Consider the following 72,089-nt stretch of genomic DNA (forward strand, 5'->3'; position numbering starts at 1 on the left):
AGTTATCAGGCTGGCTGCAGCAAAACCACCTGCGGGAACTTTAAAATTTTCATATTAGTGGGTCTCAGTCCCAGAAATCTTTCATGAAATTAGTGTTGAGATCCCAGAATCTGCCATTTTAAATCACTCACACATTGATTCTATTATCAACTGTTGTATGAATATCAGCTGGTATATCTTCCACAATTTGATAGCTGATAAAGAGGAGAGTTCTAATTTATGCTCCAGTTTTTTGATGCAAGTCCTCAGCTCCTGGTCTACCTGTGGGGGAACATTATTTGATTAAAGTTAAAGTCCACAGAATGTGTCAGATCGATGGTAGTAGAAAGCATTTTTAAAATTTATTTTATTTTTATTGTTGACAGTATTACAGATGTTCTCCAATTCCCACCCTCCTTAGTCCCCCTCCTCTAAGCCCCTACCTCACCCCAGGCCTTCCCCACACTATTGTCTGTGTCTGTTGGTTATGCATATATGTACAAAAGTTCTTTGGTTAATCTCTTCCCATATCCCTGTTACCCAACCCCCCTCAGAAATATGTTAGCCTGTTCCATGAATCCATGCTTCTGGGCCTGTTTTGTTTGACCGTTTATTATGCTCATAAGACTCCACATATAAGTGAGATCATGTGATATGTGTCTTTCTCTGGCTTATTTCAATCAGCATAATATTCTCCAACCCCATCCATGCTGTCACAAAGGGTAAGAAATCCTTTTTCTTTTATGGTTTCATAGTATTCCATGGTATAAATGTATCACAACTTTTTTATCCACTCATCCACTGATGGGCACTTGGGCTGTTTCCAGATTTTAGTTATTGTAAATAATGCTGCTATGAACATAGAGGTGCATATATTCTTTCTGATTGGTGTTTTGGGATTCTTAGGATATATTCCCAGAAGTGGGATCCCTGGTCAAATGGCAATTCCATTTTTAATTTTTTGAGGATACTCTATACTGTTTTCCACAGTGGCTGCACCCGTCTGCATTCCCACAAGCAGTGTACTAGGGTTCCCTTTTTCCTCCATCCTCATCAGCACTTGTTATTTGTTGATTTATGATGGTAGCCAGTCTGGCAGGTGTGAGGTGATACCTCATAGTAGTTTTAATTTACATCTCTCTGATGACTAGTGACTGAGCATTTTTTCATATGTCTATTGGTCATCTGTATGTCTTCTTTGAGGAAGTGTCTATTCAGGTCTGTTGCACATTTTTAAATTGGATTGTTTGTCTTTTATTAAGTTGTATGAGTTCAAAGTTGGAGGGATCACAATTCTGGATATCAAATTATACTACAAAGCTTTTGTAATCAAAACAGCCTGGTACTGGCACTAGAACAGGCATATAAACCAATGGAACAGAATGGGGACCCAGAAATAGACCCACACCAATATGATCAATTAATATTTGACAAAGGAGGCAAGTGCATATAATAAGGACAGTCTCTTCAATAAGTGGTGTTGGGGAAATTTGACAGGTACATGCAAAAAAATGAAAACAGATCACCAACTTATATTATACACAAGAATAAACTCAAATGGATAAAAGACTTAAATGTGAGACACAGAACCATAACAATACTAGAAGAAACATAGGCAGTAAAACTGCAGACATCTCACATGGCAGAAATTTTGTCGATGCATCTCCTAGGGCAAAAGAAACAAAGGAAAATTAATAAATGGGGCTATATCAAACTAAAAAGCTTCTGCACAGCAAAAGAAGCCATCCTCAAAATGCAAAGGGAACCCAGTGTAGGGGAAAATATATTCACCAAGGTTACATCTGATAAAGGGCTAATTTCCAAAGTAGAAAGCCTTTTTTATGCTAGATCTGCATCAAGGCTATAGGGTTAGTACTCCTGGCCTGACTCACATTGCTTAGTTATCTTATCTTGGAATGAAAAAAATAGAAAGACATTAAGATACTGATCTGAGATCACTCTTTATTGATTTTCTAACTTCAATTATGATGTTTCTTCTGTCTCAGATTCATACTTAAAAAATTATTCTGAAATTCATTTGATTTTTTTCTCCTGAAAATTTTTATTAAAAAGATAGCATATCTTACAATTGTTTATATTTTAAGACTGAGGAAATATTGTATGTGATGTAGTGGTCTATTTTCAATGAAAGACTGCTTATTTCAGTTCAATTTAGTAAATATTTAGTAGGCACATAATAAATGTCAGTCGTTGTTCTATATTGGGGTACGGTACTGAAAAGTGAAGACTCATTCAATGAAGACTTTGTATTACTTCCTCTGATTTCCACCCCAAATCCTTTCTGATTCAGTGGATTCTAGGCAGGCCCACAACAGATACATGAGAATATATAGTAAGTACTGTATTAAAATGCTTTAAAAAATTGCTATCTTCCAACTGCAGGAATACCCTGCATGCTCTGTTAAAGTACTTCCATGTCAGATATTGTTCTAAGGAAAAAAAAAAAGACCTGAGTGCTTAGGATAGTCATTGTTTAGATTTCTAAACGCAGCTGAAACTGACTTGTGCCTCTTAAAGTCACAGATGAGAACTGCTATTTGGGCGGTAACCTAAGAAACATTTCATTCCCTGTCCACCAGGGGGTGCAGCTTCCCAACACAAACATTTTCTGTGTGAAATGCAGGTTTAGATTTATGATTTTGCGGTGACTTCAGCATTTCTTCATGTTAAGAGTCAAGAACATTATTTAGATGATACTGCAGAGATGAAGTCTTCCCTGGGCTTAGTGACTGTGGTACTCTTAGTGCTTGGTAAGTAACACACCTCTTAAAATATGGATTATTTCTTCTGTTATGTCAGCAAATTCTAGAACTTTAATTTTATGAAGAGCTTCAAGCCCAAGGTGACAGAGTTCTCTTTTATTTTTTCCTCAGGACGAACCCATGGAGACTCGGTGACCCAGACCAAAGGCCAAGTGACTCTCTCAGAAGGGGCTCCCCTGACTGTGAACTGCTCCTATGAAACCACACAGTACCCCACTCTTCTCTGGTATGTTCAGTATCCCGGAGAAGGTCCACAGCTCCTCCTGAAAGCTGCGAAGGCCAATGAGAAGGGTAGCAACAAAGGATTTGTAGCCACATACCAAAAACAACCAAATGCCTTCCACTTGGAGAAAGCCTCAGTCCACCAGACAGATTCTGCCATGTACTACTGTGCGCTGAGTGACACAGTGACAGAAACTGCAGGGGGAGCTGAGCACAAACTCTGAGCAGCAATGAGGAGGCTGGCTGCTGAGTGTCTGTGACGGTTTGATCCACTACGGTGCATTTTCTCATAAAATATCAAATACAAAGTACATTTAATAAAAATTTCCAATATTTTATGCACATTCATAGAGTTGTTAGGCTAATTAGACTTTCATATGTACAGGGATATCTAAGACAAAGGAAATTTAGGAAACAGTGCACTAAAACCTGGAAATAAAAATAATAAATTATTTAAATATTTAATATATATTATACGTATTGGTATGGCTTTACATTTCTTTTATGATACAGTTAATATAATAGGATATTAAAAATGGCCCTCCTGCCCTGACCGGTTAGGCTCAGTGGATAGAGCGTCGGCCTGCAGACTCAAGGGTCCCAGGTTCGATTCCGGTCAAGGGCATGTACCTTGGTTGCGGGCACATCCCCAGTGGGGAGTGTGCAGGAGGCAGCTGATCGATGTTTCTCTCTCATCGATGTTTCTAACTCTCTATCCCTCTCTCTTCCTCTCTGTAAAAAATCAATAAAATATATTTTAAAAAAAATGGCCCTCCTAATAATTGAATGTGAGGTTTATAAGCAAGAATGTTAAAACCAGCCTTGATTCAACTTTTTACTAAGTCCTTGAGCACAAAATTATTACCCATAGTTTTTTTTAATGTTTTTTATTGATTTCAGAGAGGAAGGGAGAAGGAGAGAGAGTTAGAAACATCAATGATGAGAAACATCGATCAGCTGCCTCCTGCACACCCCGTACTGGGGATCAAGCCCACAACCCGGGCATATGCCCTTGACTGGAATAGAACCTAGGACCTTTCAGTCTGCAGGCCCACACTCTATCCACTGAGCCGAACCGGCTAGGGCAACACACAGTTTTGATGATGAGCGTTTCCCATCTTCTTTTAATGTGTTTTTAGAGGTTGTAGAAATGAATTTTTAGAAATAGTTCATAAAAGATTCTGAATTGTAAAAGAATGAAACTTGAGGGACAACTGATAAAAATGTACAAGTTGTTATTAACAGTTGGCTTCCTTATGCTCTGCTGTATAAGGTATAGTATTATCCTAATTTTAGTTTCATCCCTTTCTATAAATCTTAGTTTCTCCTTAATGCTTCACCTCTGACAGTTTTCCTTCCTATCTGAATATTAATTTTTGAACCTCTGTCTTTTTTCTTAGATCTTACCTTGTAGGAGTTAACTTAATTCCCTAACTTGGTGTTCTCTTGGAGCCCCCTTAGACTGTCCCTTCAGCAGCATTGACCTTCCTTTGGGATATCTCTTTGGTGGGTGTGGTGGATTCAGCAGGTGGGGCTTCAGTCTTTGTGCTCAGAGCAGCAAGAAGCATCCCATCCTATGTGCTCAACTTTCTTGGTTGTTTTCTTTTAGGATTTTCTCTTAAGTGATATGTAGCAAGATTTAAAAAATCTGATTCAATCAAATAATTGCTTTTTATATATGTATTGATTACTGATATATTTGGACTTATTTCTAATATTTTTGCTCCACATGCTCTTGGTCTTTCTTTTTATCTGTCTTCTGTTGCATTGAAAAAAAATTTTTTTTCTCTCTGCTGCTTTGAAAAATGTGAGATGTTTTCTCTCCAGTACCCTTAAATTATGTGTGTGTGTGTGTGTGTGTGTGTGTGTGTGTGTGTGTGTGTTTGTGTGTGATTCTATAATACTAGAGGCCCGTTGCACAAAATTAGTGCACAGGGGAATATGTCCCACAGCCCAGCCTGCACACTCTCCAATCTGGGACACCTCGAGGGATGTCTGACTGCCCATTTAGGCCCGATTCTGGCAGGATCAGGCCTAAATGGGCAGTCAGACATCCATCTCACAATCCAGGATTGCTAGCTCCCAACTGCTTGCTTGCCTGCCTTCCTGATTGCCCCTAACTGCTTCTGCCTGCCAGCCTGATCACCCCCTAACCACTTCCCTGCCAGCCTGATTGATGTCTAACTGCTCCCCTGTCAGCCTGATTGTCCCTAACTGCCCTCCCCTGCAGGCCTGGTCCCCCCCAACTGCTCTCCACTGCAGGCCTGGGTGCCCCTCAACTGCCCTTCCCTGCAGGCCTGGTCTCCTCCAATTTCTCTCCCTTGTAGACCTGGTCTCTCCCAACTGTCCTCCCTTGCTGGCCATCCTATGGTGGCCTTCTTGTGTCCACATGGGGGCAGCCATCTTGTGTGTTGGAATGACAGTCAATTTGCATATTACTCTTTTATTAGATAGGATTTCCCCCTGTATATCTCACTCCTTGTCCTTCAGAAGACTTTTTCTCTTGCTAATTTACTATCTTTAGAATGACCTCAGTGGCTGGTTGAATAAATGACATACTAGCAGCATTTTACGATAATAATTTCAGATAAAGTTTATCAAATCAGCTCATAAATTATAGTTCCAAGCAAATTAAGAAGAATAAAATAGAAAAACATCCAGCATGATAATCAGAACAGTATTCACTCCATTCTCCATCAGAGCCTTTGTCCCTGATCTTTGCTCTGCCTGGAATCATTTTCACCTACTATCCTCATAGCTTGTTCCTTCACTCTTCCTAGTCGTTGCTCCTAGAGAAACATGTGTGCATGTGAATGGAGACCAATGTTCAAAAAGGTTTGTTGTAGTGTTGTATTTTATAGATAAAAACAACAACATATTAACTGTTTGTTCATAGGAGAAGGACTATATAGACAGTAGTATATCCATAGTGTGGGATATAATTCAGCAGAAGGATCTATGTGTGTTAACATAAGACTTAAATTTATGATTGAGTTTATAAAACCAGTAACAGGAAGGTATGCACTATGTGTCTATTTGTATTACAATAAAGTATAAATGAAATACTATACTACATAGTTTCCATTTTTTTAAACCTATAGTACAAAACCCCCAAACCATCTACTGCAAATTGACCAGGATGAAGAAAGAATTGGAGGAATAAGTGATGGAAGAGTGCAAATTTGGAGCAGTAGTCAAAGGGGATTTTAGTCTATAAGCAACGTTTTATTACTTTTAATAACTCCTATATTCATGAATTCCTCCTATTGTTAAAATTAATAGTCATTGTCATTATAAAAATTTATTTATATTCTTTATTTTTCTCACCAATAAAGGAGAAAAGAAGAAAATGACATCTTCTTCAGATTTTGTTCAACCACCCCAAGTATAAGCAGTTTTCTTCCTCTGGGATCATGTAAGTTTTAGTTTTCAGTCCTCTTAGGCTCCTGCTCTGACTGTATTATAGTTATGTATATTTTTGTCTTCCCCAGTAGCCTGTAAATTAGTATGTCTCTTTTGTGTATTCTTAAGATTTAGTGAATTACCTCATTTACACTAAAACTTCAATAAATATTTATGGATTTACTGCAATCAAAGGTAAATAAATCAAGTAAATTGCACAAGATGAGATTTATCACATTATTTTAAGATAATTATTTTCATGAAATGACACTTTAAAAGTAGAATTTGGTTCCTTTTTATTCTATTTATTGAGGTAACATTGGTTAATAAGACCATGCAGGTGAATTTGGTTCATTTTTAATCTCCATTCAGCCTTGGCAGTCACTTTGTTTTCTAACAATCTGCATTTAGTTCATCAGTAAACAGAGGGATTAGACTGTGGTTGTGTGACTGCTGAGTTAGCTGTTCTAAAGTCCCCTTTATTGATGGTTTTGGCCCACTAGGGGGCAAAGTAGGCTCAACAAAAGATGACTTTCTTATGGTTCTGAGGGTTGAGCAGTTAAGTAAGGAGAGCAATAGCATGTGAACAAGTCAGTGTAGACAGCAGAAATGGGGAGATAGTTAACAGTGTTTGTGTAGAGTTCACCTCAGGTTTTTGGCTCTGCCACGCTAGGTAAACTTCATAAAGCTGGAGTTAATACTCTAAAAATCTACTGTGAGAATGATTCTCTGAGCAGAGGGACAGGAGTAAGACTATTAATGGTCATTGTGAGCATGGAAGCTCCATAGTAAACATCATCATAGCATGTTTCAGTTTTTTAATTCTTATGACTAAAATTCCAAAATCTACTGACCCATAAATTATTCCCATACTCCAAATAACCTACCTTTTCATTTATCTCTGTGAAAGTAGAAGGAATAAAAATAAAGGGAAAAGAAGAAAACAGAAGGAAAATAAGGAACAAAAATAGAAGAAAAGAGAGAGGATACTTTTAATTTGACCAGCAAAATGTGGTTGGATCAGAATCAGCTATGTGTGTCAGCAGGGTGCCCAAGAGTTGGACAGGAGAAGGGGAGAGGTGGAAATTAAGTCAAAGTGGAAATTATATACAAATTCTATTTTTCATCAAGAAGATTTTGTTGGAGTTATTTTCTCTGCAGATGGTGACTGTATGTCCTGGCTTCTAGAACTCACCTGATTTCAAGAAAATCATTTACTTCTGCAATACACAATACATACTATCCTATCGTTTTCCTTTATCAGATTTTTCATGTAACTGAATTCACAAAGTTCTCTGTCAAACTATGCAATTTAGGAACTGGATCATTCTTTCTAAGATTCTTCAAGTTTCTACAGAACCCATTGAAACACTGATAATCTAGGAACACCATCCACCCTTCCTCATGCACTATGCCACAAACTTCTCTTACATAACGTGTTTTAAGAAACAATCACCAGCTTATACCTTCATCTATCGGAAGTATTGACTGCTACAGTCCTGCACTGTTTGTATTCACAGTTTTGGAGACAAGACTGTGCCTTATTTCTGGGCCAATGTGGGTGGAGTTTGCTGTTAAGATGAATGACAGAGCTGAGATGTGATTGGTCCTCAGTGAGTTTGGTGAAACATACTGCGTGTAGGAACAAAATTTGCCTTGGTTCAGGACTCTGCTCCCTCCAGAGCAGGGACAAAGGCACCACAGCACCTTGGCAAGAAGTCATGGAGAGACACCTGGGGGTTCTGCTGGGGCTTCTGTGGGCCCAGGTTTGCTGTGAGTTCGGGTGTCCCAGATTGGGAGCTGGGGAGTGTTCCATAGCCCACGGGGGATGGGGGTGGAGGTGGGGTGAAGAGGAAGGCGGAGGGGGAGCTGACACAGAGCTCCTACTTTGGTGTTTCTTGGAATACTGTACAGGTGTGAAAACTACATCAGTCACCCCCAGTGACCTCATATGTGTTTGTTTTTCTCTTTCCAAGCAGGGGTGAGAGGGATGAAGGTGGAGCAGAGTCCTTCAGCCCTGAGCCTCCAGGAGGGAACCAGTTCTACTCTGAGGTGCACTTTTTCTAACACAGTGTTCAGTTTGCAGTGGTTCCGACAGAATCCCTGGGGCGGCCTCATCAGTCTCTTTTATTTAACTTCAGGGACGATGCACAATGGAAGGTTAAGCTGCACACTGAATTCTAAGGAACTGTACAGTACCCTGAACATCACAGCCTCCCAATTGGAGGACTCAGCCATCTACCTCTGTGCAGTTAGACCACGGTGCTGCCAGGTGATCTGCAGCCTGTACCCAAACTGCAGCTGGGCCTGCAGCCCCACCCCTTCCATGGCAGGCATGTTGCCCCACTTTAGGCTTTGCACATCTTTGGGTTTTCAAATTTATGTTCCAGCATTTTTCCCCCTAAAATTAGATTCTTTGGTACTATCATTTCATTTGATTTTCTGCCCTTTTTCTCCCCAGAAATATCTTTCTAGTTAAAAAGCTTTAATGTGCAACAATGAAAACAATTGATAAAGGTACCAACATCCAATGTCCTCCTAAAATAGATCCCCTTGCAGGTAATACATATATAACACATAAATTACTCTGCTGGAAAAGGCTTGGAAAAATATAACCTCTCAAGAGGTAGAAAGAAATGACTCATTTTTAGTTGACAGATTTTTCTTTCAAGGAAAAAGAAAGGAGCCTATGTAATAGTTTTTAAGGTTTGTTTTAGGCTTATCAACTCTTGAAAATAACAAATATAAGAAAAATAATTTGTTTGAAGATCAGGGACTCAACTTAGATTATCATATATATTATCTATTTCAGTACTGATAACACCCTGAAAATATGTACGCTTGTCCTTTCATGCCTGAATAAAGTGAGGATTGTAGAGCCCAGATGAATTGTATGAGCTCACAATATTCCTAAATTAGTGAAGTTTGGGTGACATGAGAACTTATATGCTGAGCTACCTGGTATGGAACACTGTTTTGCATCACCTAATTGAAAGGATTTCTATTGATACATTTGTACAACATGTTTACGTACATCACTAATAAAAAATATCCATTTAGGTAATTTCTATTTTTAAAAATTAAATTTACTGGGGTAACATTGATTAATACAGATATAAAAGTTTTAGGTATACAATTCTATTATACATTGTCTGTATATTGTGTTGCATGTTCACCACCCATACTCTAGTCTCCTTCTGTCACCATATATTTGACCCCCTTTACCCTGTTCATCTTCCCCCAACTCCTTCCCTTCTGGTAACCACCATTCTGTTGTGTTTGTCTATAACATTGTTTATTTGTTTTGTTTGTTCATTTGTTGCTTCTTGTTTAATGTCCCACATATAAATGAAGTCATATGGTTTTTTTCCTTTTCCATTTGACATTTTCACTAAACACAACACTCTAAACATCATTCATGTTATTGCAAAAAGCAATATTTTATGCTTTTTATGGCTGAGTAGTATTCCATTTTCTATATGTACCACGACTTATTTATCCAATCATCTGTTGAAGGACATTTAGGTTGTTTACATGTCTTGTGAGCAATGCTGAAATGAATATAGGGGTACAGTACCATATGATTTCATTCATTAGATTTCCCCATGTGGAATCTAATGAACAAAATGAACTAACAAGCAAAATAGAGACAGAATCATTGAGAGAGACTATACTGAAAGCTGTGGGAGGGAATTGGCGGGCTGGTTTGGGGTGGAGAAATTGAGCAAAAAAGAAAAAAGAGAAAAAAACACCTCATGGACATGGACAACAGTGTAGTGATTATGGGGGAGGGGAATTAGGAAAAGATGGAGGATGGTATGGGTGGGATAAATGGTGATGAACGGAGACTTGGGGTGGTGAATACACAATACAGAGTACAGATGATGAGTGGTGGAATTGTGTACCTGAAACTTGTATAATTTTGTTAGCCAGTGTCACCCCAGTATATTCAAATAAAGGAAAAGTAGCTCCTACTGAGGAAGTCTATAAAAATTACATTAAAAAATTTTCGAACTTCAAGAACGCTTAAATATCTGCTGGCCCAATCTTATTTTACAAAGACAGAGACAAAATCTAAGATGCAAATATGAAACAAGTAGTAAATGAGTTGGGAGTAGAAAGAAATTAGATTATCTCACTTCCTCTTTAGCATTCTTTATTCTTCTTCCGTCTTGCAGGACCATATTTCTGAGCAAAGAGAAGCTGTGTAATGCAAACCCAGCTACTTAGATCTCTGCAGTCTGGGTGTGGGAAATCATGGCCAATGATTTGGAAATTGGAATAGAGATTTCCAATTTGTATAGCTGATTGATAACTTGGGAAGGAAAGGATACTAAGGCTGAGCCCCTCCCACTGTATCAGTAATCAGTCCATCACTCACTGGATTCTGTATGAGGAAGTCAAAGGTGATGTTGTCATCTTCAACACACATGTATTTCTAAGAACTTTCCTGGAAGTAGCAAAGATATTCATTATCCCAAGTGGACATTCCCTGAAGGCAGGATATGAGTATAATAAGAATAAATCACATATTGTCAGTAAAAGCAATAATTGGAGTTGGAAAACTCATGCAGCTTGAAGTCCATGGAGATGCTAGATAAAAGCTTTCCAGGTCAACACATCAACAATAAGTAAAACAATATCCTATGAATTAATCATGAAACTGTGAATATTGCCCAAAGGATGGCTGTATCTGTGTTATGGTTAATATGGTTTTCATATGAATGGTCACTTTTGCACCATTTCATTTAGTTCTGTATGGCATACCTCAAAAGGGCAAATATTGACCTAAGTATCTGTCTCTAAAAAGAAGAAAATATGCCCAAAGAAGGGCTGAGAAATCATATTGTAGGGCAATGAGTGAGAGAATGGAAGATCTTCAAAACCAGGAACTTTTATCTACATAAAAACATACATTATGTATATTCACTTATATTTGTACTAGAGGCCCATTGCACGGATTTCATGCACGGGTAGGGTCCCTAGGCGAGGTGATCTGTGGAGTGACTGACAGGGTGATCAGGGCCCCTGCTCACACTTGCCTTGGTCTGACTCTGCCCGCTCGCTGGCCCTGCCCCCTACCACCAGTCACTGTCTTTGGGGCGACTGGCGGGGAGATCAGTGCCCCTGCTCGCACCCATCTTGGCCTGGTGCCGCCCGCTCACCTGCTCCACCATCCTGCCATGGTTCTGCTCTTGTCAGTGCTTATTGGGGCCAGCATTGCCTTTACTGCCGCTCACTGCCAGTGCCATGTCACTGATGCCCACCATGTTCCACGCTCCGCCCTGCTGGTCAGCGCACATCTAACTCCTGGACGGTCATTCTCCTGTCTGTGGGGACAATATGCATATTAGCCTTTTATTACATTGGATATTGATCTTATATTTTTCACCACAGCTGTCTTTATAAATCTTTAAAGGTTTGAGATTTGGAAGAAAGATCCAATTTATTTGTAATTGCAGAGGAACAGAGTTAAAATCACAGGAAAGGAGCTCCTCTTCTGGAAATGAGGTAGTCTTGGTTTTCCAGGGACCATTCTCATGACCAGTTCTTTCGGTTAAGTTTCTGTTTGTCCCTTAGTAGACACAGGCGTCATTAACTTTCCACTAGATTTATTATCACTGAAGTAATTCATAAAGTTTCTAGAAAATACAGTGGACAAGAAGGGGTTTTGGCAGAGAAAGATGATTCTGGAAATTCACAGGAGTGAGGGACATTATGAATGTCTTGGGGAAAGAACATTGTAGTGGAGCTTAGAAATAAAGTGATAGGTTATGGAATTTGAGCCAGCAATGGCCAAGAGAGTAGGAGTATATGCTAGAGGAGTGGGCCTATACTTTAGAAGAAATTCCATTAAAGATATGAGTCAGTAATTGCATTTTAGGATATACCACCCATTTTGATAGGAGAAAATGAAGCCACTTCAAGAATAAACATACATGTGTTTATATTTTCTGAATCTGCATCCTGATATTTTCTCAGATGCCATATTCTTTCAATATTTTGAAGAATATAAAACATAGCATTGGAAAAGATTTCTTAAAGCATGTCAGATTTCTCATTGCAAATCAACCCAATCTAGGGGTCTAATTGTTTCCTATGGTTGAAATATAATAACCCATGGAAGATATCTCCCTGCTCCCTTATCATCTAGATTAAATGTTTTACTTTTCAACACGGTCATTATTGATGGAAGATGCCTCATTTTGACTGTTGCTACTGTCAGTTCTCTGGGAATAGCACGGTCAGAGGCAAGACCAGCTTAGAGGAGCAGCATGAGCGAGTAGGCACTTGAAATATCGAGTGATCTCCTCCCTTGTACTCTGCTGTTTGACTTACATGTTCTTTTTTAAAAGAGTTTTTCTTCATAACAGAAAATGATGATGACAGATTTAGCTAAAAAGGAATGTTTTATATTTTCTTTGTTGAAGAGAGTGCTTCCCTGATTTCAAACATGTAAACCCAGGCCATTGTTGAAGAAATACCAGCAGCATCTGCCTCCATACAACATATTAACAATGACTCAGTATTGTGCAGGGATAGCATTCTTGATCTTTACATTCTTACTTAATCTCTGGTCTAAAAGCTAGTTTTTTTCACTTATTGCCGACTTTGCATGTCTGAGTCTCTCATAGGAAACAGGGTAAGAACATTTAACAGCCAGTTCAGTAGTTGTGAATGTAACCACAAGATGGCAGTGCACCTCTGCTGCTGCAGGACATGTGGAGGGTGCATTTTAGTGGATTCTGAATGATAGGCTTTGGCAGAAGCACAATCTTTTTCTTTTTCTTATTGGCTGGTAGAATGTGAGAAAGCTCTCTGACTGTCAGAGGAAATGAGGGATAACTTGACAACAGCAGTAGCTCCCCTGGCTTTGATCGCAGGTCTACAACTGACCGTGAGTGGGAGGAATGATGAAGACGTCCATTGGAGCTTTGTTCATGTTCCTGTGGCTGCAGCTGGACTGTGAGTTGAGGGTTTATGTTAAACAATATATTATTGGATATTCTTTAAAAGCAACACTGGCTTTATTCAGGCTTTCTTAGTTACTGTGGAAAAAGAAAATTCTGAAGCATAATGATCTGGTTACTCTTTCTCTGACTCTTTCTTTCTGCATAGGGGTCAGCCATGGAGAGAAAGTGGATCAGCATACTTCCACCCTCAGTGTCCAGGAGGGAAACACTGCTGTTATCACTTGTTCTTATTCTGACAGTGGCTCAGACTACTTTCCTTGGTATAAGCAAGAACCTGGAAAAGGTCCCCAGTTCATTATATACATTCGTTCAAATAAGGACACAAACGCAGCTGAAAGACTCACTGTTTTCTTGAATAAGACGGTCAAACATCTCTCCCTGCACATCGCAGCCATCCAACCTGGAGACTCAGCAGTCTACTTCTGTGCAGCGAGTACACATTGCTTCCCAGGCACCTGCATCTTGTACACAAACGTGCCCCCTCTGCCTGGGTCAGACCTTCAAGCATAGCATTTGTCTTATTGCTTATTTGCAAATGGAAAATAATGTGTTGGTATAAAAACACTTAATAAGAGGTCAGTTTCAAGATGACCGGGAAAGGGTTAGAACATATGGTTGGGTGATTGTTGCATAATGGATTCTTGAAGTTAGTTAGTAATGTTTAATTTTAAAACTTAGGCTTTGAAGATGATTTATATTTGCTATTCAATCTCCTGTCCTATAAAAAACCCCTTAGCGCCAATAGCACAATCTCTATTATGATTGGGCTTTTAAATGTTGTGTTTTGAAAACAGCATTTACTATTTTTTATGATTATAAATTATTACATGCCAAATATAGAAAATATGTATAATACAAAAAATGCAAAATTGATAATTATGTAAGCAGATAACATTACTAACAGTCAAATTACATTTCCATCCATTTTAGTGTAATTAGAATCATGATTTTTTCATTGAATTGTATATCTTGCATTGAGCATTTCCATTTCATCAAGCCTTCTCCTGCAACACCTGCTATTTAATAGTTCTGTGAGAAATTTTAGTAAATTACAGATTTATATTAATTTTCTGCTACATTTGTGACAAAAATGTGACAGTTTTTTCTGTGTTCTGACCACTTTATTGTTAAAAAATGTGACATGTTTTTTCAGAGCACAGTGGTGGTATGTACTATGTGTGTTTGAGGAAATCAGGATAGGACATGATTTTAGAAAGTGACCTTCTGATTAAACACAAACAATTCTCTTTTACCAAATTCTGTACATATTTGTTCACACGTATACTCTCATAGAATTTAAAAGACTGAGTTGTATATTATTCACTGCCACAGCCTCAGTACTCAGCATTAATTTTCCCACATAGTTGATAATCAGTAGATGTTTGTTAAAGATAGAAAGGTGAGTTCTGGTATTTACTCATAATTTTAATTTAAGCTTTGTGATAGAATTAAATTTATATATTGATTTGTGAGTATCAAGACTCCTAATGTGTGTATTTGATTATTTCATTATTTAAGAACACATAGTTTCTTTCTGTTTATACTACATGTCTTTCTCAATAAATCTCTGTTATTTTAAGACAATTAAATCTATTCCTTGACTTGTCATATTTTGCGTCCATTATGATTCAAATCTTTCTTTCTGGGGTATAAAAGAAATTTTTTATAAGTATTTATTAGCTACTTTACTATTATCAGTGGAGTGCACAAAAGCATTAGATGAATGGATAATTTACAGATAGCTTGTGACAAATCTCCTTGCTTCATTTTCATGTTTCAACTGAATAAACATTACTAACGACAACATTTTTTTTTAAAAAAAGTTACTTCTTTTAATGTTATGGATAAATAAATGGAATGAAAAATGTTACATTAATTATTAATTTCCCAATTATCCCACCTGTGGTCCTGGGTATGTTATTTTTAAGATCTGTTATATTCTTCCTAAAGAATTGGTGACTGGTATGGTGAGATAATTGCTCTTGGCTGAGTTATGGTTGTCAGTTACTAGTTAATTGTTTTTTTCTTATAAGGAAATGCATCACATTAAACCAGATGCATAACATGGGACAAAAAAGGCCAGTATTGCAGCCCAACACCTCAATGACTTTCATTATTTCCTCACTATAACCATTAGCTCCAGTCCAGTAAAAGCAAGGTGCCTGTTGATTGGTCCATTTCCTGGAAGACAGGGAGAGGGATGCATGATGCATGGCTTTTATTTTATTGGTTTATTCTTCCTAAACCAAGTCAGAAGTGAGGGAGAGAGGGCACCATTACTATGGACTTAACTGCTTTATCACATATACATGGGAAATGTTTTATGATAGAAGAAATCCTCTAGTCAGAGATGCAGAGTCAGTACATACTTAGACTCATTCAAACTTTAAACCTTCACTGCAGTATTGGTTTTCTCCCTTTTCTGGACAATTCACTACAAACATTATGGCCTTTTTTTCATCCTGCAAAACCAGACGGTGTGTTGACAGCTTCCCTATTGCTTGCTTTCCCTAGGGTGGTGCTGACTGCTTAAATTTGTGTGGTTTCACCCAGTCCTGCAGAGCGGGACCCTTTCTGAGACTACAAACTAGCCATCTGTAGAGGCTGACTCTTGTTGCCCTCCTGTGTGCACTGGTAGCTGTCCACCCGGTGAGATGGTGTTTGGGTGAGGCATTGAGCATTGGGGGTGCTCGTGGACCAGCTGTGGGAATCAGCAGGCAAGGTGTCCCCAGCATCTCGTGAGCAGGTTCCTGATGTCTGTCTGTGCTGCAGTTAATGGGATCTGTGTCCCTTTAATGCCCACTGAGAGCCCTGGATGCTGTTCTGCTAGGTGCTTCCCACTTCCCAGCTGGGCAGCACACCTCAGTGTATGGATGGGGCAAGAATCTCTTTGATGAGGCGAGTCTCTTTGGCAGCTTCCCCTAAAGTTGGGAGAGCCAGGGGCTCACTCGCATACTCTCACTGTCCCCTATGGGAAAAATCAAAGGCCCAGAAGATTCCTATTGGCACTGCACTATGCTGCACAGGGGAAGGCGTGACTGGGGAAAAATGAAATTGGTCCTCTTACCCTTTAACATTCTACCAATCTCAGATATTTTTGTTCTCACAATGTGCTTCTCACACAGTGTAACTTCTGTGTTGGATTCCTGAACTTCTCCACGGGCACTCTATTTAGTGCATAATTGTGGAATTTTTTTTTGGGGGGGGGTGGGTAGGGAGATGGAAGAAAATTCCTATTTAACTATTTTGATTTCAATATTCAAAACAAATTTTAAATCCTCACCCAAGATATGTTTTTATTGATTTGAGAGAGAGGGAGAGAGAGATAGATAGTAAAATAGATGTAAGAGAAACATCAACCAGTTGCTTTTGTAGGGACCCCAACTTGGATCAAGCCTGCAACCTAGTGCCCTAACCGGTTTTGCTCAATGGATAGAGCGTTGGCCTGTGAACTCAAGGGTACTACTTTCAATTCTGGTCAAGGGCATGTACCTTGGTTGTGGGCATATCTCCAGTAGGGGGTGTGCAGGAGGCAGCTGATCGATGTTTCTCTCTCATCGATGTTTCTAACTCTCTCTCCCTCTCCCTTCCTCTCTGTAAAAAATCAATAAAATATATATTAAAAATACCCGCAACCTAGGAATGTGGCAGTGAGGAGGGTGGTTGCAGACCCAGGTGGAAAAAATGAGAAGGGATTAAGAAGTACAAATTGGTAGTTATAAAATAGTCACTAGGATGTAAGGTACAGCATAAAGAATATAGTAAAAAATACTGTAATAACTATGTGAGGTACCAGGTTGGTACTGAAAATACCGGAGAGAACACTTTGTAAAGTATATGATTGTCTAACCACTATACTATACACCTGAAATAAAAACAAAATAATATTGAACATAAAGGGTAATTGAAAAATAAAATTAAAAAAGAGTTGGTTAATTCAAAAGGAAGTTTGGGTTGGGTGAGACTCTCAGCCAATACATAGAAAGTCTGACGTGCCCCACAGCAACTTGCTGCACCAGAAACCCTGTTTCCTGTTCTGGGGCAGCAGCAGCACATAGGGCAGCATTTCTTCTCCCCATCTGTCAGTCACCTCTCCTTGCAGAGCCCTAACACTGAAGAAGGAAAAGAGATATATTCCACTTAGTGGAAGAACGTGAACATGTTGGTCTCCGGCCTTCTGAGGGTGGTCATAACTTCAGTGTGGCTAGGTAAGGATGCCCCAGTGGGAATGGATCTTCTCTGTGACCTAACAACAGAGGGTACAGGCAGTCTTTTATGATTACCCTGGGAAGGAAAGCTGGCCGGGTGTAAAAAACATTCTTTCTGTGTGGTACATCTACACAATGGAATACTACTCCACTATAGAAAAGAAGGAACTTTTACCATTTGCAACAGCATGGATCGAACTGCAGAGCATTATGCTAAGCAAAATAAGCCAATCAGAGAAAGATAAATATCACTCATATGTGGGATATAATGATCAACATAATTTGATGAACAAAAATAGATCCAGAGACAAATGCTAGGGGAAGTGTGTGGGGCATTTAGAGAGCAACCAAAGGACTTGTATTCATGCATATTAGTATAACCCATGGACACAGACACGGGGGCGGTGGGGCCTTGACTGGGGTGGTTATTACTGGGGGAGGGGGAAGGTCAATCAGGGAAAAAGGAGACGTAGAAAAAAAATATATTTTTCTGTCCCACATCACTTATCTGATAACTTTGTTTGTATTTTTTTCTTTCAGGACCCAGTATTGCCCAGAAGGTAACTCAAGGCCAACAAGCAATGTTAGTGCAGGAGAAGGAGGTTGTGAGCCTGGATTGCACATATGACACCAGTGTTACAAGTTATAGTCTATTCTGGTACAAGCAGCTCAGCAGTGGGGCAATGATTTTCCTTATTCGTCAGGACTCTTACAACCAGCAAAATGCCACAGGAGGCCGCTACTCACTGAATTTTCAGAAAGCAAAGAGTTCTGCCAACCTTGTCATCTCAGCTTCACAGCTGGAGGACTCTGCAGTGTATTTCTGTGCCCTGAGTGATCCCACAGTGAGAGGCGTGTTAGAAGGAGGTGTACCAAAACCCCAGGGCCCTGCTTCATGCATCCACCTGCTGTAGGGACCAAGGCGGGATTTGTAATCACAGATAGGAAGTGGCCAGGGCTGTGGCAGCACAGGTGTAGGTAGGGTTAGAGGGAAAACACTATGAAAATACCTCTCTATGTTCATGGACCATGTATAGAGCTATCATTCATCAAAAACTTCCATATCTTTGAAAGTTTGGGTTGAAATTGTTTATTGGAGACAAAGAAGAGCCACAACAAACAGCTTACCATTTGGTGATAGATTGAGCTAGAAGAATTGACTAAAGAAATTTAGAAAAATCTGACTCAAAAATCAGTAAAACTATGTAAAATTGTCAGGTTTTTCCTATCAATTTGTTTAATAAATATTTATTGAGTATATTTTATTTTAAAGGTATTGTTTTTAATAACGAAGGCTCTGAAATCTTTCTGTTTTTTTCTTTTTTACATTATGCTCTTTTATATTGTTTAATGAGTTAGTTTAATTTATATTTGTTAGCTGAGGTAAGGTACCCTCATTTACTTTCTAAGGTACCTACTATGTGACAAACTTGGTGTTCTTCCATCTTATTAATAATCTAGCATGGAGGAGCTCATTTTAGATTTACCTGCCTCCCACCAGTCTTACTCATAAAATGATCAATAATTAGTGGCTCTAGGGGAACATTGTGAAGAAGCAGAGTGTGAATTACTTTTGTCTACTCTTGTGCTTAACCTTACCACCCTTCTAAAAGCCTTTTGCCATCATGTTGCACATTTGCACACTTCCTTGCCCTCTTCCTTTGTTTTATCAGTGCTCCACAATCCAAAATCCTCATCCTCTAATATTTCCTCCTTCTATGTCTAACCCAATTGTCTTAGTGCCTTATAGTTTGAATGGTAATGGGTTTTTCATAAGTGACCTTGTATTGTACTCACTCTTATATTTACACCAGAGGCCCAGTGCATGAATTCATGCATGGGTAGGGTCAGGCCGGCTTGCCTCAATTGGGCCAATCAGGCTGGGCCAGCTGGGGGGAGGGGCCAAGGGCAGTTGGCGGGCCAGCCCCGCCCCCTGGTCGAACTTCAGATCCAGGGGACAATTTGCATATTAGCCTTTTATTATATAGCACTTGGAAAGCAGATGTGCGCAGTAGAAATCAGAAAAGTTGTGTCTTTAAAATTTTTAAGTTATTAACATTTTGCCATTTTAATGTAAAATTTTACCATTTTAGGTGTACAATTGAGTTATATCAAGTATGCTTACATTGTCGATAAAGAAGTACCACTATCATATCTCTAGAACCCTATTCATCTTAAAAAATGGAAAATTTCTACTCCTTAAACAGTAATACTTGATTCCCTCTATTCCTCCAGCCCCTGGCAACTACCATTTTAGTTCTCATTCTATGAATTTGACTATTTCAGATGGCTCATAAAAGTGTACTAGTGCACTCTTGGTCATATTGTAACTTATTTCATCTAGTATGATATCCTGGTATAATGTTCACCCATGTTGTAGTATGTGTCAGAATTTCTTTCCTTTTTAAGCCTCATATTCCAGGGTATGTATATACCACATTTTGTTTATTCATTCATCAGTTGATGGGCATTTTTAAAAAAAATACATTTTATTGATTTTTTACAGAGAGGAAGGAAGAGGGATAGATAGTCAGAAACATCAATGAGAGAGAAACATTGATCAGCTGCCTCTTGCACACCTCCTACTGGGGATGTGCCCAAAACCAAGTTACATGCCCTTGACCAGAATCGAACCTGGGACCTTTCAGTCCGCAGGCTGACGCTCTATCCACTGAGCCAAACGGGTTTTGGCAGTTGATGGGCATTTTTGTTGCTTCCAACTTTTAGTGGAAAAATGTACATACATATATCAACACTTAGGAAGAACTATGGTCTAGGCTGCTTTATTACAAGCAAGTTTAAAGGAACAGAAGAAGAGAGTGATAACTAGCCATGATGGAAGTTTCCATTTCCTGTAGGTTCACAAAAGTCTGGGAGAGTGTGACACCTTTGCTACAGTGCATTGCTCAAGTCAAGTGTCTACTACTTGATCTAAAAGGAATTGTCAAGACACTACCTAGTGGTCTGCCCCTGAATTGCAGTTTGTGTCCTTATTTTTTCTTTTTTTGTGTGTGTGTGAGAAAGTCAAACGTGCAATTATTTAATTCTTTGTTGTTAGTTCCTTTTGCATAAATAAAGAACCTGTTAACATACTGTCTTGAGGTATTTCAAAGGCTGAAGAAATAATTTTTCTACCCTCTAGGCCAGCAGTGGGCAAACTACGGCCCGCGGGCCGGATCTGGCTGTTCTATCCGGTTCTCTTGCTCTCCCCTCTGCTCCTTTACTTTGAATTTATATTAGTTCACACAAACACTCCATCCATGCTTTTGTTTCGGCCCTCCGGTCCAGTTTAAGAACCCATTGTGGCCCTCGAGTCAAAAAGTTTGCCCACCCCTGCTCTAGGCTTTCTCTCAAATTTTCTCTGAAAATAATTAGTGGTGAAAAAACCAGGAAACAGATTGTTGCTATCAGGGGAAACTGCATTAAAAACTACTTTCTAAGCAATTGGGAACTTTGTCTCATTATTTGTTAAATGGAAGAATTATATCGTCTTTAATATTATGTTGTGACAATTTATCAATAATGTATACAAAGAGACTGATAATCAACAGTTGATCAATTAATGAGAGTAATCTCAGTAGGTACAGAAAAAGCATTTGACAAATCCAGCCTCTGTTCCTCATTACAAATTCCAAGTGAATCCAGAATGCAAGGCAATATCTCCAACTTCATAAAAGGCCTATACAAAAACCTACATAAAATGTCATACTTGATGGTGAAAGACTGAATGCTTCCCCCTGAGCTCAAGAACTTTGGCTCATACCTGTTGTATTTAACATTGTACTAGATGTCCTAGCCAGCACAATAAAGCAAGAGAAAAATATATAAGACATACAATTCGAAAAGAAAGAAGCGAACCTATCTTAGTTCACAGACATCATGATTGTCCAGTAGAAAATCCAATGGTATCTACAAAAATGCTACTAAACAAATAAGTTAAACAAAGTCAAATGTACACCTATCACATGATCTAGTCATTCCACTCTCAGATATTGACCACAGAAAAATGAAAGCATATGTTTTAAAATAAATCGTATACACAAATGTTCATAGCAACTTTCTTTGTAATAACCCCAAACAGGGGCTAATGAAAATGTATACCAATAGGTGAATAAATAAACAAATTGTTTTATCTTTCTGTGATGGAATACTTATTACTCAGCAACAAAATGGAATGAAACACTGATACTCATGAGACCATGCAAGAATTTCAGAATAATTATGCAGAGAGAAAGAAGCCAGACAAAAAAGTAGAAATGATTCAATTTATACAAAATTTATATAAAATATGCAAACTAATATGTGACAGAGATGTTGTCTGAAAACAGGAATAGGTAGTGGGAACAAGGCTGAGGGAAGGATTACAAAGAAACATGGGGAAACTCTGGGGGAGATGCGTATGTTCATTATCTTGATTGTGGTAATGGATTCACAGTATCTATAAATGTATAATCTTATAAAATTGTTTACATTAAATAGGTGCAATTTGTTTTTATGAAATCATGCATTTAAAAAGCCATTAAAATAAAAAAATGTAACAAATATCTCCCCTTAATGTTGTTTTAAGTTTTCTTGTGTGACACAGAAAGCAAACTAAATCTCCTATAGGTTCTCATTTGCTTTAAAATATGTTTTTTAAAATATACGTAATAACTTTCTACATCCATGTGCTGTACTGTTTACTTTCAACCCAACATCTTCTCAACTTATTTTCTTTTTCTCCTTGTATATCAGAATAGAAGTTTGTGGCTGCTTTTTCAAATTCCTTTCAAGCATAGTTTTTTGGCAGGTTCTGACATTATATCTTAGAAGGTGGAGAAGAATTTATGTATCTGGGTCTGAATTTCTTTTTAAAAATTGATTTATTGATTAATGATTGATTTGTGTGTGTGTATGTGTATGTGTGTGTGCGAGAGAGAGACAGAGAGAGAAAGGTATCAATTTGTTGTTCCACTAATTATGCATTCATTCGTTAATCCTTGTATGTGCCCTGACGGGGATGGGATCTGCAACCTTAGTTTATCAGTCATATGCTGTAACTAACTGGTTACTAGGCAAGGATGGGCCTGAATCGATTAAGTCTACATCTGGGAGACTATTCACATGTTCACTCAGACGACTCATGAAGTCCCTTGACCTGAATCTGTGTAGAGAGAATTCCAGGAAACAGCTTGAACTAAGCTTCCATCTACATGTCTACAGATAAATGTTTGCAGGGCCTTGCAGAAAGATGTGGCTTTCTCTAGAACTTTACCCTAATAACCTTCAGAGGTTTTTTGTTTTGTTTTATAAAATGAATGGTCATAAATAGAGAACTAAAAAAGTGCTTGCTTTTGCTGCTGGCACTTCATAAAAATGACTAGTTTATTTATTTGCTTCAAATATGTTTTTATTGATTTCAGAGAGAGGAAGAGAGAAGGAGAAATAGAAACATCTATGAAGAAGAAACATTGATTGACTGCCTCTTGCATGCCCCCTAGTGGGGTTCAAGCCCAAAACCTGGGCACGTGTCCTGACTGGGGATTGAACAGAGGACCTCCTGGTGCATGGGACTAGGCTCAACCACCTGAGCCACACTGGCCGGACAAAAATGACTACTTTTAAAAAACTTGTGTAGTCATAGGGACATTTCCCCATGCTGATCCCAGAGCTTTCTCTCTGGTCTTTGAGAACCACCTTGGTCTAGGACAGTTACCACAAATGAAATCTTAGAAATAGGTATCAGGCTGGCTGCAGCAAAACCACCTGCGGGAACTTTAAAATTTTCATATTAGTGGGTCTCAGTCCCAGAAATCTTTCATGAAATTAGTGTTGAGATCCCAGAATCTGCCAGTTAAATCACTCACACATTGATTCTATTATCAACTGTTGTATGAATATCAGCCGGTATATCTTCCACAATTTGATAGCTGATAAAGAGGAGAGTTCTAATTTATGCTTCAGTTTTTTGATACAAGTCCTCAGCTCCTGGTCTACCTGTGGGGGAACATTATTTGATTAAAGTTAAAGTCCACAGAATGTGTCAGATCGATGGTAGTAGAAAGCATTTTTTAAAATTTATTTTATTTTTATTGTTGACAGTATTACAGATGTTCTCCAATTCCCACCCTCCTTAGTCCCCCTCCTCTAAGCCCCTACCTCACCCCAGGCCTTCCTCACACTATTGTCTGTGTCTGCTGGTTATGCGTATATGTACAAAAGTTCTTTGGTTAATCTCTTCCCATCTCCCTGTTCCCCAACCCCCCTCAGAAATATGTTAGCCTGTTCCATGAATCCATGCTTCTGGGCCTGTTTTGTTAGACAGTTTATTATGCTCATAAGACTCCACATATAAGTGAGATCATGTGATATGTGTCTTTGTCTGACTGGCTTATTTCACTCAGCATAATATTCTCCAACCCCATCGATGCTGTCACAAAGGGTAAGAAATCCTTTTTCTTTTATGGCTTCATAGTATTCCATGGTATAAATGTATCACAACTTTTTTATCCACTCATCCACTGATGGGCACTTGGGCTGTTTCCAGATTTTAGTTATTGTAAATAATGCTGCTATGAACATAGAGGTGCATATATTCTTTCTGATTGGTGTTTTGGGATTCTTAGGATATATTCCCAGAAGTGGGATCCCTGGTCAAATGGCAACTCCATTTTTAATTTTTTGAGGAAACTCTATACTGTTTTCCACAGTGGCTGCACCAGTCTGCATTCCCACAAGCAGTGTACTAGGGTTCCCTTTTTCCTCCATCCTCATCATCACTTGTTATTTGTTGATTTATGATGGTAGCCAGTCTGGCAGGTGTGAGGTCATACCTCATAGTAGTTTTAATTTACATCTCTCTGATGACCAGTGACTTTGAGCATTTTTTTCATATGTCTGTTGGTCATCTGTATGTCTTCTTTGAGGAAGTGTCTATTCAGGTCTGTTGCACATTTTTAAATTGGATTGTTTGTCTTTTGTTAAGTTGTATGAGTTCAAAGTTGGAGGGAACACAATTCTGGATATCAAATTATACTACAAAGATTTTGTAATCAAAACAGCCTGGTACTGGCACTAGAACAGGCATATAAACCAATGGAACAGAATGGGGACCCAGAAATAGACCTACGCCAATATGATCAATTAATATTTGACAAAGGAGGCAAGTGCATATAATAAGACAGTCTCTTCAATAAGTGGTGTTGGGGAAATTGGACAGGTACATGCAAAAAAATGAAAACAGATCACTAACATATTATACACAAGAATAAACTCAAAATGGATAAAAGACTTAAATGTAAGACACAGAACCATAACAATCCTAGAAGAAAACATAGGCAGTAAAACTGCAGACATCTCAAGTAGCAGAAATTTTGTCGATGCATCTCCTAGGGCAAAAGAAACAAAGGAAAAATTAATAAATGGGGCTACATCAAACTGAAAAGCTTCTGCACAGCAAAAGAAGCCATCCTCAAAATGCAAAGGGAACCCAGTGTAGGGGAAAATATATTCACCAAGGTTTCATCTGATAAGGGGCTAATTTCCAAAGTAGAAAGCCTTTTTTATGCTAGATCTGCATCAAGGCTATAGGGTTAGTACTCCTGGCCTGACTCACATTGCTTAGTTATCTTATCTTGGAATGAAAAAAATAGTAGGACATTAAGATACTGATCTGAGATCACTCTTTATTGATTTTCTAACTTCAATTATGATGTTTCTTCTGTCTCAGATTCATACTTAAAAAATTATTCTGAAATTCATTTGATTTTTTTCTCCTGAAAATTTTTATTAAAAAGATAGTATAGCTTACAATTGTATATATTTTAAGACTGAGGAAATATTGTATGTGATGTAGTGGTGAATTTTCAATGAGAGACTGCTTATTTCAGTTCAATTTAGCAAATATTTAGTAGGCACATAATAAATGTCAGTCATTGTTCTATATTGGGGTACAGTACTGAAAAGTGAAGATTCATTCAATAAAGACTTTGTATTACTTCCTCTGATTTCCACCCCAAATCCTTTCTGATTCAGTGGATTCTAGGCAGGCCCACAACAGATACATGAGAATATATAGTAGTGTATTAAAATGCATAAAAAAATTGCTATCTTCCAACTGCAGGAATACCCTGCATGCTCTGTTAAAGTACTTCCATGTAAGATATTGTTCTAAGGGGGAAAAAAAGACCTGAGAGCTTAAGATAGTCATTGTTTAGATTTCTAAACGCAGCTGAAAACTGACTTGTGCCTCTTAAAGTCACAGATGAGAACTGCTATTTGGGCGGTAACCTAAGAAACATTTAATTCCCTGTCCACCAGGGGGTGGAGCTTCCCAACACAAACATTTCCTGTGTGAAATGCAGGTTTAGATTTATGATTTTGCGGTGACTTCAGCATTTCTTCATGTTAAGAGTCAAGAACATTATTTAGATGGTACTGCAGAGATGAAGTCTTCCCTGGGCTTAGTGACTGTGGTACTCTTAGTGCTTGGTAAGTAACACACCTCTTAAAATATGGATTATTTCTTCTGTTATGTCAGCAAATTCTAGAACTTTAATTTTATGAAGAGCTTCAAGCCCAAGGTGACAGAGTTCTCTTTTATTTTTTCCTCAGGACGAACCCATGGAGACTCGGTGATCCAGACCAAAGGCCAAGTGACTCTCTCAGAAGGGGCTTCCCTGACTGTGAACTGCTCCTATGAAACCACACGGTATCCCACGCTTTTCTGGTATGTTCAGTATCCCGGAGAAGGTCCACAGCTCCTCCTGAAAGCTGCGAAGGCCAATGAGAAGGGAAGCAACAAAGGATTTGTAGCCACATACCAAAAACAACCGAATGCCTTCCACTTGGAGAAAGCCTCAGTCCATGAGTCAGATTCTGCCATGTACTACTGTGTGCTGAGTGACACAGTGACAGAAACTGCAGGGGGAGCTGAGCACAAACTCTGAGCAGCAATGAGGAGGCTGGCTGTTGAGTATCTGTGACGGTTTGATCCACTACGGTGCATTTTCTTATAAAATATCAAATACAAAGTACATTTAATAAAAATTTCCAATATTTTATGCACATCCATAGAGTTGTTAGGATAATTAGACTTTCATATGTACAGGGATATCTAAGACAAAGGAAATTTAGGAAACAGTGCACTAAAACCTGGAAATAAAAATAATAAATTATTTAAATATTTAATATATATTATACGTATTGGTATGGCTTTACATTTCTTTTATGATACAGTTAATATAATAGGATATTAAATATGGCCCTCCTAATAAATAAATGTGAGGTTTATAAGCAAGACTGTGGGAACCCCTTTCACGTCCCGCGTGGTTCAGGGCCCACTCAGGGTCCGGTTTCTGGAGAAGGCCGCACACAAATGAAGAGAGAGACTAGAAAAGTATTAATTTGGAAATATTGGGGGGCCAAGCGGTAGCCCACCTCTAGTGGGAGGACTACCCCTTGCTCTGGCCTTGCAATCCCTTTTATTGAGACTATGGGATACGCCCATTACCTTTAGGCAGGAAATTCCAATAACAGAAATTTACATAGGAGTAACAGGTGGAGGCTGCTTCAACTACCAATGTCTCAACTAAACAATGAGTGATTAGCTCCAACCTTTCAGAGCATTTCCACATCTATTAGTGGGACAATGATCGGTTTCTGGCACAAGACTGTTAAAACCTACCTTGATTCAACTTTTTACTAAGTTCTTGAGCACAAAATTGTTACATACAGTTTTTTTAAAATGTTTTTTTATTGATTTCAGAGAGGAAGGGAGAAGGAGAGAGAGTTAGAAACATCAATGATGAGAAACATCGATCAGCTGCCTCTGCAACACCCCCTACTGGGGATCAAGCCCACAACCCAGGCATATGCCCTTGACTGCAATAGAACCTAGGACCTTTCAGTCCGCAGGCCGACACTCTATCCACTGAGCCGAACCGGCTAGGGCAACACATGTTATGCCCAGATTTCATGATCCCCAAAGACCACCAGGGAGCCGAGTCCGATGCAAAAGCAAAGAGCCTTTTAATCGAGCTAGCTCGAGCTCAGTCCCACACACACACCCACCGGCGCAGCAGCGAGGTGGAGAGAGAGAGAGAGTCAGCCCCCAAACGCGCTGATTTATAGGGGGCCTGGGAGAGGTAGGAGGGGTGAGGTAGTGTGGCCTCCGCTGATTGGTCGGGATCAGGTTGCACATGGGGGCAGGGTGCAGCTTACCTTCCCCTTGCATTTCTATTGGCTAATTCAAAAGTGTGGGTTGGGCTCTTGGAGAGGTTCTAGGGCGGGAACCTGACTCCACCAGGTGGAAGATATGGAACAAAGGGAACATGGAGTCGGTCTCTCCCCGCCCTTTCATTCCCCCCTTGTCTTGAAACTTACAGGCCCAATCATGGGTCGGTTTGTATTTCTACTGGACAACATTCCTGGGTCACGAGGGTACACCATCCCAAATTCCCTGTACTGATAAAATCGGAGTCCCCAAGTCTTCCTTCCCCCTCCAGCATCAGGCAGGTCGAGCACGCCGTAGCTTGAGCTTGAGCGGGTTGCGTTGATCTCGATCGATGCTCCATTTGGTGACGAAGTCTTCCTGGATCACAGATGGGTCCGCTGACCAGACGTGAGTGAGATGGACCCAGGTCGCGACGCCGTCTACCTTGAGAGCGGTGGGGGTCGTCAGCACTACGATGTAGGGACCCTTCCATTGTGGCTCGAGGGTCTCCCAGCGGTGTCTCTTGATGTAGACCCAGTCCCCGGGCTTATGCTGATGAGGAGTCGGGGCTGGGCCGGTCTCATAGATAGCGCAGAGGTGTGGCCAAATGTCCTCGTGCGCCCTCTGGAGCCCTCTCAAGGAAAGAAACAGTTCTTGACTTTCAAATTCTGTAAGAAATTCGGCTTTAAGGTTAGGGATAATAGGGGGTGGCCGGACAAACATGATCTCATAAGGAGTAAAACCCAGGGTGTAGGGGGAGTTCCTAACCCGGTAAAGGACATATGGAAGGAGAGCCACCCAGTCCCCGCCAGTCTCCATGGTCAATTTGGTCAGGGTCTCTTTTAGAGTTCTATTCATCCTTTCTACTTGCCCTGAGCTTTGGGGCCTATAAGCACAATGCAATTTCCAATTTGCCCCAATGGCCTTGGCCACTGCCTGCTTTACCTGCGAGACAAAAGCTGGTCCATTGTCTGACCCTATCTCAGCGGGAAAACCGTACCTGGGCAAGATGTCTTCCAGCATATACCATCACCCAGTCTCCTCCTTTGCTTGGGGAAGCTTCCTAATGTGCTGTAACTCCTCCAGGGAATATCCTGGCTGAAATGGCAGAACTGGGTCTCCTGGGTCTGGGAGCTGTAGGGCCATGGTGAGGATCGGAGAAAGGGCTACTGCCTTGGCCGCCTGGTCAGCCCTGCGGTTTCCTCTTGCCACTGGGTTGTCAGCCTTCTGGTGTCCTTGGCAGTGTATGATGGCCAATTTGGCAGGGAGCCATAAGGCTGAGAGTAAGTTGAGTATCTCCTGTTTATTCTTTATAGTCCGCCCCTCTGCTGTTAGTAGCCCTCTCTCTTGGTAGATTGCCCCATGAACATGAGCGGTGGCGAACGCATACCGGCTGTCTGTGTAGATGTTGAGCCGCTTTCCAGCTCCCAGTGTCAGGGCCTTGGTGAGGGCCACAAGCTCTGCTCTCTGGGCTGACGTCCCGGAGGCAGAGCCTCTGCCCATACAGTGTCCGTTTCAGTGACTACAGCTGCACCCACATACCTGCTTCCCGACCCGTACGAAGCTGCTTCCATCCGTGAACCAGGTGACGTCTGTATCTGGAAGGGGCTGGTCGGTCAGGTTCTTCCGGAGCCCATTCACTTGCTCTAGGATTCCCAGGTCCTCGTGCAGGGCCTCGTTGAAGATGGTGGGCGAGTTCTTGAACCCGAGGCAACCGAATCCGCATCAGTTGTCCGCTGTAGCCCTCTATTGGAGAGGCTTTTTGGTGAAGCCGGTACTCATCCTCCAGCCTTATGGTCAGGACCTGAATGGGGTGGCCCTTGCCTTCAGTAACCTGAGGCCCCCCTTGTCTGAAAGTTATCTGAGCTCCGATCTTAGTGAGCAAGTCTCGTCCTAACAGTGGGTAGGGGCATTCCGGAATTACCATCAAAGAGTGGGATACCCGGCCCATCCCTAAATCCACCGTTCTTCGGGTAGTCCATGAATACTGGCTCATACCAGTTGCTCCTTGTACCCAAGACTTATTTGTTAATTTTCCTTGAGGCGTACAGAGGACCGAGTGTTGCGCTCTGGTGTCGACAAGGAAGTCAATGGAGGTCCCCTCCACTCTAAGAGTTACCCTGGGCTCAGGGAGGGGGTCCGAACCCCGACTCCCCTAATCACTCAGTTCATCTAACTCCAGGACCTTCACTCGATCCGCTTCGCCTCCCTTTTTGCTGGCCCTTTTCGGACACTCTTGTTTCCAGTGCCCTATCTCCCTACAGTAAGCACACTGATCTTTCTGCAGCCTTCGCCTCCCGCCCTGGGCGTACCCTTACCGTCCTCCTGGTTACCGGCGAGTTGGCCTAGACGGCGGTTCCGTTCCTCAGAAGAGTCCGCGGTGGTGGCGAGCAGGATCTTAGCTAGGTCTCGGGTTTGTTTGCTGCTCGCAGCCGCCGCAGCGTGAGCCTGCCTTTCTTCCGGGGGCTCCCTGTTATTATACACCTTCTCGGCTACCTCCAGTAGGTCCTTTAAACTCTTCTCCCCCAACCTATCTACTTTTTGCAGTTTCTTTTTAATATCTGCAGCCGATTGGTTTACAAAGCTTATGATCACAGCTGCCTTGTTTTCAGGAGCTTCTGGATTCATGGGGGTGTAGGTGCTGTATGCCTCCATAATCCTTTCTAAAAAGACAGCTGGAGACTCATCCCTTTCCTGCTGAACATTCCCTACCTTGGCCAAATTAGTTGGCTTTCTAGCAGCCATTCGGAGACCCCCCATTAGAGTCTGGCGGTAGACCCGGAGCCTCTCCTTACCTTCTGCCGTGTTGAAATCCCATTCAGGCCTAGTTAAGGGAAAAGAGACATCTATCTGGACCGGGTTGGTGGTTGGGTTCCCGTCCACGCCTGGAACCACTTTCCGGCCTCATTGAGGATTCTTTCCCTCTCCTCAGTTGTGAACAGGACCTGTAAAAGCTGTTGGCAGTCATCCCACGTGGGCTGGTGGGTGAAAAGGACAGAATCTAACAGATCAATAAGCCCTGCTGGCTTCTCAGAGAACTTAGGATTCTGAGCCTTCCAGTTGTAAAGGTCATTAGTGGCGAAAGGCCAATAGTGATGGAGTTGATTGCCATCTGCATCTGGGAGCCCACCGGTACCGTAGCCGCTCCCGGAACTCCGCCCCCAGCCGCTCCCGGAACTCTGCTCCCCGTGGCGTCCGCTTCCCCTCGCGTGGGAGGATCACCCCGCTGTGGACTCCTAGGGGCCTGATATGAGGGAGGAAAGATTAGTTCCTCTTCAGTTCCCCCCTGAAAGAGAGGGTAGAGGGGACCTGATGGCGGGTGAGATACTTCTTCTCCTTCACCTTCTCCGTTTCCTGCAAAGCAAGTATGGGTTTCAGCTCCAGGGGGCGCGGGGACAGAAAGGGCTTAAGCCAGGAGGGTGGATCTTCCATGAGGTCCTGCCAAGTAATAATGTAAGGAAGTTGATCAGGATGTCCCTTCTTGGGCTGCGAGACGATGTCCCTCACCCGGTGGATGGTGGGGAGGTCGAAGGTCCCTTCCGGCGGCCACCAGACACTAAAAGTCGGCCACTCCCTAGAACAAAAAGTTTACCACCGGCCCTTCCGGACCTCTACACTGAGGTTGCTAGCTCTTCCCTTAACCTCTTTGAAATGATCAACCATAATGCTTAAAGGAGTGGTTTGAGTCTGTCCCATGATGTCCGTCAACAGAGTCCACAAAACAAAACAGAAAAACACAGACATAGACAAACAAAGGGCCCTTGAGACAAGCTTTCCAACGCGAGTCCGTTGGAACAAAACTGACAAAACCGAAAGTGTGGACGACGGCCTCACGCCGATCGGTGGGAGCAACCCACCTCGTCCCAGAGGTTTGAGGGGAATACACGTCCCTCCTGAAGGAGGATCAGGACGTCTCCCGATTCCTCCCGCCCGTGATCCTCCTGTGCGTCCACCTAGACCGCTTTGGGCACTACCAGAGATTCAGAAATGAGCTCACACAAAAGAGACAAGGAACAGACAGACACCTACTGTGGCCAGTCAGACTCTACGGATCGGGGGTCCCTTGAGGTTCTTGGGGATCCCAGGCGAGCCCCCAAATGTTATGCCCAGATTTCATGATCCCCAAAGACCACCAGGGAGCCGAGTCCGATGCAAAAGCAAAGAGCCTTTTAATCGAGCTAGTTCGAGCTCAGTCCCACACACACACCCACCGGCGCAGCAGCGAGGTGGAGAGAGAGAGAGAGTCAGCCCCCAAACGCGCTGATTTATAGGGGGCCTGGGAGAGGTAGGAGGGGTGAGGTAGTGTGGCCTCCGCTGATTGGTCGGGATCAGGTTGCACGTGGGGGCAGGGTGCAGCTTACCTTCCCCTTGCATTTCTATTGGCTAATTCAAAAGTGTGGGTTGGGCTCTTGGAGAGGTTCTAGGGCGGGAACCTGACTCCACCAGGTGGAAGATATGGAACAAAGGGAACATGGAGTCGGTCTCTCCCCACCCTTTCACACACAGTTTTGATGATGAGCGTTTCCCATCTTCTTTAACGTGTTTTTAGAGGTTGTAGAAATGAATTTTTAGAAATAGTTCATAAAAGATTCTGAATTGTAAAAGAATGAAACTTGAGGGACCACTGATAAAAATGTACAAGTTGTTATTAACAGTTGGCTTCCTTATGCTCTGCCATATAAGGTATAGTATTATCCTAATTTTAGTTTCATCCCTTTCTATAAATCTTAGTTTCTCCTTAATGCTTCATCTCTGACAGTTTTCCTTCCTATCTGAATATTAATTTTTGAACTTCTGTCTTTTTTCTTAGATCTTACCTTGTAGGAGTTAACTTAATTCCCTAACTTGGTGTTCTCTTGGAGCCCCCTTAGACTGTCCCTTCAGCAGCATTGACCTTCCTTTGGGATATCTCTTTGGTGGGTGTGGTGGATTCAGCAGGTGGGGCTTCAGTCTTTGTGCTCAGAGCAGCAGGAAGCATCCCATCCTATGTGCTCAACTTTCTTGGTTGTTTTCTTTTAGGATTTTCTCTTAAGTGATATGTAGCAAGATTTAAAAAATCTGATTCAATCAAATAATTGCTTTTTATATATGTATTGATTACTGATATATTTGGACTTATTTCTAATATTTTTGCTCCACATGCTCTTGGTGTTTTCTTTTTATCTGTCTTCTGTTGCATTGAAAAAAATTTTTTTCTCTCTGCTGCTTTGAAAAATGTGACATGTTTTCTCTCCAGCACCCTTAAATTATGTGTGTGTGTGTGTGTGTGTGCATGTGCGTGTGTGTTATTCTATAATATTTCCTCCTGCTTTATCTCACTTCTTGTCCTTCAGAGGACTTTATCTCTTGCTAATTTACTATCTTTAGAATGACCTCAGTGGCTGGTTGAATAAGTGACATACAGGAGCATTTTAGGATAATAATTTCAGATAAAGTTTATCAAATCAGCTCATAAATTATAGTTCCAAGCAAATTAAGAAGAATAAAATAGAAAAACATCCAGCATGATAATCAGAACAGTATTCACTCCATTCTCCATCAGAGCCTTTGTCCCTGATCTTTGCTCTGCCTGGAGTGATTTTCACCTACTATCCTCATAGCTTGTTCCTTCACTCTTCCTAGTCGTTGCTCCTAGAGAAACATGTGTGCATGTGAATGGAGACCAATGTTCAAAAAGGTTTGTTGTAGTGTTGTATTTTATAGATAAAAACAACAACATATTAACTGTTTGTTCATAGGAGAAGGACTATATAAACAGTAGTATATCCATAGTGTGGGATATAATTCAGCAGAAGGATCTATGTGTGTTAACATAAGACTTAAATTTGTTATTGAGTTTATAAAACAAGTAACAGGAAGGTACGCACTATGTGTCTATTTGTATTACAATAAAGTATAAATGAAATACTATACTACATAGTTTCCATTGATTTAAACCTATAGTACAAAACCCCCAAACCATCTACTGCAAATTGATCAGGATGAAGAAAGAATTGGAGGAATAAGTGATGGAAGAGTGCAAATTTGGAGCAGTAGTCAAAGGGGATTTTAGTCTATAAGCAATGTTTTATTACTTTTAATAACTCCTATATTCATGAATTCCTCCTATTGTTAAAAGTAATAGTCATTGTCATTATAAAAATTTATTTATATTCTTTATTTTTCTCACCAATAAAGGAGAAAAGAAGAAAATGACATCTTCTTCAGATTTTGTTCAACCACCCCAAGTATAAGCGGTTTTCTTCCTCTGGGATCATGTAAGTTTTAGTTTTCAGTCCTCTTAGGCTCCTGCTCTGACTGTATTATAGTTATGTATATTTTTGTCTTCCCCAGTAGCCTGTAAATTAGTATGTCTCTTTAGTGTATTCTTAAGATTTAGTGAATTACCTCATTTACACTAAAACTTCAATAAATATTTATGGATTTACTGCAATCAAAGGTAAATAAATCAAGTAAATTGCACAAGATGAGATTTATCACATTATTTTAAGATAATTATTTTCATGAAATGACACTTTAAAAGTAGAATTTGGTTCCTTTTTATTCTATTTATTGAGGTAACATTGGTTAATAAGACCATGCAGGTGAATTTGGTTCATTTTTAATCTCCATTCAGCCTTGGCAGTCACTTTGTTTTCTAACAATCTTCATTTAGTTCATCAGTAAACAGAGGGATTAGACTGTGGTTGTGTGACTGCTGAGTTAGCTGTTCTAAAGTCCTCTTTATTCATGGTTTTGGCCCACTAGGGGGCAAGGTAGGCTCAACAAAAGATGACTTTCTTATGGTTCTGAGGGTTGAGCAGTTAAGTAAGGAAAGCAATAGCATGTGAACAAGTCAGTGTAGACAGCAGAAATGAGGAGATAGTTAACAGTGTTTGTGTAGAGTTCACCTCAGGTTTTTGGCTCTGCCATGCTAGGTAAACTTCAGAAAGTTGGAGTTAATACTCAAAAATCTACTGTGAGAATGATTCTCTGAGCAGAGGGACAGGAGTAAGACTATTAATGGTCATTGTGAGCATGGAAGCTCAATAGTAAACATCATCATAGCATGTTTCAGTTTTTTAATTGTTATGACTAAAATTCCAAAATCTACTGACCCATAAATTATTCCCATACTCCAAATAACCTACCTTTTCATATATCTCTGTGAAAGTAGAAGGAATAAAAATAAAGGGAAAAGAAGAAAACAGAAGGAAAATAAGGAACAAAAATAGAAGAAAAGAGAGAGGACACTATTTAATTTGACCAGCAAAATGTGGTTGGATCAGAATCAGCTATGTGTGTCAGCAGGGTGCCCAAGAGTTGGACAGGAGAAGGGGAGAGGTGGAAATTAAGTCAAAGTGGAAATTATATACAAATTCTATTTTTCATCAAGAAGATTTTGTTGGAGTTATTTTCTCTGCAGATGGTGACTGTATGTCCTGGCTTCTAGAACTCTCCTGATTTCAAGAAAATCATTTACTTCTGCAATACACAATACATACTATCCTATCGTTTTCCTTTATCAGATTTTTCATGTAACTGAATTCACAAAGTTCTCTGTCAAACTATGCAATTTAGGAACTGGATCATTCTTCCTAAGATTCTTCAAGTTTCTACAGAACCCATTGAAACACTGATAATCTAGGAACACCATCCACCCTTCCTCATGCACTATGCCACAAACTTCTCTTACATAACGTGTTTTAAGAAACAATCACCAGCTTATACCTTCATCTATTGGAAGTATTGACTGCTACAGTCCTGCACTGTTTGTATTCACAATTTTGGAGACATGACTGTGCCTTATTTCTGGGCCAATGTGGGTGGAGTTTGCTGTTAAGATGAATGACAGAGCTGAGATGTGATTGGTCCTCAGTGAGTTTGGTGAAACATACTGCGTGTAGAAACAAAATTTGCCTTGGTTCAGGACTCTACTCCCTCCAGAGCAGGGACAAAGGCTCCACAGCACCTTGGCAAGAAGTCATGGAGAGACACCTGGGGGTTCTGCTGGGGCTTCTGTGGGCCCAGGTTTGCTGTGAGTTCGGGTTTCCCAGATTGGGAGCTGGGGAGTGTTCCATAGCCCACGGGGGATGGGGGTGGAGGTGGGGTGAAGAGGAAGGCGGAGGGGGAGCTGACACAGAGCTCCTACTTTGGTGTTTCTTGGAATACTGTACAGGTGTGAAAACTACATCAGTCACCCCCAGTGACCTCATATGTGTTTGTTTTTCTCTTTCCAAGCAGGGGTGAGAGGGATGAAGGTGGAGCAGAGTCCTTCAGCCCTGAGCCTCCAGGAGGGAACCAGTTCTACTCTGAGGTGCACTTTTTCTAACACAGTGCTCAGTTTGCAGTGGTTCCGACAGAATCCCTGGGGCGGCCTCATCAGTCTCTTTCATTTAACTTCAGGGACAATGCACAATGGAAGGTTAAGCTCCACACTGAATTCTAAGGAACTGTACAGTACCCTGAACATCACAGCCTCCCAATTGGAGGACTCAGCCATCTACCTCTGTGCAATTAGACCACGGTGCTGCCAGGTGATCTGCAGCCTGTACCCAAACTGCAGCTGGGCCTGCAGCCCCACCCCTTCCATGGCAGGCATGTTGCCCCACTTTAGGCTTTGCACATCTTTGGGTTTTCAAATTTATGTTCCAGCATTTTTCCCCCCTAAAATTAGATTCTTCAGTACTATCATTTCATTTGATTTCCTGCCCTTTTTCTCCCCAGAAATATCTTTCTAGTTAAAAAGCTTTAATGTGCAACAATGAAAACAATTGATAAAGTTACCAACATCCAATGTCCTCCTAAAATAGATCCCCTTGCAGGTAATACATATATAACACATAAATTACTCTGCTGGAAAAGGCTTGGAAAAATATAACGTCTCAAGAGGTAGAAAGAAATGACTCATTTTTATTTTAGATGACAGATATTTCTTTCAAGGAAAAAGAAAGGAGCCTATGTATTAGTTTTTAAGGTTTGTTTTAGGCTTATCAACTCTTGAAAATAACAAATATAAGAAAAATAATTTGTTTGAAGATCAGGAACTCAATTTAGATTATCACATATATTATCTATTTCAGTACTGATAACACCCTGTAAATATGTACTCTTTGTCCTTTTGTTATGCCCAGATTTCGTGATTCCCAAAGACCACGAGGGAGCCGAGTCCGATGCAAAAGCAAAGAGCCTTTTAATCGAGATAGCTGGAGCTCAGTCCCACACACACACCCACCGGCGCAGCGGCAAGGTGGAGAGAGAGAGAGAGTCAGCCCCCAAACGCGCTGATTTATAGGGGGCCTGGGAGAGGTAGGAGGGGTGAGGTAGTGTGGCCTCCGCTGATTGGTCAGGATCAGGTTGCACATGGGGGCAGGGTGCGGCTTACCTTCCCCTTGCATTTCTATTGGCTAATTCAAAAGTGTGGGTTGGGCTCTTGGAGAGGTTCTAGGGCGGGAACCTGACTCCACGAGGTGAAAGATATGGAACAAAGGGAACATGGAGTCGGTCTCTCCCCGCCCTTTCACTTTCATGCCTGAATAAAGTGAGGATTGTAGAGCCCAGATGAATTGTATGAGCTCACAATATTCCTAAATTAGTGAAGTTTGGGTGACATGAGAACTTATATCCTGAGCTACCTGGTATGGAACACTGTTTTGCATCACCTAATTGAAAGGATTTCTATTGATACATTTGTACAGCATATTTACATACATCACTAATAAAAAATATCCATTTAGGTTATTTCTATTTTTAAAAATTAAATTTACTGGGGTAACATTGATTAATACAATTATAAAAGTTTTAGGTGTACAATTCTATTATACATTGTCTGTATATTGTATTGCATGTTCACCACCCAGACTCTAGTCTCCTTCTGTCACCATATATTTGACCCCCTTTACCCTGTTCATCTTCCCCCAACTCCTTCCCTTCTGGTAACCACCATTCTGTTGTGTGTGCCTATAACATTGTTTATTTGTTTTGTTTGTTCATTTGTTGCTTTCTGTTTTATGTCCCACATATAAATGAAGTCATATGGTTTTTGTTCTTTTCCATTTGACATTTTCACTAAACACAACACTCTAAACATCATTCATGTTATTGTAAAAAGCAATATTTTATGCTTTTTATGGCTGAGTAGTATTCCATTTTATATATGTACCACGACTTCTTTATCCAATCATCTGTTGAAGGACATTTAGGTTGTTTACATGTCTTGTGAGCAATGCTGAAATGAATATAGGGGTACAGTACCATATGATTTCATTCATTAGATTTCACCATGTGGAATCTAATGAACAAAATGAACTAACAAGCAAAATAGAGACAGAATCATTGAGAGAGACTATACTGAAAGCTGTGGGAGGGAATTGGCGGGCTGGTTTGGGGTGGAGAAATTGAGCAAAAAAGAAAAAAGAGAAAAAAACACCTCATGGACATGGACAACAGTGTAGTGATTATGGGGGAGGGGAATTAGGAAAAGATGGAGGATGGTATGGGTGGGATAAATGGTGATGAACAGAGACTTGGGGTGGTGAATACACAATACAGAGTACAGATGATGAGTGGTGGAATTGTGTACCTGAAACTTGTATAATTTTGTTAGCCAGTGTCACCCCAGTATATTCAAATAAAGGAAAAGTAGCTCCTACTGAGGAAGGCTATAAAAATTACATTAAAAAATTTTAGAGCTTCAAGAACGCTTAAATATCTGCTGGCCCAATCTTATTTTACAAAGACAGAGACACAATCTAAGATGCAAATATGAAACAAGTAGTAAATGAGTTGGGAGTAGAAAGAAATTAGATTATCTCACTTCCTCTTTAACATTCTTTATTCTTCTTCCATCTTGCATAACCATATTACTGAGCAAAGAGAAGCTGTGTAATGCAAACCCAGCTACTTAGATCTCTGCAGTCTGGGTGTGGGAAAACATGGTCAATGATTTGAAAATTGGAATAGAGATTTCCAATTTGTATAGCTGTTTGATAACTTGGGCAGGAAAGGATACTAAGGCTGAGCCCCTTTTACTGTATCATTAACCAGTTCATCACTCATTGGATTCTGTAAGAGGAAGCCAAAGGTGATGTTGTCATCTTCAACACAATGTATTTCTAAGAACTTTCCTGGAAGTAGCAAATATATTCATTATCCCAAGTGGACATTCCCTGAAGGCAGGATATGAGTATAACAAGAATAAATCACATATTGTCAGTAAAAACAATAATTGGAGTTGGAAAACTCATGCAGCTTGAAGTCCATGGAGATGCTAGATAAAAGCTTTCCAGGTCAACACATCAACAATAAGTAAAACAATATCCTATGAATAATTTCATGAAATTGTGAATATTGCCCAAAGGATGGCTGTATCTGTGTTATGGTTAATATGGTTTTCATATGAATGGTCACTTTTGCACCATTTCATTTAGTTCTGTATGGCATACCTCAAAAGGGCAAATATTGACCTAAGTATCTGTCTCTAAAAAGAAGAAAATATGCCCAAAGAAGGGCTGAGAAATCATATTGTAAGGCAATGAGAGAATGGAAGATCTTCGAAACCAGGATGTTTTATCTACATAAAAACATACATTATTTATACTCACTTATATTTGTACTAGAGGCCCAGTGCACGGAATTCATGCACAGGTAGGGTCCCTAGGCGAGGTGATCTGTGGGGTGACCCACAGGGTGATCAGGGCCCCTGCTCACACCTGCCCTGGTCTGGCTCTGCCCGCTAGCTGGCCCTGCCCCCTACCACCAGTCACTGTCTGTGGGGAGACCGGCGGGGCGATCAGGGCCCCTGCTTGCACCCATTTTGGCCTGGTGCCGCCCGCTCACCTGCTCCACCATCCTGCCATGGTTCTGCTCTTGTCAGTGCCTGTTGTGGCAAGCATTGCCTTTACTGCCGCTCAATGCCAGTGCCATGTAACTGATGCCCACCATGTTCCACGCTCCGCCCTGCTGGTCAGCCCACATCTAACTCCTGGACGGTCATTCTCCTGCCTGTGGGGACAATATGCATATTAGCCTTTTATTACATGGGATATTGATCTTATATTCTTCACCACAGCTGTCTTTATAAATCTTTAAAGGTTTGAGATTTGGAAGAAAGATCCGATTTATTTGTAATTGCAGAGGAACAGAGTTAAAATCACAGGAAAGGAGCTCCACTTCTGGAAATGAGGTAGTCTTGGTTTTCCAGGGACCATTCTCATGACCAGTTCTTTCGGTTAAGTTTCTGTTTGTCCCTTAGTAGACACAGGCGTCATTAACTTTCCACTAGATTTATTCTCACTGAAGTAATTCATAAAGTTTCAAGAAAATACAGTGGACAAGAAGGGGTTTTGGCAGAGAAAGATGATTCTGGAAATTCACAGGAGTGAGGGACATTATGAATGTCTTGGGGAAAGAACATTGTAGTGGAGCTTAGAAATAAAGTGATAGGTTATGGAATTTGAGCCAGCAATGGCCAAGAGAGTAGGAGTATATGCTAGAGGAGTGGGCCTATACTTTAGAAGAAATTCCATTAAAGATATGAGTCAGTAATTGCATTTTAGGATATACCACCCATTTTGATAGGAGAAAATGAAGCCACTTCAAGAATAAACATACATGTGTTTATATTTTCTGAATCTGCATCCTGATGTTTTCTCAGATGCCATATTCTTTCAATATTTTGAAGAATATAAAACATAGCATTGGAAAAGATTTCTTAAAGCATGTCAGATTTCTCATTGCAAATCAACCCAATCTATGGGTCAAATTGTTTCCTATGGTTGAAATATAATAACCCATGGAAGATATCCCCCTGCTCCCTTATCATCTAGATTAAATGTTTTACTTTTAATCACGGGGTCATTATTGATGGAAGATGCCTCATTTTGACTGTTGCTACTGTCAGTTCTCTGGGAATAGCAAAGAGGCAAGACCAGCTTAGAGGAGCAGCGTGAACAAGTAGGCACTTGAAATATCGAGTGATCTCCTCCCTTGTACTCTGCTGTTTGACTTACATGTTCTTTTTTAAAAGAGTTTTTCTTCATAACAGAAAATGGTGATGACAGATTTAGCTAAAAAGGAATGTTTTATATTTTCTTTGTTGAAGAGAGTGCTTCCCTGATTTCAAACATGTAAACCCAGGCCATTGTTGAACAATTACCAGCTGCATCTGCCTCCATACAACATATTAACAATGACTCAGTATTCTTCAGGGATAGCAATCTTGATCTCTACATTCTTACTTAATCTCTGGTCTAAAAGCTAGTTTTTTTTCACTTATTGCTGACTTTGCATGTCTGAGTCCCTCATAGGAAACAGGGTAAGAACATTTAACAGCCAGTTCAGTAGTTGTGAATGTAACCACAAGATGGCAGTGCACCTCTGCTGCTGCAGGACATGTGGAGGGTGCATTTTAGTGGATTCTGAATGACAGGCTTTGGCAGAAGCACAGTCTTTTTCTTATTGGCTGGTAGAATGTGAGAAGCCCCTCTGACTGTCAGAGGAAAGGAGGGATAACTTGACAACAGCAGTAGCTCCCCTGGCTGTGATCGCAGTTCCACAACTGACCCTTAGTGGGAAGAATGATGAGGACATCTATTGGAGCTTTGTTCATGTTCCTGTGGCTGCAGCTGGACTGTGAGTTGAGGGTTTATGGGAAACAATATATTATTGGATATTCCTTAAAAGCAACACCGGCTTTATTCAGGCTTTCTTAGTTACTGTGGAAAAAGAAAATTCTGAAGCATAATGATCTGGTTACTCTTTCTCTGACTCTTTCTTTCTGCATAGGGGTCAGCCATGGAGAGAAAGTGGATCAGCATCCTTCCACCCTGAGTGTCCAGGAGGGAAACACTGCTGTTATCACCTGTTCTTATTCAGACAGTGGCTCAAGCTACTTTCCTTGGTATAAGCAAGAACCTGGAAAAGGTCCCCAGTTCATTATAGACATTCGTTCAAATAAGGACAAAATCGCAGCTGAAAGACTCACTGTTTTCTTGAATAAGACGGTCAAACATCTCTCCCTGCACATCGCAGCCACCCAACCTGAAGACTCAGCAGTCTACTTCTGTGCAGCGAGTACACATTGCTTCCCAGGCACCTGCATCCTGTACACAAACGTGCCCCCTCTCCCTGGGACAGACCTTCAAGCATAGCATTTGTCTTATTGCTTATTTGCAAATGGAAAATAATGTGTTGGTATAAAAACACTTAATAAGAGGTCAGTTTCAAGATGACCCGGAAAGGGTTAGACCATGTGGTTGGGTGATTGTTGCATAATGGATTCTTGAAGTGAGTTAGTAATGTTTAATTTTGAAACTTAGGCTTTAAAGATGACTTTATATTTTTGCTATTCAACCTCCTGTCCTATAAAAAACCCCTTAGCACCAATATCACAATCTTTATTATGATTGGGCTTTTAAATGTTGTGTTTTGAAAACAGCATTTGTTATTTTTTTCTGATTATAAATTATTACATGCCAAATATAGAAAATATGTATAATACAAAAAATGCAAAATTGATAATTATGTAAGCAGATAACATTACTAACAGTCAAATTACATTTCCATCCACTTTAGTATAATTAGAATCATGATTTTTTCATTGAATTGTATATCTTGAATTGAGCTTTTCCATTTCATCAAGCCTTCTCCTGCAACACCTGCTATTTAATAGTTCTGTGAGAAATTTTAGTAAATTACAGATTTATATTAATTTTCTGCTACATTTGTGACAAAAATGTGACAGTTTTTTCTGTGTTCTGACCACTTTATTGTTAAAAAATGTGACATGTTTTTTCAGAGCACAGTGGTGGTATGTACTATGTGTGTTTGAGGAAATCAGGAGAGGACATGATTTTAGAAAGTGAGCTTCTGATTAAACACAAACATTCTCTTTTACCAAATTCTGTACATATTTGTTCACACATATACTCTCATAGAATTTAAAAGATTGAGTTGTAAATTATTCACTGCTACAGCCTCACTACTCAGCATTAACTTTCCCACATAGTTGATAATCAGTAGATGTTTGTTAAAGATAGAAAGTTGAGTTCTGGTATTTTCTCATAATTTTAATTTAAGCTTTGTGATAGAATTAAATTTATATATTGATTTGTGAGGATCAAGACTCCTAATGTGTGTATTTGATTATTTCATTATTTAAGAACACATAGTTTCTTTCTGTTTATACTACATGTCTTTCTCAATAAATCTCTGTTATTTTAAGACAATTAAATCTATTCCTTGACTTGTCATATTTTGCGTCCATTATGATTCAAATCTTTCTTTCTGGAGTATAAAGAAAATTTTTTTATAAGTATTTATTAGCTACTTTACTATTATTAGTGGAGTGCACAAAAGCATTAGATGAATGGATAATTTACAGATAGCTTGTGACAAATCTCCTTGCTTCATCTTCATGTTTCAACTGAATAAACATTACTACCGACAACATTTTTTTAAAAAAAGTTACTTCTTTTATTGTTATAGATAAATAAATGGAATGAAAAATGTTGCATTAATTATTAATTTCCCAATTATCCCACCTGTGGTCCTGGGTAGGTTATTTTCAAGATCTCTTATATTCTTCCTAAAGAATTGGTGACTGGTGTGGTGAGATAATTGCTCTTGGCTGAGTTATGGTTGTCAGTTACTAGTTGTTTTTTTCTTATAAGGAAATGCATCACATTAAACCAGATGCATAACATGGGAACAAGAAAGGCCAGGATTGTAGCCCAACACCTCAATGACTTTCATTATTTCCTCACTATAACCATTAGCTCCAGTCCAGTAAAAGCAAGGTGCCTGTTGATTGGTCCATTTCCTGGAAGACAGGGAGAGGGATGCATGATGCATGGCTTTTATTTTATTGGTTTATTCTTCCTAAACCAAGTCAGAAGTGAGGGAGAGAGGGCACCATTACTATGGACTTAACTGCTTTATCACATATACATGGGAAATGTTTTATGGTAGAAGAAATCCTCTGGTCAGAGATGCAGAGTCAGTACATACTTAGATTCATTCAAACTTTAAACCTTCACTGCAGTATTGGTTTTCTCCCTTTTCTGGACAATTCACTACAAACATTATGGCCTTTTTTCCATCCTGCAAAACCAGACAGTGTGTTGACAGCTTCCTTATTGCTTGCTTTCCCTAGGGTGGTGCTGACTGCTTAAATTTGTGTGGTTTCACCCAGTCCTGCAGAGCGGGACCCTTTCTGAGACTACAAACTAGCCATCTGTAGAGGCTGACTCTTGTTGCCCTCCTGTGTGCACTGGTAGCTGTCCACCCGGTGAGATGGTGTTTGGGTGAGGCATTGAGCATTGGGGTGCTCGTGGACCAGTTGTGGGAATCTGCAGGCAAGGTGTCCCCAGCATCTCATGAGCAGGTTCCTGATGTCTGTCTGTGCTGCAGTTAATGGGATCTGTGTCCCTTTAATGCCCACTGAGAGCCCTGGATGCTGTTCTGCTAGGTGCTTCCCACTTCCCAGCTGGGCAGCACACCTCAGTGTATGGATGGGGCAAGAATCTCTTTGATGAGGCGAGTCTCTTTGGCAGCTTCCCCTAAAGTTGGGAGAGCCAGGGGCTCACTCGCATACTCTCACTGTCCCCTATGGGCAAAATCAAAGGCCCAGAAGATTCCTATTGGCACTGCACTATGCTGCACAGGGGAAGGCGTGACAGTGGAAAAATGAAATTGGTCCTCTTACCCTTTAACATGCTACCAATCTCAGATATTTTTGTTCTCACAATGTGCTTCTCACACAGTGTAACTTCTGTGCTGGATTCCTGAACTTCTCCACAGGCACTCTATTTAGTGCATAATTGTGGAATTTTTTTTGGTGGGGTGGGTAGGGAGATGGTAGAAAATTCCTATTTAACTATTTTGATTTCAATATTCAAAACAAATTTTAAATCCTCACCCAAGATATGTTTTTATTGATTTGAGAGAGAGGGAGAGAGAGATAGATAGTAAAATAGATGTAAGAGAGAAACATCAACCAGTTGCCTTTGTATGGACCCAACTTGGATCAAACCTGCAACCTAGTGCCCTAACTGGTTTTGCTCAATGGATAGAGCGTTGGCCTGTGGACTCAAGGGTCCTACTTTCAATTCTGGTCAAGGGCATGTACCTTGGTTGTGGGCATATCTCCAGTAGGGGGTGTGCAGGAGGCAGCTGATCGATGTTTCTCTCTCATCGATGTTTCTAACTCTCTCTCCCTCTCCCTTCCTCTCTGTAAAAAATCAATAAAATATATATTAAAAAGACCTGCAACCTAGGAATGTGCCTGTGAGGAGGGTGGTTGCAGACCCAGGTGGAAAAAAAAAGACGGGATTAAAAGGTACAAATTGATAGTTATAAAATAGTCACTAGGATGTAAAGTACAGCATAAAGAATATAGTAAAAAATACTGTAATAACTATGTGAGGTACCAGGTTGGTACTGAAAGTACCGGAGAGAACACTTTGTAAAGTATATGATTGTCTAACCACTATACTATACACCTGAAATAAAAACAAAATAATATTGAACATAAAGGGTAATTGAAAAATAAAATTAAAAAAGAGTTGGTTAATTCAAAAGGAAGTTTGGGTTGGGTGAGACTCTCAGCCAATACATAGAAAGTCTGACGTGCCCCACAGCAACTTGCTGCACCAGAAACCCTGTTTCCTGTTCTGGGGCAGCAGCAGCACATAGGGCAGCATTTCTTCTCCCCACCTGTCAGTCACCTCTGCTTGCAGAACCCTAACACTGAAGAAGGAAAAGAGATATATTCCACTTAGTGGAAGAACGTGAACATGTTGGTCTCCGGCCTTCTGAGGGTGGTCATAACTTCAATGTGGCTAGGTAAGGATGCCCCAGTGGGAATGGATCTTCTCTGTGACCTAACAACAGAGGGTACAGGCAGTCTTTTATGATTACCCTGGGAAGGAAAGCTGGCCAGGTGTAAAAAACATTCTTTCTGTGTGGTACATCTACACAATGGAATACTACTCCACTATAAAAAAGAAGGAACTTTTACCATTTGCAACAGCATGGATCAAAGTGGAGAGCATTATGCTAAGCAAAATAAGCCAGTCAGAGAAAGATAAATATCACTCATATGTGGGATATAATGATCTACCTAATTTGATGAACAAAAATAGATCCAGAGACAAATGCTAGGAAAAGTGTGGGGGCGTTTAGAGACCAACCAAAGGACTTGTATTCATGCATATTAGTATAACCCATGGACACAGACACGGGGGCGGTGGGGCCTTGACCGGGGTGGGAATTACTGGGGGAGGGGGAAGGTCAATCGGGGAAAAAGGAGACGTAGAAAAAAAATATAATTTTCTGTCCCACATCACTTATCTGATAACTTTGTTTGTATTTTTTTCTTTCAGGACCCAGTATTGCCCAGAAGGTAACTCAAGGCCAACAAGCAATGTTAGTGCAGGAGAAGGAGGTTGTGAGCCTGGATTGCACATATGACACCAGTGTTACAAGTTATAGTCTATTCTGGTACAAGCAGCTCAGCAGTGGGGCAATGATTTTCCTTATTCGTCAGGACTCTTACAACCAGCAAAATGCCACAGGAGGCCGCTACTCACTGAATTTTCAGAAAGCAAAGAGTTCTGCCAACCTTGTCATCTCAGCTTCACAGCTGGAGGACTCTGCAGTGTATTTCTGTGCCCTGAGTGAGCCCACAGTGAGAGGCGTGTTAGAAGGAGGTGTACCAAAACCCCAGGGCCCTGCTTCATGCATCCACCTGCTGTAGGGACCAAGGCGGGAATTGTAATCACAGATAGGAAGTGGCCAGGGCTGTGGCAGCACAGGTGTAGGTAGGGTTAGAGGGAAAACTGAAAATACCTCTCTAGGTTCATGGACCATGTATAGAGCTATCATTCATCAAAAACTTCCATATCTTTGCAAGTTTGGGTTGAAATTGTTTATTGGAGACAAAGAAGAGCCACAACAAACAGCTTACCATTTGGTGATAGATTGAGCTAGAAGAATTGACTAAAGAAATTTAGAAAAATCTGACTCAAAAATCAGTAAAACTATGTAAAATTGTCAGGTTTTTCCTATCAATTTGTTTAATAAATATTTATTGAGTATATTTTATTTTAAAGGTATTGTTTTTAATAACGAAGGCTCTGAATTCTTTGTTTTTTTCTTTTTTACATTATGCTCTTTTATATTGTTTAATGAGTTAGTTTAATTTATATTTGTTAGCTGAGGTAAGGTACCCTCATTTACTTTCTAAGGTGCCTACTATGTGACAAACTTGGTGTTCTTCCATCTTATTAATAATCTAGCATGGAGGAGCTCATTTTAGATTTACCTGCCTCCCACCAGTCTTACTCATAAAATGATCAATAATTAGTGGCTCTAGGGGAACATTGTGAAGAAGCAGAGTGTGAATTATTTTTTTCTACTCTTGTCCTTAACCTTACCACCCTTCTAAAAGCCTTTTGCCATCATGTTGCACATTTGCACACTTCCTTGCCCTCTTCCTTTGTTTTATCAGTGCTCCACAATCCAAAATCCTCATCCTCTAATATTTCCTCCTTCTATGTCTAACCCAATTGTCTTAGTGCCTTATAGTTTGAATGGTAATGGGTTTTTCATAAGTGACCTTTTATTGTACTCACTCTTATATTTACACCAGAGGCCCCGTGCATGAATTCATGCACGGGTAGGGTCAGGCCGGCTTGCCTCAATTGGGCCAATCAGGCTGGGCCAGCTGGGGGGAGGGGCCAAGGGCAGTTGGCGGGCCAGCCCCGCCCCCTGGTCGAACTTCAGATCCAGGGGACAATTTGCATATTAGCCTTTTATTATATAGCACTTGGAAAGCAGATGTGCGCAGTAGAAATCAGAAAAGTTGTGTCTTTAAAATTTTTAAGTTATTAACATTTTGCCATTTTAATGTAAAATTTTACCATTTTAGGTGTACAATTGAGTTATATCAAGTATGCTTACATTGTCGATAAAGAAGTACCACTATCATATCTCTAGAACCCTATTCATCTTAAAAAATGGAAAATTTCTACTCCTTAAACAGTAACACTTGATTCCCTCTATCCCTCCAGCCCCTGGCAACTACCATTTGAGTTCTCATTCTATGAATTTGACTATTTCAGATGGCTCATAAAAGTGGACTAATGCACTTTTGGTCATATTGTAACTTATTTCATCTAGTATGATATCCTGGTATAATGTTCACCCATGTTGTAGTATGTGTCAGAATTTCTTTCCTTTTTAAGCCTCATATTCCAGGGTAGGTATATATCACATTTTGTTTATCCAATCATCAGTTGATGGGCATTTGTGTTGCTTCCAACATTTGGTGGAAAAATGTATATATATATATCAATACTTAGGGTATAAATATATTTTTTTTAGAAATTTATACTGGATAATTTGAAGAACTATGTCTAGGCTGCTTTATTACAAGCAAGTTTAAAGGAACAGAAGAAGAGAGTGATAACTAGCCATGATGGAAGTTTCCATTTCCTGTAGGTTCACAAAAGTCTGGAAGAGTGTGACACCTTTGCTACAGTGCATTGCTCAAGTCAAGTGTCTACTACTTGGTCTAAAAGGAATTGTCAAGACATTACCTAGTGGTCTGCCCCTGAATTGCAGTTTGTGTCCTTATTTTTTCTTCTTTTTTGTGTGTGTGTGTGAGAAAGCCAAACCTGCAATTATTTAATTCTTTGTTGTTAGTTCCTTTTGAATAAATAAAGAACCTGTTAACATACTGTCTTAAGGTATTTCAAAGGCTGAAGAAATAATTTTTCTATCCTCTAGGCTTTCTCTCAAATTTTCTCTGAAAATAATTAGTGGTGAAAAAACCAGGAAACAGATTGTTGCTATCAGGGGAAACTGTATTAAAAACTACTTTCTAAGCAATTGGGAACTTTGTCTCATTATTTGTTGAATGGAAGAATTATATGTTCTTTAATATTTTGTTGTGACAATTTATCAATAATGTATACAAAGAGACTGATAATCAACAGTTGATCAATTAATGAGAGTAATCTCAGTAGGTACAGAAAAAGCATTTGACAAATCCAGCCTCTGTTCCTCATTACAAATTCCAAGTGAATTCGGAATCCAAGGCAATTTCTACAACTTCATAAAAGGCCTCTACAAAAACCTACATCAAATGTCATACTTGATGGTGAAAGACTGAATGCTTCCCCCTGAGCTCAAGAATTTTGGCTCATACCTGTTGTATTTAACATTGTACTAGATGTTCTAGCCAGCACAATAAGGCAAGAGAAAAATATAAAAGACATACAATTCGAAAAGAAAGAAGCGAATCTATCTTAGTTCACAGACATCATAATTGTCCCGTGGACAATCCAATAGTATCTACAAAAATGCTACTAAAACAAACAAGTTAAACAAAGTCAAATGTACACCTATCACATGATCTAGTCATTCCACTCTCAGATATTGACCACAGAGAGATGAAAGCTTATGTTTTAAAAAAATTGTATGCAGAAATGTTCATAGCAACTTTAGTTGTAACAACCCCAAACAAGGGCCAATGAAAATGTACATCAATAGGTGAATTAAAAAACAACTTGTTTTATCTTTCTGTGATGGAATACTTATTACTCAGCAACAAAATGGAAAGAAACAAAATGGAATGAAACATACTCATGAGACCATAGAAGAATTTCAAAATAATTATGTAGAGAGAAAGAAGCCAGACAAAAGAGTAGAAATGATTCCATTTATACAAAATTTATATAAAATATGCAAACTAATATGTGACAGAGATGTTGCCTGAAAACAGGAATAGGTAGTGGGAACAAGGTTGAGGGAAGGATTACAAAGAAACATGGGGAAACTCTGGGGGAGATGCGTATGTTCATTATCTTGATTGTGGTAATGGATTCACAGTATCTATAAATGTATAATCTTATAAAATTGTTTACATTAAATAGGTGCAATTTGTTTTTATGAAATCATGCATTTAAAAAGCCATTAAAATAAAAAATGTAACAAATATCTAACCTTAATGTTGTTTTAAGTTTTCTTGTGTGACTCAAAATGCAAAATAAATCTCCTATAGGTTCTCATTTGCTTTAAAATACTTTTTTAAAAAATATACGTAACAACTTTCTACATCCATGTGCTGTACTGTTTACTTTCAACCCAACATCTTCTCAGCTTATTTTGTTTTTCTCCTTGTATATCAGAATAGAAGTTTGCAGCTGCTTTTTCAAATTCCATTCAAGCATAGTTTTTTGGCAGGTTCTGACATTATATCTTAGAAGGTGGAGAAGAATTTATGTATCTGGGTCTGAATTTCATTTTAAAAATTGATTTATTGATTAATGATTGATTTGTGTGTGTGCGAGAGAGAGAAAGAGAGAGAGATATATATCAATTTGTTGTTGCACTAATTTATGCATTCATTCGTTAATCCTTGTATGTGCCCTGACGGGGATGGGATCTGCAACCTTAGTTTATCAGGAGGATGCTTTAACTAACTGATTACCAGGCAAGGATGGGCCTGAATCGATTAAGTCCACATCTGGGAGACTATTTACATGTTCACTCAGACGACTCATGAAGTCCCTTGACCTGAATCTGTGTAGAGAGAATTCCAGGAAACAGCTTGAACTAAGCTTCCATCTACATGTCTATAGATAAATGTTTGCAGGGCCTTGCAGAAAGATGTGGCTTTCTCTAGAACTTTATCCTAATAACCTTCAGAGGTTTTTTTGTTTTGTTTTATAAAATGAATGGTCATAAATAGAGAACTAAAAAAGTGCTTGCTTTTGCTGCTGGCACTTCATAAAAATGACTAGTTTATTTATTTGTTTAAAATATGTTTTTATTGATTTCAGAGAGAGGAAGAGAGAAGGAGAAATAGAAACATCTATGAAGGAGAAACATTGATTTGACTGCCTCTTGCACGCCCCCTAGTGGGGGTCAAGCCCAAAACCTGGGCAAGTGTCCTGACTGGGGATTGAACAGACGACCTCCTGGTTGACAACTGAGCGACACTGGACAGACAAAAATGACTAGTTTTAAAAAACTTGTGTAGTCATAGGGACATTTCCCATGCTGATCCCAGAGCTTTCTCTCTGGTCTTTGAGAACCACCTTGGTCTAGGACAGTAACCACAAATGAAATCTTAGAAATAGGTATCAGGCTGGCTGCAGCAAAACCACTTGCGGGAACTTTAAAATTTTCATATTAGTGGGTCTCAGTCCCGGAAATCTTTCATGAAATTAGTGTTGAGATCTCAGAATCTGCGATTTTAAATCACTCACACATTGATTCTATTATCAACTGTTGTATGAATATCAGCCGGTATATCTTCCACAATTTGATAGCTGATAAAGAGGAGAGTTCTAATTTATGCTTCAGTTTTTTGATACAAGTCCTCAGCTCCTGGTCTACCCGTGGGGGAACATTATTTGATTAAAGTTAAAGTCCACAGAATGTGTCAGATCGATGGTAGTAGAAAGCATTTTTTAAAATTTATTTTATTTTTATTGTTGACAGTATTACAGATGTTCTCCAATTCCCACCCTCCTTAGTCCCCCTCCTCTAAGCCCCTACCTCACCCCAGGCCTTCCCCACACTATTGTCTGTGTCTGCTGGTTATGCATATATGTACAAAAGTTCTTTGGTTAATCTCTTCCCATCTCCCTGTTCCCCAACCCCCCTCAGAAATATGTTAGCCTGTTCCATGAATCCATGCTTCTGGGCCTGTTTTGTTAGACAGTTTATTATGCTCATAAGACTCCACATATAAGTGAGATCATGTGATATGTGTCTTTGTCTGACTGGCTTATTTCACTCAGCATAATATTCTTCAACCCCATCCATGCAATCACAAAGGGTAAGAAATCCTTTTTCTTTTATGGCTTCATAGTATTCCATGGTATAAATGTATCACAACTTTTTATCCACTCATCCACTGATGGGCACTTGGGCTGTTTCCAGATTTTAGTTATTGTAAATAATACTGCTATGAACATAGAGGTGCATATATTCTTTCTGATTGGTGTTTTGGGATTCTTAGGATATATTCCCAGAAGTGGGATCCCTGGTCAAATGGCAATTCCATTTTTAATTTTTTGAGGAAACTCTATACTGTTTTCCACAGTGGCTACACCAGTCTGCATTCCCACAAGCAGTGTACTAGGGTTCCCTTTTTCCTCCATCCTCATCAGCACTTGTTATTTGTTGATTTATGATGGTAGCTAGTCTGGCAGGTGTGAGGTGATACCTCATAGTAGTTTTAATTTACATCTCTCTGATGACTAGTGACTGAGCATTTTTTTCATATGTCTATTGGTCATCTGTATGTCTTCTTTGAGGAAGTGTCTATTCAGGTCTGTTGCACATTTTTAAATTGGATTGTTTGTCTTTTGTTAAGTTGTCTGAGTTCAAAGTTGGGGGGATCACAATTCTGGATATCAAATTATACTATAAAGATTTTGTAATCAAAACAGCCTAGTACTGGCACTAGAACAGGCATATAAACCAATGGAACAGAACAGAGACTGCTGAAATCAACCCATGCCAATATGATCAATTAATATTTGACAAAGGAGGCAAGTGCATATAATAAAGACAGTCTCTTCATTAAGTGGTGTTGGGGAAATTGGACAGGTACATGCAAAAAAAAAATGAAAATAGACCACCAACTTGTATTATACACAAGAATAAACTCAAATGGATAAAAGACTTAAATGTAAGACACAGAACCATAACAATCCTAGAAGAAAACATAGGCATTAAAACTGCAGACATCTCAAGTAGCAGAAATTTTGTCGATGCATCTCCTAGGGCAAAAGAAACAAAGGAAAAATAAATAAATGGGGCTACATCAAACTAAAAAGCTTCTGCACAGCAAAAGAAGCCATCCCCAAAATGCAAAGGGAACCCAGTGTAGGGGAAAAAAATATATTCACCAAGGTTTCATCTGATAAGAGGCTAATTTCCAAAGTAGAAAGCCTTTTTTATGCTAGATCTGCATCAAGGCTATAGGGTTAGTACTCCTGGCCTGACTCACATTGCTTGGTTATCTTATCTTGGAATGAAAAAAATAGTAGGACATTAAGATATTGATCTGAGATCACTCTTTATTGATTTTCTAACTTCAATTATGATGTTTCTTCTGTCTCAGATTCATACTTAAAAAATTATTCTGAAATTCATTTGATTTTTTTCTCCTGAAAATTGTTATTAAAAAGATAGCATATCTTACAATTGTTTATATTTTAAGACTGAGGAAATATTGTATGTGTTGTAGTGGTAAATTTTCAATGAGAGACTGCTGATTTCAGTTCAATTCAGCAAATATTTAGTAAGCACGTGATAAATGTCAGTCGTTGTTCTATATTGTGGTACAGTACTGAAAAGTGAAGACTCATTCAATAAAGACTTTGTATTACTTCCTCTGATTTCCACCCCAAATCCTTTCTGATTCAGTGGATTCTAGGCAGGCCCACAACAGATACATGAGAATATATAGTAATGTATTAAAATGCTTAAAAAAATTGCTATCTTCCAACTGCAGGAATAACATGCATGCTCTGTTAAAGTACTTCCATGTCAGATACTGTTCTAAGGGGGAAAAAAAAGACCTGAGAGCTTAGGATAGTCATTGTTTAGATTTCTAAACGCAGCTGAAAACTGACTTGTGCCTCTTAAAATCACAGATGAGAACTGCTATTTGGGCGGCAACCTAAGAAACATTTCAGCCCCTGTCCACCAGGGGGTGCAGCTTCCCAACACAAACATTTCCTGTGTGAAATGCAGGTTTAGATTTATAATTTTGCGGTGACTTCAGCATTTCTTCATGTTAAGAGTCAAGAACATTATTTAGATGGTACTGCAGAGATGAAGTCTTCCCTGGGCTTAGTGACTGTGGTACTCTTAGTGCTTGGTAAGTAACACACCTCTTAAAATATGGATTATTTCTTCTGTTATGTCAGCAATTTTTTTAACTTTAATTTTATTGAAGAGCTTCATGCCCAAGGTGACAGAGTTCTCTTTTATTTTTTCCTCAGGACGAACCCATGGAGACTCGGTGACCCAGACCAAAGGCCAAGTGACTCTCTCAGAAGGGGCTCCCCTGACTGTGAACTGCTCCTATGAAACTACCATGTACCCCACTCTTTTCTGGTATGTTCAGTATCCCGGAGAAGGTCCACAGCTCCTCCTGAAAGCTGCGAAGGCCAATGAGAAGGGAAGCAACAAAGGATTTGTAGCCACATACCAAAAACAACCGAATGCCTTCCACTTGGAGAAAGCCTCAGTCCACCAGACAGATTCTGCCATGTACTACTGTGTGCTGAGTGACACAGTGACAGAAACTGCAGGGGGAGCTGAGCACAAACTCTGAGCAAGGAGCCTGGCTGCTGAGTGTCTGTGATGGTTTGATCCACTACGGTGCATTTTCTTATAAAATATCAAGTACAAAGTACATTTAATAAAAATTTCCAATATTTTATGCACATTCATAGAGTTGTTAGGATAATTAGACTTTCATATGTACAGGGATATCTAAGACAAAGGAAATTTAGGAAACAGTGCACTACAACCTGGAAATAAAAATAATAAATTATTTAAATATTTAATATATATTATACGTATTGGTTTGGCTTTACATTTCTTTTTATGATACAGTTAATATAATAGGATATTAAAAATGGCCCTCCTAATAAATAAATGTGAGGTTTATAAGCAAGACTCTTAAAACCTGCCTTGATTCAACTTTTTACTAAGTCCTTGAGCACAAAATTATTACCCATAGTTTTTTTAATGTTTTTTATTGATTTCAGAGAGGAATGGAGGAGAGAGAGTTAGAAACCTCAATGATGAGAAACATCGATCAGCTGTCTCCTGCACACCCCCTACTGGGGATCAAGCCCACAACCCAGGCATATGCCCTTGACTGGAATAGAACCTAGGACCTTTCAGTCCGCAGGCCCACACTCTATCCACTGAGCCGAACCGGCTAGGGCAACACACAGTTTTGATGATGAGCGTTTCCCATCTTCTTTTAACGTGTCTTTAGAGGTTGTAGAAATGAACTTTTAGAAATAGTTCATAAAAAATTCTGAATTGTAAAAGAATGAAGCTTGAGGGACAATGGATAAAAATGTACAAGTTGTTATTAACAGTTGGCTTCCTTATGCTCTGCTATATAAGGTATGGTATTATCCTAATTTTAGTTTCATCCCTTTCTATAAATCTTAGTTTCTCCTTAATGCTTCATCTCTGACAGTTTTCCTTCCTATCTGAATATTAATTTTTGAACCTCTGTCTTTTTTCTTAGATCTTACCTTGTGGGAGTTAACTTAATTCCCTAACTTGGTGTTCTCTTGGAGCCCCCTTAGACTGTCCCTTCAGCAGCATTGACCTTCCTTTGGGATATCTCTTTGGTGGGTGTGGTGGATTTAGTGGGTGGGGCTTCAGTCTTTGTGCTCAGGGCAGCAGGAAGAATCCCATCCTATGTGCTCAACTTTCTTGGTTGTTTTCTTTTAGGATTTTCTCTTAAGTGATATGTAGCAAGATTTAAAAAATCTGATTCAATCAAATAATTGCTTTTTATATATGTATTGATTACTGATATGTTTGGACTTATTTCTAAAATTTTGGTTTTGCTCCACATGCTCTTGGTGTTTTCTTTTTATCTGTCTTCTGTTGCATTGAAAAAAAATTTTTTCTCTCTGCTGCTTTGAAAAATGTGACATGTTTTCTCTCCAGTACCCTTAAATTATTTGTGTGTGTGTGTGTGTGTGTGTGTGTGTGTGATTGTATAATACTAGAGGCCCATTGCACCAAATTCGTGCACAGAGGAATGTGTCCCTCAGCCCAGCCTGCACCCTCTCTAATCTGGGACACCTCGAGGGATGTCTGACTGCCCGTTTGGGCCCGATTCCAGCAGGATCAGGCCTAAATGGGCAGTCAGACATCCCTCTCACAATCCAGGATTGCTGGCTCCAAACTGCTCACCTGCATGCCTTCCTGATTGCCCCTAACTGCTTCTGCCTGCCAGCCTGATCACCCCCTAACCACTTCCCTGCCAGCCTGATTGATGTCTTAACTGCTCCCCTGTCAGACTGATTGTCCCTAACTGCCCTCCCCATAGGCCTGGTCACCCCTAACTGCCCTCCCCTGCAGGCCTGGTCCCCCCAAACTGCTCTCCACTGCAGGCCTGGGTCCCCCTCAACTGCCCTTCCCTGCAGGCCTGGTCACCCCCAACTTCCCTCCCTTGCAGACCTGGTCTCTCCCAACTGTCCTCCCTTGCTGGCCATCCTGTGGTGGCCTTCTTGTGTCCACATGGGGGCAGCCATCTTGTGTGTTGGAGTGACGATCAATTTGCATATTACTCTTTTATTAGATAGGATTTCCCCCTGTATATCTCACTCCTTGTCCTTCAGAAGACTTTTTCTCTTACTGATTTACTATCTTTAGAATGACCTCAGTGGCTGGTTGAATAAATGACATACTAGCAGCATTTTAGGATAATAATTTCAGATAAAGTTTATCAAATCAGCTCATAAATTATAGTTCCAAGCAAATTAAGAAGAATAAAATAGAAAAACATCCAGCATGATAATCAGTACAGTATTCACTCCATTCTCCATCAGAGCCTTTGTCCCTGATCTTTGCTTTGCCTGGAGTGATTTTCACCTACTATCCTCATAGCTTGTTCCTTCACTCTTCCTAGTCGTTGCTCCTAGAGAAACATGAGTGCATGTGAATGAAGACCAATGTTCAAAAAGGTTTGTTGTAGTGTTGTATTTTATAGATAAAAACAACAACATATTAACTGTTTGTTCATAGGAGAAGGACTATATAGACAGTAGTATATCCATAGTGTGGGATATAATTCAGCAGAAGGATCTATGTGTGTTAACATAAGACTTAAATTTGTTATTGAGTTTATAAAACAAGTAACAGGAAGGTATGCACTATGTGTCTATTTGTATTACAATAAAGTATAAATGAAATACTATACTATATAGTTTCCATTGATTTAAACCTATAGTACAAAACCCCCAAACCATCTACTGCAAATTGACCAGGATGAAGAAAGAATTGGAGGAATAAGTAATGGAAGAGTGCAAATTTGGAGCAGTAGTCAAAGGGGATTTTAGTCTATAAGCAATGTTTTATTACTTTTAATAACTCCTATATTCATGAATTCCTCCTATTGTTAAAATTAATAGTCATTGTCATTATAAAAATTTATTTATATTCTTTATTTTTCTCACCAATAAAGGAGAAAAGAAGAAAATGACATCTTCTTCAGATTTTGTTCAACCACCCCAAGTATAAGCAGTTTTCTTCCTCTGGGATCATTTAAGTTTTAGTTTTCAGTCCTCTTAGGCTCCTGCTCTGACTGTATTATAGTTATGTATATTTTTGTCTTCCCCAGTAGCCTGTAAATTAGTATGTCTCTTTAGTGTATTCTTAAGATTTAGTGAATTACCTCATTTACACTAAAGCTTCAATAAATATTTATCGATTTACTGCAATCAAAGGTAAATAAATCAAGTAAATAGCACAAGATGAGATTTATCAAATTATTTTAAGATAATTATTTTCATGAAATGACACTTTAAAAGTAGAATTTGGTTCCTTTTTATTCTATTTATTGAGGTAACATTGGTTAATAAGACCATGCAGGTGAATTTGGTTCATTTTTAATCTCCATTCAGCCTTGGCAGTCACTTTGTTTTCTAACAATCTTCATTTAGTTCATCAGTAAACAGAGGGATGGAGACTGGGGTTGTGTGACTGCTGAGTTAGCTGTTCTAAAGTCCTCTTTATTCATGGTTTTGGCCCACTAGGGGGCAATGTAGGCTCAACAAAAAGATGACTTTCTTATGGTTCTGAGGGTTGAGCAGTTAAGTAAGGAAAGCAATAGCATGTGAACAAGTCAGTGTAGACAGCAGAAATGAGGAGATAGTTAACAGTGTTTGTGTAGAGTTCACCTCAGGTTTTTGGCTCTGCCATGCTAGGTAAACTTCAGAAAGTTGGAGTTAATACTCAAAAATCTACTGTGAGAATGATTTTCTGAGCAGAGGGACAGGAGTAAGTCTATTAATGGTCATTATGAGCATGGAAGCTCAATAGTAAACATCATCATAGCATGTTTCAGTTTTTTAATTGTTATGACTAAAATTCCAAAATCTACTGACCCATAAATTATTCCCATACTCCAAATAACCTACCTTTTCATTTATCTCTGTGAAAGTAGAAGGAATAAAAATAAAGGGAAAAGAAGAAAACAGAAGGAAAATAAGGAACAAAAATAGAAGAAAAGAGAGAGGACACTATTTAATTTGACCAGCAAAATGTGGTTGGATCAGAATCAGCTATGTGTGTCAGCAGGGTGCCCAAGAGTTGGACAGGAGAAGGGGAGACGTGGAAATTAAGTCAAAGTGGAAATTATATACAAATTCTATTTTTCATCAAGAAGATTTTGTTGGAGTTATTTTCTCTGCAGATGGTGACTGTATGTCCTGGCTTCTAGAACTCTCCTGATTTCAAGAAAATCATTTACTTCTGCAATACACAATACATACTATCCTATCGTTTTCCTTTATCAGATTTTTCATGTAACTGAATTCACAAAGTTCTCTGTCAAACTATGCAATTTAGGAACTGGATCATTCTTCCTAAGATTCTTCAAGTTTCTACAGAACCCATTGAAACACTGATAATCTAGGAACACCATCCACCCTTCCTCATGCACTATGCCACAAACTTCTCTTACATAACGTGTTTTAAGAAACAATCACCAGCTTATACCTTCATCTATTGGAAGTATTGACTGCTACAGTCCTGCACTGTTTGTATTCACAGTTTTGGAGACAAGACTGTCCGTTATTTCTGGGCCAATGTGGGTGGAGTTTGCTGTTAAGATGAATGACAGAGCTGAGATGTGATTGGTCCTCAGTGAGTTTGGTGAAACATACTGCGTGTAGGAACAAAATTTGCCTTGGTTCAGGACTCTACTCCCTCCAGAGCAGGGACAAAGGCACCACAGCACCTTGGCAAGAAGTCATGGAGAGACACCTGGGGGTTCTGCTGGGGCTTCTGTGGGCTCAGGTTTGCTGTGAGTTCGGGTGTCCCAGATGGGGAGCTGGGGAGTGTTCCATAGCCGTCGGGGGCATGGGGGGTGGAGGTGGGGTGAAGAGGAGGGCGGAGGGGGAGCTGACACAGAGCTCCTACTTTGGTGTTTCTTGGAATACTGTACAGGTTTGAAAACTACATCAGTTACCCCCAGTGACCTATATGTGTTTGTTTTTCTCTTTCCAAGCAGGGGTGAGAGGGATGAAGGTGGAGCAGAGTCCTTCAGCCCTGAGCCTCCAGGAGGGAACCAGTTCTACTCTGAGGTGCACTTTTTCTACCACAGTGTTCAGTTTGCAGTGGTTCCGACAGAATCCCAGGGGCGGCCTCATCAGTCTCTTTTATTTAACTTCAGGGACGATGCACAATGGAAGGTTAAGCTGCACACTGAATTCTAAGGAACTGTACAGTACCCTGAACATCACAGCCTCCCAATTGGAGGACTCAGCCATCTACCTCTGTGCAGTTAGACCACGGTGCTGCCAGGTGATCTGCAGCCTGTACCCAAACTGCAGCTGGGCCTGCAGCCCCACCCCTTCCATGGCAGGCATGTTGCCCCACTTTAGGCTTTGCACATCTTTGGGTTTTCAAATTTATGTTCCAGCATTTTTCCCCCTAAAATTAGATTCTTTGGTACTATCATTTCATTTGATTTTCTGCCCTTTTTCTCCCCAGAAATATCTTTCTAGTTAAAAAGCTTTAATGTGCAACAATGAAAACAATTGATAAAGGTACCAACATCCAATGTCCTCCTAAAATAGATCCCCTTGCAGGTAATACATATATAACACAAAAATTACTCTGCTGGAAAAGGCTTGGAAAAATATAACGTCATCAAGAGGTAGAAAGAAATGACTCATTTTTAGTTTAGATGACAGATTTTTCTTTCAAGGAAAAAGAAAGGAGCCTATGTAATAGTTTTTAAGGTTTGTATTAGGCTTATCAACTCTTGAAAATAACAAATATAAGAAAAATAATTTGTTTGAAGATCAGGAACTCAATTTAGATGATCACATATATTATCTATTTCAGTACTGATAACACCCTGAAAATATGTACTCTTTGTCCTTTCATGCCTGAATAAAGTGAGGCTTGTAGAGCACAAATGAATTGTATGAGCTCACAATATTCCTAAATTAGTGAAGTTTGGGTGACATGAGAACTTATATGCTGAGCTACCTGGTATGGAACACTGTTTTGCATCACCTAATTAAAAGGATTTCTATTGATACATTTGTACAACATGTTTATATACATCACTAATAAAAAATATCCATTTAGGTAATTTCTATTTTTAAAAATTAAATTTACTGGGGTGACATTGATTAATACAATTATAAAAGTTTTAGGTGTACAATTCTATTATACATTGTCTGTATATTGTATTGCATGTTCACCACCCAGACTCTAGTCTCCTTCTGTCACCATATATTTGACCCCCTTTACCCTGTTCATCTTCCCCCAACTCCTTCCCTTCTGGTAACCACCATTCTGTTGTGTGTGTCTATAAGATTGTTTATTTGTTTTGTTTGTTCTTTTGTTGCTTCTTGTTTAATGTTCCACATATAAATGAAGTCATATGTTTTTTTTCCTTTTCCATTTGACATTTTCACTAAACACAACACTCTAAACATCATTCATGTTATTGCAAAAAGCAATATTTTATGCTTTTTATGGCTGAGTAGTATTCCATTTTATCTATGTACCACGACTTCTTTATCCAATCATCTGTTGAAGGACATTTAGGTTGTTTACATGTCTTGTGAGTAATGCTGAAATGAATATAGGGGTACAGTACCATATGATTTCATTCATTAGATTTCACCATGTGGAATCTAATGAACAAAATGAACTAACAAGCAAAATAGAGACAGAATCATTGAGAGAGACTATACTGAAAGCTGTGGGTGGGAATTGGCGGGCTGGATTGGGGTGGAGAAATTGAGTAAAAAAGAAAAAAGAGAAAAAAAAACCTCATGGACATGAACAACAGTGTAGTGATTATGGGGGATGGGAAGTAGGAAAAGATGGAGGATGGTATGGGTGGGATAAATGGTGATGAACAGAGACTTGGGGTGGTGAATACACAATACAGAGTACAGATGATGAGTGGTGGAATTGTGTACCTGAAACTTGTATAATTTTGTTAGCCGGTGTCACCCCAGTATATTCAAATAAAGGAAAAGTAGCTCCTACTGAGGAAGGCTATAAAAATTACATTAAAAAATTTTAGAGCTTCAAGAACGCTTAAATATCTGCTGGCCCAATCTTATTTTACAAAGACAGAGACAAAATCTAAGATGCAAATATGAAACAAGTAGTAAATGAGTTGGGAGTAGAAAGAAATTAGATTATCTCACTTCCTCTTTAGCATTCTTTATTCTTCTTCCGTCTTGCAGGACCATTTTTCTGAGCAAAGAGAAGCTGTGTAATGCAAGCCCAGCTACTTAGATCTCTGCAGTCTGGGTGTGGGAAAACATGGTCAATGATTTGAAAATTGGAATAGAGATTTCCAATTTGTATAGCTGTTTGATAACTTGGGCAGGAAAGGATACTAAGGCTGAGCTTCTGTTACTGTATCAGTAACCAGTCCATCGCTTACTGGCTTCTGTAAGAGGAAGCCAAAGGTGATGGTGTCATCTTCAACACACATGTATTTCTAAGAACTTTCCTGGAAGTAGCAAATATATTCATTATCCCAAGTGGACATTCCCTGAAGGCAGGATATGAGTATAACAAGAATAAATCACATATTGTCAGTAAAAACAATAATTGGAGTTGGAAATCTCATGCAGCTTGAAGTCCATGGAGATGCTAGATAAAAGCTTTCCAGGTCAACACATCAACAATAAGTAAAACAATATCCTATGAATTAATCATGAAATTGTGAATATTGCCCAAAGGATGGCTGTATCTGTGTTATGGTTAATATGGTTTTCATATGAATGGTCACTTTTGCACCATTTCATTTAGTTCTGTATGGCATACCTCAAAAGGGCAAATATTGACCTAAGTATCTGTCTCTAAAAAGAAGAAAATATGCCCAAAGAAGGGCTGAGAAATCATATTGTAGGGCCATGAGTGAGAGAATGGAAGATCTTCAGAACCAGGAAGTTTTATCTACATAAAAACATACATTATGTATATTCACTTATATTTGTACTAGAGGCCCAGTACACGGAATTCATGCACGGGTAGGGTCCCTAGGCGAGGTGATCTGTGGGGTGACCGACAGGGTGATCAGAGACCCCGCTCACACCTGCCTTGGTCTGGCTCTGCCCGCTAGCTGGCCCTGCCCCCTACCACCGGTCACTGTCTGTGGGGCGACTGGCAGGGCGATCAGGGCCCCTGCTTGCACCCATCTTGGCCTGGTGCCGCCCGCTCACCTGCTCCACCATCCTGCCATGGTCCTGCTCTTGTCAGTGCCCATTGGGGCCAGCATTGCCTCTACTGCAGCTCACTGCCAGTGCCATGTCACTGATGCCCACCATGTTCCACGCTGCCCCCTGCTGGTCAGCGCACATCTAACTCCTGGACAGTCAATCTCCTGCCTGTGGGGACAATTTGCATATTAGCCTTTTATTACATGGGATATTGATCTTATATTCTTACCACAGCTGTCTTTATAAATCTTTAAAGGTTTGAGATTTGGAAGAAAGATCCGATTTATTTGTAATTGCAGAGGAACAGAGTTAAAATCACAGGAAAGGAGCTCCACTTCTGGAAATGAGGTAGTCTTGGTTTTCCAGGGACCATTCTCATGACCAGTTCTTTCGGTTAAGTTTCTGTTTGTCCCTTAGTAGACACAGGCGTCATTAACTTTCCACTAGATTTATTCTCACTGAAGTAATTCATAAAATTTCAAGAAAATACAGTGGACAAGAAGGGGTTTGGGCAGAGAAAGATAATTCTGGAAATTCACAGGACTGAGTGACGTTTTCAACGTCTTGAGGAAAGAACATTGTAGTGGAGTTTGGAAATAAAGTGATAGGTTATGGAATTTGAGCCAGCAATGGCCAGGGGAGTAGGAGTATATGCGAGAGGAGTGGGCCTATACTTTAGAAGAAATTCCATTTAAGATATGAGTCAGTAATTGCATTTTAGGGTATACCACCCATTTTGATAGGAGAAAATGAAGCCACTTCAAGAATAAACATACATGTGTTTATATTTTCTGAATCTGCATCCTGATGTTTTCTCAGATGCCATATTCTTTCAATATTTTGAAGAATATAAAACATAGCATTGGAAAAGATTTCTTAAAGCATGTCAGATTTCTCATTGCAAATCAACCCAATCTATGGGTCAAATTGTTTCCTATGGTTGAAATATAATAACCCATGGAAGATATCCCCCTGCTCCCTTATCATCTAGATTAAATGTTTTACTTTTAATCACGGGGTCATTATTGATGGAAGATGCCTCATTTTGACTGTTGCTACTGTCAGTTCTCTGGGAATAGCAAAGAGGCAAGACCAGCTTAGAGGAGCAGCGTGAACAAGTAGGCACTTGAAATATCGAGTGATCTCCTCCCTTGTACTCTGCTGTTTGACTTACATGTTCTTTTTTTAAAAGAGTTTTTCTTCATAACAGAAAATGGTGATGACAGATTTAGCTAAAAAGGAATGTTTTATATTTTCTTTGTTGAAGAGAGTGCTTCCCTGATTTCAAACATGTAAACCCAGGCCATTGTTGAACAATTACCAGCAGCATCTGCCTCCATACAACATATTAACAATGACTCAGTATTGTGCAGGGATAGCAATCTTGATCTCTACATTCTTACTTAATCTCTGGTCTAAAAGCTAGTTTTTTTCACTTATTGCTGACTTTGCATGTCTGAGTCTCTCATAGGAAACAGGATAAGAACATTTAACAGCCAGTTCAGTAGTTGTGAATGTAACCACAAGATGGCAGTGCACCTCTGCTGCTGCAGGACATGTGGAGGGTGCATTTTAGTGGATTCTGAATGATAGGCTTTGGCAGAAGCACAGTCTTTTTCTTATTGGCTGGTAGAATGTGAGAAGCCCCTCTGACTGTCAGAGGAAAGGAGGGATAACTTGACAACAGCAGTAGCTCCCCTGGCTGTGATCGCAGGTCCACAATTGACCCTGAGTGGGAAGAATGATGAAGACGTCCATTGGAGCTTTGTTCATGTTCCTGTGGCTGCAGCTGGACTGTGAGTTGAGGGTTTATGGGAAACAGATTATATTAGTGCATATTCTTTAGAAGCCAACACTGGCTTTATTCAAGCTTTCTTAGTTATTGTGGGAAAAGAAAATTCTGAAGCATAATGATCTGGTTACTCTTTCTCTGATTCTTTCTTTCTGCATAGGGGTCAGCCATGGAGAGAAAGTGGATCAGCATACTTCCACCCTGAGTGTCCAGGAGGGAAACACTGCTGTTATCACCTGTTCTTATTCAGACAGTGGCTCAAACTACTTTCCTTGGTATAAACAAGAACTTGGAAAAGGTCCCCAGTTCATTATAGACATTCGTTCAAATAAGGACAAAATCGCAGCTGAAAGACTCACTGTTTTCTTGAATAAGACGGTCAAACATCTCTCCCTGCACATCGCAGACACCCAACCTGGAGACTCAGCCTTCTACTTCTGTGCAGCGAGTACACATTGCTTCCCAGGCACCTGCATCCTGTACACAAACGTGCGAGTGGGACAGCCCCACAGACCTTCAAGCATAGCATTTGTGAAATTGTGTGCATGTGGAAAATGTCTGCAAGTTGTAATGTTAAAAACTTATAATAAGAAGGTTAGTTTCAAGATGGCCTAGGAAGTGTTAGAACATTTTGTTCTATGACTGTTTCATAATGTTGAAATTGAGGCTTTAAAGTGACTTTACATTTTCTATTTAGATATCTCTCCTAATAAACTCCTTAGTCTCAATATTATAATACTTAATAAAGATAATACTGTGTTTTGAAAATAGCATTTATTTTTCTGATTTTAAGTCATTATACAGTGGGGCAAAACGTACGTTTACAGTCGTGAGTACACTAAAGAGTTTATCTTTTTATTATAATTTACTAATTATGGTATTATTTATTTGTATTACAATTGTAAACCTACTTTTGCCCCACCCTGTATTTCAAATATAGAAAATATATAAATACAAAATATAAAATTAATAATTCCGTATTTAGATAATGTTGCTAATATTTGGATTATTCTACAAATTTTCATTGTTATTAGATTTATGATTTTTTTCACTTCTTATATCCTGAGTTAAGCATTACCTGTTTCATCAAGTCTTTTCAAACATCTGCTCTTAAATAGGTCTGTGCGTGATTGTAATAAATTTAATTTTCTACATTAATTTTCTCCTATAATTGTGGCCAATTGCGACAGTCCTTTCCATGTGCTCTGACCACTTTTTTGTTAAGAAAATGTGACTTGGTTTTCTTTTAGAGCCCAGAGATTCTATGTTTCATTTGTGTTTTTGAGGAAATTTGGACCAGATGTGATTTTCGAATGTGAGCTTCAGATTAAACTCATAAATCTATTCTCTTTTACCAAATTCTATATATATCTGTTCACATTTACTTTCTCATAGATTTAAAAGACAGACTTGTGTTTTATTCACTGTTATAGCTCTAATATCTGGAACAACTTTTTCACAAAACTGATTATTAGTAGGTGCTTGTTAAGGAAAGGTGAATTCTATTGATTCATAATTTTCACTTAAGCTTTGTGATAGAATTAAATTTGTAAATTGATTGGTGAATAACAAATCTTTTTATTGTGTATATTAGATTATCCATTGTTTAAGAACATACTGTTTCTTTCCACTGATATGTTTGTCATACTAGATAAAGCTTCATTATTTTAAGATAGTTAAATTTATTCACAGGCTTGTAATATTCCCCCATTTTTATTGAAATCTTACTTTCTGAAGTTTATGGGAATTTTATTTGTATGTATTGATCAGTCACATTACTATTATTAGTGGATTGGACAAATGCATTGGGCTAATTTAGAGACAGTTTGTTACAAATCTTCCTGCCTCATCTTCATGTTTTGACTGAATGAAAATTACTAACCGAAACCTTCTTTTTTAAAAAAATTTTTTTCTAGTGTTATAAATAAATCAATGGAAAGAAAGATATTGCATATATAATCAATTCCCCCACCCCTAGTCAAGTGTAGGCTATTTTTGAGATCTCTTATATTATTCCTAAGGATGGATATAACTAGCTATAGCTATGGTGAGATGATCCCTCTGACTAAGTTTTGTTTTGTTTTAGCTGTTTTGTTCTTATAAGGAAAGTCATCAGATTAAATTAGGTTTACAACATGTGAACAAACAAGGCCAGTATTGTTGCCCAGCACCTCAGTGGTTGGGTTTTATTATTTCCCTCACTATAACCACTAGCTCCAGTCCAGTAAAAGCAAGGTTTTTTCTTGATTGCTACATTCTCTCTGAGACTGATTGAGGAACAGAGATGTATGGTTTCTATATTACTGGATTATTATTCTTAAACCAAGTTAGAAGAGAAAGAGAGAGGGTGAAATTAGTATGGAATAACTACTTTATCACACTTATGTGAAAATTTATTTGAAGCAGGGGTGGGGAAACAATTTTCTGCGAAGGGCCATTTGGATATTTATAACATCATTCATTTAATATAATTTACTTAATATAAATTTATTAGCTATGAAAAAAGCTCCTAGATTTATTGAACTTCAAGTCCTGCCTGTGGTTCTTCAGGCAGGGCCAGACCAAATGATTTCCCCGGCCTTATACAGCCTGAGGGCTGGATGTTACCCACCCCTGATTTAAAGGAAGAAAAAGAAATGCTAGCCAGAAGTGCAGAGTCAGTACCTACTTAGACTAGTTGGTATATTTTTTTCTACCATCTCTGGTCAATTTACTACAAACTTGTCTCTCTATTGATCCTGCAAAGCCAAACTGGGTGCTGAAAACATCCCTTTTGCTTGCTTTCCCTAGGACAGTGTTGATTGCTCAAATTCGTGTGATTTCATCTAGTCCTATAGCGTGGAGCCCATTCTGTGTATGCTCACTAGCCATTTGCAAAAAATCATTTTAAAAAAATGTATTAAGTTTATTGGAGTGACATTGATTGATAAAATTATATAGGTTTCAAGTGTGCAACTCTATATCATCTGTATATTGCATCATGTGTTCACCATTCTAAGTCAAGTCTGTATCTTTCTCTTTTTTTGTACTTTTATTTTAATTTTATTTTTTTATTTTTTGTTTCTTCTTTTTTAAAATAAATCTTTATTGTTCAGATTATTACAGATGTTCCTCTTTTTCCCCCATAGCTCCCCTCCATCTGATTCCCCCCACCCCACCCCTTGCCCTTACCCCCTGCCACTGTCCTCATCCATAGGTGTAAGATTTTTGTCCAGTCTCTTCCTGCACCCTTCATGCCGAGAATTTTCACCCCCAAGAATTGTCAGTCCACTCCCTTTCTATGCCCCTGATTCTATTATATTCACCAGTTTATTCTGTTCATCAGATTTTTTATTCACTTGATTTTCAGATTCACTTGTTGATAGATATGTATTTGTTGTCACTTTGTTGTTCATAATTTTTATCTTTACCTTTTTCTTCTTCTTACTCTTCTTAAAGAATACCCTTTAGCATTTCATATAATTCTGGTTTGGCAGTGATGAACTCCTTTAGCTTTTTCTTGTCTGTGAAACTCTTTATCTGAACTTCAATTCTAAATGATAGCTTTGCTGGGTAGAGTAATCTTGGTTGTAGGTTCTTGCTATTCATCACTTCAAATATTTCTTGCCACTCCCTTCTGGCCTGCATAGTTTCTGTTGAGAAATCAGCTGACAGTCGTATGGGTACTCCCTTGTAGGTAACTAAATGTTTTTCTCTTGCTGCTCTTAATATTCTCTCTTTGTCTTTTGCCCTTAGCATTTTAATTATGATGTGTCTTGGTGTGGTCCTCTTTGGATTCCTTTTGTCTGGGCTTCCTGGGCTAGTAAGTCTATTTCTTTCACCAGGTAGGGAAAGTTTTCTGTCATTATTTTTTTTAATATGTTTTCAATATTTTGCTCTCTCTCTTCTTCTGGCACCCCTATAATTCTGATGTTGGTATGCTTGAAGTTGTCCCAGAGGCTCCTTACACTATCTTCATATTTTTGGATTCTTATTTCTTTTTGTTTTTCTGGTTGGGTGTTTTTTGCTTCTTCATATTTCAAATCTTTGGTTTGATTCTTGAGGTCCTCTAGTCTGCTGTTGGATTTCTGTATATTATTCTTTATTTCAGACAGCGTATGCTTAATTTTTGACTGGTCCTTTTCCATTTTTTTTTTTTTTTTTTTTTTTTTTTGGCATTCTCATTAAGATCCTTGAAGGTCTCACTAAGTTCCTCAGAGGTCTCACTAAGTTTCTCGGCAGTTTCTAGAAGATTCTTGAGTAACCTTATAACTGTGGTTTTGAACTCTATATCCAGTAGTCTGCTTTCCTCCATTTCTTTTATTCGTGACATGTTTCTTTGTCTCCGCATTTTGGCTGCTTCCCTGTGTTGATGGAGTGGCTTTGTGTGGTAGGTGACCTTTAGGGCCCAGTGGCTCAGCTTCCCCAATCACCTGAGGTGGACACTCTTGGTGCACCCCTTTGTGGGCTGGGTGCATAGTCTTGTTGTAGTTAAGACTTGATTGCTGTTGGTACAATGGGAGGAATTGACATTCAGGCCAATTAGCTGTGAGGATCAGCTGTGTCTATAATGGAAGAACTGCTGTGCTGGAGACACCCTTATGGAGCAGGACTTGCTTCAGTGGGGCTTTGGTGCTCACTGAGTCTGCCTCTTGAGTGTGTCACTTATGTATGTGAGGAGTTGAAATCTGGTGTTGTCTAACACTGACCACTAGGTACACTGGCTCCTGGATCTTCAAGGAGGTGCAAGTCAGCTATTGTCTGAGGCCACCCAGCAGGAGCTACAGCAAGATCTGCAGATTTCTCCTCTTTGTTTGGTGTTTGGAAGTTTTGGAGCTCTCTGACCCAGCTGCAATTTGTTAGGTTAAGCTGCGAAAGGGCAGGCCATTCATATGCAAAAGCCGCTGCGCATAGCTTGGGTGGGTTTGTAAATTGGGTGGGGCAGGGTCTCAGGGAATCACCAGAGCATAGCAAACAGCGATGGCTGCCAGTCAGCTGTCTGTGTCTCCGCGTTTCCATGTCCCCGCGTCCCACGCTCCAGTGCAGTAAACAATGATTCCTGCCCACACCTTTGCGAGAAAGCCACCTTCACTTTCCGACCCAATGCCAGACAGTCCAGCTTCTCCCCATAGGAGTCTGGGTCCCCAGAATCTCACCGGAAACTGGAGTTAAGAGCAGTCAGGAGCTTGTATCTCCCTTACAATTGTAAAAAACAGCGCACCAAGTTGCCATCCCGATTCACATGCCTCTGTACCTCTGCTTTTCCGTGCCTCTGAACCTCCTACCCGGTCTCAATGCACTTTTTTCTTTCCTTCTAGTTGTAGAACTTCTACTCAGCCAGCTTTCCCATGGTTCTGGGTGATAGTCGTTTTGTCTTTCAGTTGTAGTTCTGGTGTGGTTGTGAGAGGCAGCACGTACAGGTGTTTACCTTATGCTGCCATCTTGGTTTTCAAGTCTGTTTCAAACACCATATATTTGAACCCCATTACCCTCTTCTATTTCCCTACCACCCCCCATTTTTCATTCCTCCTGGTAAATGCAATACTGTTGTCTGTGTCTATGAGTTTTTGTTGTTGTGGTTTTTGTCTTTTTGTTTTAGTTTTATATCCCATAGTTTTATATCTCATACTAGAGGCCCAGCTCATGAAATTCATGCACGGGGGGTGGGGGGTGTCCCTCAGCCCAGCCTGCACCCTCTCCAATCTGGGACCCCTTGAGGGATGTCCGACTGCCCGTTTAGGGGGATCGGGCCTAAATGGGCAGTTGGACATCCCTCTCACAATCCAGGACTGCTGGCTCCCAACTGCTTTCCTGCTTGCCTTCCTGATTGCCCCTAACCGCTCCTGCCTGCCAGCCTGATCACCCCCTAACCACTCCCCTGCCAGCCTGATTGATGCCTAACTGCTCCCCTGCAAGCCTGTTTGCCCCTAACTGCCTTCCCCTGCAGGCCTGGTCATCCCTAACTGCCCTCTCCTGCAGGCCTAGTACCCACCAACTGCCCTTCCCTACAGACCCAGTCACCCCCAACTTCCCTCTTCTGCCAGCTGGGTCACCCCTAACTTCCCTCCCCTGCAGGTTTGATCACCCCCAACTGCCCTCCCTTGCAGGCCTGGTCCCTCCCAACTGCCCTCCCCTGCTGGCCTGATTGCCCACAACTGTCCTCCCTTGCTGGCCATCTTGTGGCAGCCATCTTGTGTCCACATGGGGGCAGGATCTTTGACCACATGGGGGCAGCCATCTTGTGTGTTGGAGTGATGGTCAATCTGTATATTACTCTTTTATTAGATAGGATAGAGGCCTGGTGCACGGGTGGGGGCCATCTGGTTTGCCCTGAAGGGTGTCCCAGATCAGGGTGGGGGTTCCCTTGGGGTGTGGGGTGGCCTGGGCGAGGGGCCTGTGGTGGTTTGCAGGCTGGCCATGCCCCCTGGCGACCCAAGCAGAGGCCCTGGGATCTGGGATTTATTTATCTTCTACAATTGAAACTTTGTAGCCTGGAGTGGAGCCAAGCCTTCTGCTCGCTCTGTGGCAGCAGCCATTTCTTTTGGGATTTATTTACCTTCTATAATTGAAACTTTGTAGCCTTAAGCGGAGTCCTGGGCCAGCCAGGGTGTGCAGAAAGCTTGGCTTCCTCCATCGCTGGTGAAACCCAAGCTTCCCTCCTGCTCTCTCCATGGCCTCAGCAATCTTGGTTGGGTTAATTTGCATACTCACTCCTGTTTGGCTGGTGGGTGTGGCTGGTGGGCGTGGCTTGTGGGTGTAGCAGAGTGATGGTTAATTTGCATATTACTCTTTTATTAGATAGGATGAATGAAATCATATGGTTCTTGACTTTTTCCCTCTGACTTATTTCACTTAATTTTCTCAAGATCCATCCATATTGTCACAAATGGCAGTATTTCATCTTTTCTAATGGCTGAGTAGTATTCCTTGTATATATGTATCACATCTTCTTTATCCAATCGTCTGTCTAAGGACACTTAGATTGTTTACATGTTATAGCCACTGTGAACAAAGCTTCAATGAAAATAGGGGTACATATATCTTTATTGAATAAACTAGAGGCCCAGTACATGAAAATTCATGCACTGGAGCAGAGGGGTCTCTCAGCCCAGCCTGCCCCCACTCACAGTCCGAGAGCCCTCAGGGGCAGGAGGCGATCAGGGGAAGGCAATGCCCCATCACACCTCTTCTGCTGCCAGTGCCAGCAGCTTAAGCCTTGGCCGGCCCTGGTTACCTGAGCCTTGGGCAGCCTTGGGTGGCTGGGCAGCTGCCATCTGAGGCTTGCCTGTGCCTTGGGCTGGCCCTGGGCGGCTGGGGGACTGAGGAGCCTGGGTGCCAACATCTTGTGGCTGTGGGCACCTCCATCTTTGTGGGCGGGGCAGTCAATTAGCATATTCCCTCCTTATTGGCTGTGGGCTTCACCATCTTTGCGATGGCATGAGGGTCAATTAGCATATTCCCTCTTTAGATAGGTTGTTTTCAATTTTTTCAGGTAGATACCCAGAAGAGGGATTTCTGGGTCATATGGTCACTGATTGCTTAATTTTCTGAGAAACTTCCATACTGTATGCCATAGTGGCTGTATCAATTTATATTCCCACAGTGTATGAGGGTTCCATTTTCTCCACAACTTCTCTAACACTTGTTATTTTTTGTCTTGTTGATAATGGTCATTATAACAGGTGTGAGGTGGTATCTCATTGTGGTCAGGGGTTCACTCTTGTTGCCCTCCTGTGTGCCCTGGTAGCTGGGTGGGATGGTGTGTTGGTGAGGCTTTGAGCTTTGGGGTGCTGGTGGGCAAGGTGTTCTCAGCAGCTTGTGGGCAGGTTCCTGATGGCATCTGTGTGGTGGCTAATAAGATCTGTGTCCCACTGAGAGCCCTGGTTGCTGTTATCCCAGGAGTTCCCCACTTCCGGTTTGGGCAACACACTTTGGTACTCTGGATGAGACAAGGAAGAGGTGTGTCTCTTTTGCAGTGTCCCCCCAAACTGGGGGAGCTAGGTACTCAGTCACATGCTCTCACTTTTCCCATGGGAAAAGTCAAAGACCTAGAAGATTTCTCTTGACACTGAGTAGTGCTGCATAG

The 72,089-nt window shown here is 40.0% G+C and overlaps 5 gene segments (V, D, J or C); all 5 read left to right on the forward strand.

The window, feature by feature from the left end:
• The first annotated feature begins 2,704 nt into the window (after positions 1-2,704).
• LOC308237706 (T cell receptor alpha variable 9-2-like) lies at positions 2,705-3,208 on the forward strand. The segment is given in 2 exons: positions 2,705-2,750; positions 2,874-3,208.
• Positions 3,209-17,519: 14,311 nt separating this feature from the next.
• Positions 17,520-18,482, forward strand: LOC308237746 (T cell receptor alpha variable 14/delta variable 4-like). The segment is given in 2 exons: positions 17,520-17,568; positions 18,109-18,482.
• Positions 18,483-25,991: 7,509 nt separating this feature from the next.
• Positions 25,992-26,495, forward strand: LOC308237797 (T cell receptor alpha variable 9-2-like). The segment is given in 2 exons: positions 25,992-26,037; positions 26,161-26,495.
• A 19,039-nt stretch (positions 26,496-45,534) lies between these two features.
• LOC308237841 (T cell receptor alpha variable 14/delta variable 4-like) lies at positions 45,535-46,496 on the forward strand. The segment is given in 2 exons: positions 45,535-45,583; positions 46,123-46,496.
• Positions 46,497-53,599: 7,103 nt separating this feature from the next.
• Positions 53,600-54,104, forward strand: LOC308237898 (T cell receptor alpha variable 9-2-like). The segment is given in 2 exons: positions 53,600-53,645; positions 53,770-54,104.
• Positions 54,105-72,089: the final 17,985 nt, after the last annotated feature.

This window comes from Plecotus auritus (assembly GCF_963455305.1).
Source record: "Plecotus auritus genome assembly, chromosome: 1".
Classification (NCBI taxonomy): domain Eukaryota; kingdom Metazoa; phylum Chordata; class Mammalia; order Chiroptera; family Vespertilionidae; genus Plecotus; species Plecotus auritus.